At 41.2% G+C, this 72,089-nt stretch overlaps 2 protein-coding genes across 5 annotated transcripts in view; both read right to left on the reverse strand.

Moving 5' to 3' along the window:
* Positions 1-2,807: 2,807 nt before the first annotated feature.
* PARP14 (poly(ADP-ribose) polymerase family member 14) lies at positions 2,808-47,307 on the reverse strand. 4 transcript variants are annotated; one of them, XM_058731180.1, is made up of 17 exons: positions 47,063-47,307; positions 42,145-42,278; positions 41,352-41,385; positions 36,730-36,972; positions 33,784-34,020; positions 27,062-29,310; positions 25,908-26,144; positions 25,138-25,359; positions 22,799-22,877; positions 19,997-20,146; positions 19,629-19,691; positions 18,692-18,859; positions 15,037-15,243; positions 11,744-12,343; positions 10,116-10,249; positions 6,063-6,237; positions 2,808-5,479 (listed from the first exon to the last, which is right to left on the reverse strand). In XM_058731180.1, exons 1-17 carry the CDS (start codon positions 47,247-47,249, stop codon positions 5,190-5,192), a joined length of 5,409 nt encoding a protein of 1,802 aa, XP_058587163.1. In that variant the 5' UTR covers positions 47,250-47,307; the 3' UTR covers positions 2,808-5,189. The 4 variants fall into 4 exon arrangements, with proteins under 4 accessions (XP_058587163.1, XP_058587164.1, XP_058587165.1 ...); XM_058731181.1 differs by lacking the exon at positions 19,997-20,146; XM_058731182.1 differs by lacking the exons at positions 42,145-42,278; positions 47,063-47,307 and adding an exon at positions 39,235-39,751 and having other exon boundaries at positions 41,352-41,367.
* Positions 47,308-71,630: 24,323 nt separating this feature from the next.
* PARP15 (poly(ADP-ribose) polymerase family member 15) overlaps positions 71,631-72,089 on the reverse strand; it is a 25,972-nt gene continuing 25,513 nt past the window's right edge. The window contains 1 exon segment of the mRNA XM_058731185.1: positions 71,631-72,089. This exon segment is cut by the window's right edge and continues 4,260 nt beyond it. The gene's annotated coding sequence lies outside the window, so the exon portion shown is untranslated.

Consider the following 72,089-nt stretch of genomic DNA (forward strand, 5'->3'; position numbering starts at 1 on the left):
ACTTGTTCTTACCTAATTGTGTTTCAGTCTCTTGCCACCTTCATTCATGAACATTGCTCCTTGGACAGACTGGCTCTTTGTTATTTGTTGGGCCTTCTTTCTTCAGTGACTTTGCCTTTCCTGTCCCATCCTATCCTTTCAGCCTACCTCAAGTCCCAGGTGTTCTTAACAGAAAGTAATCTCTTCAGCAGCCTCAAGCAGAGGTCAGCCTGCTGCTTGTTTTGTAAATAAAGTTTTATTGGAACACAGCCATGCCATTCATTTACATATTGTCTATGGCAGCTTTAGAGTTACAGTGTCAGAGTTGAGTAGTGACTAAGACAGCTGGCCCACAGAGCTGAAAATACTGTCTGTCCCCTTAAAAAGTTTGACAAACCCTGGCCTAATGCATCCATTGGGTGGATTCTAGCCTTGATCTGAAGTGATCACACTTGTGACACCTGCAGAATTCTCACTGGTTAACCCCTGCCATCTAGAGCAGGAAAAAAAGTAGATGGGGGTCCAATATAAGTCCTCTCTATGGAAGGAACTGAGACATCTAGAAACACCAGTCCTGGGAATGAAAAGCACTGGAGGTTACTGACTCCTGAAACTAACTAAAAGTTTGATTTAGTGAAATTGATCCTACCTACTTTCATTACATTTGCAAGAAGATCTGGGGATAATTATTACTATTACAAAGTAAGAATTTAGAATTAGAAAAGTATGTTGATTTCTGAGTAACCATTTGTGAAACAAATATATAACAGAAAAGATAAGCAAAATAATATTTTTTTTGAGAGTGAGTGGGGGAGAGGGGCAGAAGGAGAGAGAGAGAGAGAATATCTCAAGCCGTCTCCATACTCTGCACAGAGCCCAAAGCAGAGCTTGATACTACAACCCTGGGATCGTGACCTGAGGCAAAATCAAGAGTCAGTTGCTCAACTGACTGAGCCACCCAGGTACCCCAAGCAAAGTAATCTTTTCAGATGAATTGACAACTGTCTCCATCCTTCTCAGTCTTCAGACTCAGGGTATCAGTACATCCAAAAAAAAAAGTATATGCCCTCTAGAAGAGAGGAAGGTGTTATATGAACATGCCTAGGAAAAGAAGGGTCTGGAAGAAACCTGTCTGTAGGACTTACTACCAATTGACCACTATATACCTATTTATTTGAATTACCTATTTATATAATTATTGTTTATTAACCAGAATGTCACTCCATGGGAGTATGGACCTGGTTTTGATTATTACTGTATTCATAGAGCCTTGATCAGAGTGTCCAGCATACTGTTGGGGGCTTGTTAAATATTGGGCTGAGTGGATTATAAAAAGAACTTTTTGGCAATACTCCATCAAATACATTGGAGTAAAGGATGTTGTGGCCAAGGGCAAGATGTCTGTTCCCCTTGGGAAGCGGATCCTTACTGCAGAAGTAGACATATTAATATAGTAAGTGAGACCAGCATTTTTAAAAAGTGGAACAGAATAGGTGATTTCAGTGAACTCTTTAGAAAGTGTATTATTTCATACAATTTTTCAGGAGAAGTATTTTTCCAGGATAAGTGTATTTCATAAAACTTTTCAGTTCTATTTGTGTGTGTGCTAGGCCTGATATAAAGTATATTTCTTCATGTCCTCATGTAGGTTGGGGTCAGAGAAATTTGAAATATATTCTGAGATAAAACATTTAATTCAGTTAGAGGTAACAGTCTTTGACACGCTGAGACCTGGGAAGAGAGTTAAGACATTGGTATGAATGGATTTCTAAGTGTAAGTGGGTGATGGGAGATATTTCCTGATTTTATCGAGATGGAGATCCTGGCTATGTGTGGAGTATGGTAGTGAGGAAAGACAGTAAAAGGGGGAGGCCATCAGCCACCAAAAGGAGCTGGATCGCATTTCATCCTGCATTTCTCAGATAAGCATGCCTGAGTGAGTGAAATTATTAGATAAATGCATTGACCCTGCAGAGGCCAGAGGCGTCAAAGAATACAGGCTTATTCTCCCCTGTTTTCAGGACCGGGCCACATCTGGGTAGGGCAGTGGGTTCCAGCTCTGCTCACAATGAGAATGGAAGAACTCCAAACAAAATTTTTAGTAAGAATACAGACTCAGCATCACACCCAAAGTACCCAGGCATTAGCAGGGCGAACCTGTCCAGTTGGCACAGTGACTAGAGCCCATGAGCTTTTAGAGTTCCCCAAAATGCTTTAGATTCTTTTGAAATTAAAAAAACAAACAAAAAACATGTAATTCAGCTTCAATTGCATTCACAGTTATATCATTTCAGTTGCAAAGTGTAATTGTTAATACTTTTTACTTTTTATGGAGTAAGGGGCCCATGAAGGCAAAAGTCCCTGGAGTCATGAAAGTCCTACATGGCTCTGAGTATCAGGATATCAGAATCTTGCTGATATCAGAGATGCTTGCTGAAAATGCATATTTCTAGGCACCGCTCTAGAGCTACAGAACCTGACTCCTTTGGGATGGGCCAGAACTTGCTAGCTCAGCAAACACCTCAGGTGATTCAAATACCAAAAATATTTAAGAATCTCTGGCCCTAGGGGAAACCCCCAAGACCTCTCACAGTCTCAAAGTGGGCTTGGTTTAGCAGGGACTTCTTATTGGGGTCAATTTGCCCTTCAGATTTACTGAACTAATCCTGTACTGTGCCCTTACTGTAATTTTCAGCTGAATATTATTAACACTCTGAGGACCCCTTGATGCTCTCGTGTTTAGTTGTAGTCTTGTATCAACAGTGGCCTGTGTTTATCATCAAGCTCTCCTGTATCTGCCCTTAAGGATAAAGAGGTTTACCACCAAATGTATTTTCCAAATATTTTATTCAAAAAGGAGGTAAATGACATACATTTGTTTAGATTGAGGATAACTATGACATTTACTGACTGGATCATTACACTTTGGTGCAATACACCCTGATACTCAGGTTTGCCCTGAGTTAACCAAACCAGTGGAAAACAAGAGCAAATCAGAGAGCAGGTCTCTCCTTTTTATTTCTTACATTCATTGTCAAGCCTGCGTTCAGACACCAGTGGCTGTGAAGCCAATCCTAAACAATAAGGAGTCTTTGCCAAACCACTTAAAAAACAAATAGCAACAGCAAGAAAAATTTCAAGATGTCCATTAATGAAGCAGTACCTGTGGCCCCCTCAGCCTCCCAAACTTGGAGTGAGGTAGTTCGCAGCAGCCAAGGAAGAGTGCCTTTAGCCTCCTAGCGACACCCCCTGGCATCAGTCTAGTCTCTTGGCCTACAGAGTTTCAAAGGAAGAGACTATAGTGGAAATCAAAGGCAGAAGGAAAAAGCCAAGGAAATATGAGGGTCATTCATAGATAACCTGAGCTGTTTCTGAAATGGTAACATTAATCAGAGACCATATTCTGTAATGGGAAGAGCAAAGGGCTTGATGACACAAGGACCAAGATTGTGTTTCTGTCTCTGAGGACTACTACCTAGGTGACCTCAGGCAAGGAAGCTTCTTCACTCTGAGCATGTTTCCTCAACTTCAAAATGTGGATATGGGAGCTCCTGGGTGGCTCAGTCCATTAAGCATCCAGCTCTTGATTCTGGCTCAGGTCATGATCTCATGGTTTGTGAGGTTGAGCCCGCATGGGTCTCTGCACTGACAGCACACAGCATGCTTGTGATTCTCTATCTCCCTCCCTCTCTCTACCCACCCCTCAAAGTCACACTCTGTCTCTAAAAATAAATAAAAATAAACATTAAAAAAATAATAAAATGGGGATATATTCTTACCTCATAGAATTGTTTGAAAGAATACAATAAATACTCTATGTGAAAGCACTTATTATATTACCTGGTACAATCTAGGTGCTCAATGAATAGTGTCTGAATCTAAAATTTACCTGGGGGGGGAGAAAAAAACAAAAAAACACAACACTTTACTATCTAATAGATACTGAGCTAACAAATTAGCAATATGACTGCTTGATTCCTTTGGTTTATTTATGCACAAGTCTTTAAAATCATCAAAATTGAGTGCATAAAGAAAATATGCTATTTAATAACATTAGAACACACTTAATCTTAACATAGTAGAAGGGTTTCACGCTGACAGTGTGGCAGGCTTATCTCACTGTTGTCACTGGGCAGAACTAAGACCAACAGAAGATAGATGAAGGCAGATTTGGGGTCAACATACAAATGGACCAGTCTGAGCCAGGGTTGCTGTGCTGCACAAGTGGGTGGGACACAACTCCCTTGGGCCACAAACTAGACCACAGCCCCTGAACCATGTGGGGCACATCTGCACTGTGATTCCAGAAGCCTGACTGGAGCTGTCCCACCTGTCATGGTTCTATTCCCTGTCGTACAATCTTCAATTTAAGGCAAAGTCTAGGATGTAAAAGAGATGGCTCCTACTTTGGGTTGGAGTCTGACTATGCTTTCTCTTTCTTAGTTGGTTTATAAAACGTTTCTAGAGCTTCTGTTTACATAAGGCACAAACCTCAGCCCAGGGATTAAAAAAAACAAAATGAGTTAGACACCATCCCTGTCCTCAGGGAAATCAGCAATCCTACAGTAATATTGTGCTCAGTAATATTGTGCTCCTCAAGGAATATGGCATCCCAATGTGATACCAGCTGTCTCCTTCAGCAGCAGCTGAAATTGCATGGCTGTGCCCTCTGACTTTAAGATGAACATTATTCTGAGGTGCCTGGGTGGGTCAGTTGGTTGGGCGTCCGACTTCGGCTCAGGTCATGATCTCACAGTCTATGAGTTCGAGCCCCACGCCAGACTCTGTGCTGTCAGCTCAGAGCCTGCAGCCTGCTTCAGATTCTGTGTCTTCCTCTCTCTCTGTCCCTCCCCCGCTTACACGCTGTCTCTCTCTCAGAAATAAACATTAAAAAAAAAAAATCAGATTATAAGATGAACGTTATTCTCTCCTTCCTGAAAATACAAATATGTTCTTTCCTTCTACAGATTTGATGTCCACAGTTGTGGACAAACAGTTGCAACTAAGTTATCTGATTTAAATTCTCAAATTTATTGCTCTCAAGAGAGGTACATTCCAGTTATGAAGGAGAAGCTGAAGAAAGTCTGATTTCAGTGATAAGTATCCTTTGATCTTAGAAAATGCTGTTAAGAGGGGGGAAAAAATCTGAACTTGTTTTACAACACAGTATGTATAGATGAGCAATGTCTTCTGGGAAGGATACCAAGATGTTAATATGTAAAAGTAATGAGGTACTCTGGGTAAGCCTGGTAGTCATAAAATACCACAAATAAACCCGGATTATGCACACAGTCTGTGACAGTGTCATACAGATCAGTAGGGTTGTCAGGGCTCTTTGGTGGAGGCACAATCAGTGACTGATTTCCACGTGTGTAGGTTCCAGTAAGTACTCGCACATAGTACATATGCTTTTTCCCATTTTTGTCTGGTCTGGAGTATGTATCGCTGGCAGAATAACGGGCATTGACGGCAAAATAGGTTCCCTTTCCATATGCCACAGCTGTGAAGATAAAGAAAGACATTTTTTAAAAGTTCAATTTAGTCTATAATCTGCCATATTGACCCGGTACGTCAAATAATGTTATAATAACGTTCAGTTCTTCTCTCCAAAGCCTCTTAAGAATTTTTTTCATGTGTTTTAATTTTTTTAATGTTTGTTTATTTCTGAGAGAGAGAGAAAGAGAGACAGAGACAGAGACAGAGACAGAGCACAAACTGAGGAGGGGCAGAGAGAGAGGGAGACACAGAATCTGAAGCAGGCTGCAGGCTCTGAGTTGTCAGCACAGAGCCCGACGCGGGGCTCAAACTCGTGAAATGCAAGATCATGACCAGAACTGGTCAGAAGTTGGACGCCCAACTGACTGAACCACCCAGGTGCCCCTCATGTGTTTTTAATTTTTAAAAATCACTTCTCCACCCCCGAGGGCCAGTCAGTCCTTCTGGGAGGACACATAATGACTCTTAACCCTGAAACTCTGGCTGCAGCACAGCCACCAACCCTGCAAACCACACTGTCCCTTGCCCAGGTTGGGTTCTCGCGGCTGACACCCCATTCGTAGCAGGCAGATTGCTTGCTGCCTTACCGTTTTTCCCAGCGTAACTGCGGTTAAAGCCATTTCGGTTGACATGTGGCACTGAGTCAACATCTGTCCCATGGAAGAGCTGCTTCTCATTGTTTTTATGTCCATACTTGGCATCCATGGCTTTTTTCTTTGTTTGATAGCTATTCCAAAGATCTGGATTCTGGATCCTCTCAATCTACAAATCAATAAAGAAAAATATTCTGTCGGTGCCAAGAGCCTTTGGCAAGATACAGCAAATGAAACATGACCATTATTTTTCATAAATGAAAATTAAAATAAACAACAATTTCAATGCCAGATGGCACCTTTCTGCATTCAGAAATCTTTTTAGATCCAGTGTTTCACAAAAACAGACCGTGGGAAGAATATTAATTTCATTTTTTAACATCTTTTATGTACCACATGACAGCAAACAGCGTTTAGGATCTTAAGTCCTCGTTGTGTGAAGTTGGCTGACCAAGCCTCCCCAACTCCTGCTTTTCACCTCCAGTTCAAGGGCAGTTCAGTTTCTGTCTATGTCACTTTGTCACTTTGTCACTTTGCCTCTCTCCTCCTCAGTCCTTTTGGGACACTGGTTCACCTGGTTAGCCATGTTCTAATTGTGGGAGAAGTGCTAGAGGGTCTGGTCCAGAAGGAAATTAATTAATGAAAATCAATCTCTGGTCCAGTTGGAAGAGTGGGGCATAAATCCTGGTGGGATAGGATCTGCTTGCAGACCACAGTTATGCTTTGACCATCCATCCTCTTTGGGAGGTGGCCTCCAGGGTTGTGGGGGAAATTCCTTGAGTCCTGGCTTGCAGGACCCAGGAGGAATCAGACAAATCTAGAATCTGTAAGCAAACTTGCTTGGGTTCTTAAAAAAAAAAAAAAAAAGGAAGGAAGGAAGGAAGAAAGAAAGAAAGAAAAGAGAAGAAAAGAAAGGAAAGGAAAGGAAAAGAAAAGAAGAAAGAAAGAAAAAAGAAAATCTAGGCAAGACAGAGCCAGAATGTGGGGCATTCTATAATACAACTGGCTTAAACTCTTTAAAAAATTCAGCATCATGAAAAATGATTTTTTAAAATGCAAGAGTATATTCTAGATCAGAAGAGACAAAGGAGACAAAATGACCTAATGCAGTGTGTGAACACATATTTGGAGAGGGGGGAGTAATAAGAAAGCAATTGGGGAAATTTGGATATGGACTCTATTAGATATTACTGTATTACTGTTAATTTTCTTATATGGGATAACACTGTTATTTAGGAGACGGTCTTTATTCATATGAAATATGTGCTAAAATATTTATGAGTGTCATGAAGTCTGCAACTTACTGTCAAATGCTTCAGCAAAACCTGAGAGAGTAAGAGAGAAAAAGCAAATGTGGCAAAATTACTGAATCTATGTGTAAGTTTATGGATGTTAAAAGTCTTAGTCCCAGGTCCTAATAGTCATGGAGGATGACAGCCACCTATTTTTCCTGTTAGTGCTTTCATACTGTCAGGGATTTCCAAAGAGGTGTCTTAAGTATTACCTAGCTCTACTTTTATCTGTTTCACACACTGGACTTTCACATAAGATTTTATTTTTAAAAAGTGTCTACAAAAAAATAGTAAAATCATTTCTCTGGCCGTCCACTAACACATGGCAAACCTCCAGAGCCCACTGTAGACATGGCTGGTCCACCGGACAGTCCTGCTCAATCTGGACTTGGCATCTCCTCAAAATGTGCCAGTCAGCCACTACCAGATGACTGTACTTGATATTTGAGATGAAACATATTTGTTATTGCAGAACCAGACCATCAAAGTGCCGCACACCTGAATCACACTGTCTTGGTACCTCAGAATTGTTTTTGCTCAAATGGTTTACGTTGAGGATTAAAAAATGGAAGCTGTGGGGGCGCCTGGGTGGCGCAGTCGGTTAAGCGTCCGACTTCAGCCAGGTCACGATCTCGCGGTCCGTGAGTTCGAGCCCCGCGTCAGGCTCTGGGCTGACAGCTCAGAGCCTGGAGCCTGTTTCAGATTCTGTGTCTCCCTCTCTCTCTGCCCCTCCCCCGTTCATGCTCTGTCTCTCTCTCTGTCCCAAAAATAAAATAAAAAAACATTAAAAAATGGAAGCTGTGGTACAAAGTTTGATATTGAATTTATTGTGAGGATGATTTTGAAAATATTCTCCAGGACTTGATTCACAGGATAAATCTCTCGTAGCCAGTCTCAGTACTGTGAAAAGCTGTGAGTCTCCTGATTACATGATTTTCTTTCTGATTTATGAAAATTATGAATCTCAAGAATGCGTGTTTACTTCTTTGCCTTGTCTACCAGGAAGCTCAAGGAAACAAATCTGTGGTCCTTCTAATAACTACCTAGGAACTCCTGTTATATATTTTTGTAAATGATAATACCTCTGTATTATCTTATTTTTTCTACCCTCCTTTTCTTTTTTGTCCATTTTTATTTTATCTGAAGATATGATATATATCCTTGTTAAGACGCTTCAAATTGTTTTGAATTATTATGTGCTTAACTACATAAATAAACAGAGTGGTGGCAGAAATAGAAAATTTGGTAAGAAAGAAAATGCAGGCCTTATTGGCAGACTTGTTTTGATGGATGAAGGGAAGGTACCCAAAGGTCTCTAACTTTACTCAGAAAGTGGTGGAACCAAGGACAGAAGTGGGGAAGGAAAGGGAAACAGTGAGATGAGTTAGATTTAGGGAAACTGATTTAGCAGACAGATATTAAAGCAGAGATATTTTTAGGCCATTGAGTATATGTTGTAGGGGTGCCTGGGTGGCTCAGTCAGTTAAGCATCTGACTTTGGCTCAGGCCATGATCTTGCCATTCCGAGTTTGAGCTCCACGTCCGGCTCTGTACTGACAGCTGAAAGCCTGGAGCCTGTTTCAGATTCTGTGTCTCCTTCTCTCTCTGCCCTTGCCCTGCTCATGCTCTGTCTCTGTCTCTCTCAAAAATAAATAAACATTAAAAAAAATAATAAAAAATAAAAATACATGTTGTAGAGTATGATCAAAGATCCAGGTTGGTGATGTTGATTTGGGAGCTGTCAACATTGAAATAGCAGCTGAAGCCAAGAAGGGTAAAAACATTTCTTGATGAAGTACAGAGACAGAAGAGCAAACTATAAATCCTATGGGCAAAGCTAGGATTAGCAGTTTGGAGAAGAAATAAATAACAGGGATAACGAAAGGAAAACTAGTTAAAGAAGAAAGCATTAATATAATATTGCCATAGAGGTCAAATGGGAACATAATTTCAAAGAGCAACACTGAAGCTTAAAAGTGGAAGATGCCAAAATGAGGGAGACGAACAAGGAAAGGGCCATTGGAATTAATCACAGAAGCGAGTGCTGCTGATCTGTGAATGGTGGAGCAGAAGCACAGAATCCTGATCTGAGGGCCTCTGTGTGTCTTTGTGGTGTTTTCTAGTTATCGAATCCAACCCTGCAGCTCTATCTTTGAATTTTTACTAGCTTGCTTCACAGATTCTTGTGAATTCGTTTCTGCTGGGATATCAGGGTGGGTGGGGGAATGTTGCTGTGGGTCCGTTTTCATTTTCTTGGGCTAGCTTTTGGAACTTTTTCTTTTTCTTGAAGCTGCTGCCCTTGCTGTCAGCAGCCTCTTCAGGTCCGCTGCTGAGTGGCTCCTCCTTTGGAGGAAGAGAGTTTCCTCTTTTTGGGGGGATGTTCCTGTTTTCTTCCTCTACAGGGTCACTAACTGGTTCCTCTTTGGGAAAAGACTTCTTCCTTTGGGAAGGCTTCTACTGTTAGCTGTCTCTTCAAGATCACTACTAACCAGCTCCTCACTGAGTCAACACGTGTTTTTAGTATTCTAACATCATATCGCAATCTAATATTATATAGTAATAACTGACACGATCTCAATCTTAATGTCTCTGTAATTATAGTGATGGGAGTAGAATCTACAATCAAAAATCGGATTGCCATAATCTAATTCTAGGAAAACAATGTGGTTGCAAATGTATTTGTAGATTTATCCAGGACCATGATGCCACTCATCTCCACCATTCTTAAGAAACTCCATGTCAGCAGAAGGCTTACCTTCTCTATGTAGAAGTGCGAGCAGGTCTGATTAAACTTGCTTGCCACCGTGTCATATTCTGCATGACCAGGCTGTAGCTCAACCACACAGACATCCTGCTGTTTCATATCACTCCAGTGCTCAGGGATCCCAACTGCAAAGAGGACATTTGAGGACTCCCACACACCTGGGAAGTCCCATCCACACGCTCCTGGTATGCTCTGAAGAACTGAGTATCATCTGTGTTCTTACTTTATTATCTCCTAACTCAACATGTTCAAGAAGTTCTTATCTTTCTCAGAGAATGTCTCTCAAAGCATGGCCCACAGACAACCTACATCAGAACCAATCTTAATGCTTGTTAAGAGAAAACCCCACAGGGGCACCTGCATGGCTCCATCTTAGGTTAAGCGTCTGACTTGGCTCAGGTCATGATCTCGTGGGTGTGGGTTCGAGCCCCACATCAGGCTCAGAGCCTGGAGCCTTCTTCAGGTTCTGTGTCTCCTTCTCTCTCTGCCCTCCCCTGCTCATACACTCTCTCTCTGTCTCTCTCTCTGTCTCTCTCTCAAAAATGAATAGATGTTAAAAAGAAAAAAAGAAAAAACCCACAGATCTACTGAATCAAACTCTCTGAGGGGTGGAACCCATGTACCTGCATCTTAACAAGTTTTGATCATGCTCAGATTTAAGAAGTGCTGGTGTGGTGTAACTCAAGCTGCATATTCTGTTCAGTCTCTAATCTGTCATCATTTAATAATTTAACAATAAATTATTTCCCTACAATGGTCTTGTTAGAAAAGCATGGAATTTTGCCGGAACGCCTCACTACCACAAGGCCCTCCACATCTATTCATTATTTTTCTCCACATCCTTAAGAGCTGGGTGGCTGGCAGGTTTTGCTGTCTTCTCTTCTGCTAAACAGAATATCATACTTGATTTGTCATTCCCCTAGGGTGGCTCAGAGTCTGAGGAATTCATTCACACGGATCTCATGAGAGATAAAGATAATGTACCAGAAGCCAATTTACTAGTTTTCAGTGCAGGACCTGTGTGGTTCAAAGGCAGGAATGTCTATCTACACAACACAAACAGTCCCTTCTCGGGGAGTAGATCCAGTCAGAGAATTCCAAGGCTGCCTCCTGATGCATGCATTGAGGAAGACTTGTGTTCAGGGCAGGAGAGGAAGTGAATTCTGGGAGAAGATCCTACAAGCTCCCAGTGCTCTCCAGGTTATCAGTCACAGAGAGAGTGCCCACTCTGACCAGGCTGTCTTCTCCTTTTGTTCTAGAAAACCTTGAGCCACTTTTCTTTAAAGCCCACGGCTTTCCCTCTTCTGACTGAAGGAGCCATTATCTCTGCAGCAGAACTGGCTCTGGAAAGCTGATAAACTGTAGAGATGGGAACAACTGCAAGGCTTGGGTACTGTCACCATTAACATGGTCAGCCTCAGACTGTTGAGTGCACCCATGCTACGTTTCCCCAGCCATAATGTAAGCGCATTAAGCTCAGACACCAAGTTTTCTATTTTATCCCATAAGAGTTGCCTGAATTTGATCTGCTTGAGTACAATTTCGATGTATGTACCAAATAGTGTTAAGCCCGAAGTAGGGGTAAAATAATGGATCACAAGCACACAGGTTTGACTCACCTTCAGATTTCATGAGGCGCCGAACAGGTAAACTGCGTCCTCCTGCATCTATAGCACTGTACTTGCACAGGTCCACGGTGTAGGTCTGGTGATTAACTTTGACAACAGCTATCCTTTTTTTTGCCTTCCTTGCATTCTCCAATTGCAGATTGATTATTTTCTTAAAACTATGAAAAGTGTCTTTGTCATAATATTGCCATTCTACAAATTCACTAATAAAATCTGCCTGGGATTTCTGTTCTTTGGCCAATCTAATTCTCTTGATCATTTCCTCAATTGCATTTCTAGCCTCTGTCAAATCTTTGCCAATCCCAAAAACTTCAATCAGAGGTCTTTTACTGTCCAAGCAAATGGCAATATTTAAGTTCTCCTGCAGCTCATTCAATTTCTGATATTCTTTTTCATTAAAATCTTTGATACACTCATCTTCATTGGTGTAAGGACACAGTTCCTTTGTAATCAGATCCTGTATCCAGGTGAGAGCGTTTTCCACACATTTTACATTTTCACCACACACCTGAAAACTTGCTGATTCTGTTTTCTTTTTCAAAACCAAAGGATTCTGCTTTTGGGGAGATTGACTCGAGGATCCCATAAATGCTAAAAAAAGAAAAAGAAAAAGAAAAAAAGAAAAGCAAAGAAAGGAAGATTAGCTATTTCTTTCTCTCTCTCTTTTTAGTTACTGTGCTGTACACTAATCTCCAGGACTTATTTATCTTATAACTGGAAGTTTGTACCTTTTGTCCCTCTTCACCCATTTCATCCCTCCTCACCTCCCAATCCCACCCCCTGCTGCCTCTGGCAACCACCAATCTCTTCTCTGTATCTAACAGTTTGTTTGTATTTTAATATTCCACATATTAAGTGAGATCATCTTATTTCATTTAGCATAATGCCCTCAAGGTCCATCCATGTTGTCACAAATGGCTGGATTTCCTCCTTTTTTATGGCTGAATAATATTCCATTGTCATATATATGTATATGTGTATATATATATGTATATATATATATGTATATGTGTATATATATATGTATATATATATGTATATGTATATGTATATATATATCACATTATCTTTATCCATTCATTTGTTGGTGGACACTTAGGTTTTTCCATGTCTTGGTTTTGTAAATACTACTGCAATGAATATGGGGGTACAGATAATCTTTTTAAGATAGTTTTTTTATTATTACCTTAAGATAAATACCCAGAAGTGGAATTGCTGCATCATATGGTAGTTCTATTTCTAATTTTTCGAGGAACCTCCATACTGTTTTCCACAATGGCTGGACAAGTTTGCATTCCCACCAACAGTGCATGAGGGTTTCTTTTCTCCATATCCTCCCCAACACTTGTTATTTCTTGTCTTTTTGATACTAGCCATTCTATCAGGTGAGGTGATTTCTCCTTAGGTTTTGATTTGCATTTCCCTGATGATTAGTGATGTTTATCACCTTTTTATGTGCCTGCTGGCCATCTGTATGTCTTCCTTAGAAAAGTGTCTATTCAGATCCTCTGCCCATTTTTAAATCCAATTATTTGTCTTCTCCTATTAAGTTGCACAGTTCTTTATATATTAACCCCTTTGTATATTAACCCCTATCAGATACATTATTTACAAATATTTTCTCCCATCCCATAGGTTGCCTTTTCATTTTGTTTATGGTTCCCTTTGCCATGAAAAGCTTTTCAGTTTGAGGTAGTCCCACTTGTTTATTTTCTGCTTTTGCTATTTGTGCTTTGGTGTCAAATCCAAAGAAAATCACTGCCAAGACTGATATCTAGGAGCTTACTCCCTGTTTTCTTCTAGAAGTGTTATGGTTTCAGATCTTTAATGCATCTTGAGTGGATTTTTGTGTATGGTGTAAGACAGTAATCCTGTTTCATTCTTTTGCATGGGGCTGTCCAGTTTTCCTAGCACCATTTATTTTAGCATATGTGCTGCTGAAGCAAGCACCCAAACACTATTTATTGAAGAGATATCCTTTCCCATTGGCTCCTTTGTTGTAAATTAATTGACCACACAGATGGTCCCCAACTTACAATGGTTCAACTCACTATTTGTCAACTTCATGATAGTATGCAAATCATACTCATTCAGTAGAAACTATACTTTGAACTTTGATCTTTACCTGAGCTAGTAATATGTGGTGGCATACTCTCTTGTGATGTGGGACACTGGCAGTGAGCCATAGCTTCCAGCCAGCCAGGCATTGTGAGGGTCAAAAACCACTACACTTACAACCATTCTGTACCTGTAAAGTCATTCCGTTTTCACTTCCATTATAGTATTCAATAAATTACACGAGATGTTCAACACTTTTCTATAAAATAGGCTTGTGTCAGATGAGTTTATCCAACTCTAGGCTAATGTGTTCTGAGCATGTTTAAGGTGGGATAGGCTAAACTATGATGTTCAGTTGGTTAGGTGTGTTAAATGCATTTATGATTTATGACATTGTCAATTTACAGTGGGTTTATCAGGATGTAACCCCACTGTAGGTCAAAGAAGATATGTGTATGTGTGGATTTATTTTGGGGCTCTCTAATCTGTCCCATTAATCTGTCTGTTTTTATGCCAATGCCATACTGTTTTTATTACTATAGCTTCATAACATAGTTTGAAATCAGGAAGTGTGATGCCCCCAGCTTTGTTCTCCTTTCCTTTTTTCTTTCTTTCTTTCTTTCATGTGCATGAGCGAGTGCAAGCAAGGGAGGGGCAGAGAGAGAGAGGGAGAGAGAGAATCCCAAGAAGGCTCCAAGCTGCCAGCACAGAGCCCAATGCAGGGCTTGAACCCATGAACTGTAAGATCATGACCTGAGCCAAGATCAAGAGTCAGATGCTCAACTGACTGAGCCACCCAGGCTCCTCTGTTCTCTCTCAAGATTGCTCTGGTTATTAAGGGCCTTGTGGGTCTGTACAAATTTAAGATTGTTTGTTCTATTTCTGTGAAAAATGCCTTTGGAATTTTGATAGGGATTGCATGGAACCTGTGGATTGCTTTAGGTAGTATGGACATTTTAACAATACTAATTCTTCCAACCCATAAGGATGGTATATTTTTTCCATTTTTCATTTTCAATTTCTTTCATCAATGTCTCATAGTTTTCAGAGTATAGGTCTTTCACCTTCTTGGTTAAATTTATTCCTAGGTGTTTTGTTCTTTTTGATAAAATTGTAGATGGGATTATTTTCTTAATTTCTCTTTCTGATAGTTATGTTTAAGATTAGCTATTTCTCATGTGACATCCATATTAGGAATATGCATTTCATAAAAAAGGTCAACTCACATGTTAATTTAGACGGCAGAGACTGTTGGGGAGAAGTCAGAGATGGTTCTCTTTTTTTCATGCTGGCCCAAAACACGTCCAGTAGGTGAGGCATAAAGATAACAACTTTAACTTTTTTCACAGACCAGACAAATCCTTTTTGGATAAAGTCTTCAATGGCATCAATGATGGCATCAGCAACCATACCTGGGTCTTGTTTGGCATTTCCTAGAAAAGCAAATAATAAAAACAGGAAGGGGTAAAGACCCAACTGGGGAGGCTGAGCAGTAAGTTGGGGATTCCAGTCCTCACAGAATGAATGCCCCCCCCTGCCCAACTCTTTCATCATCTCAGGCTTTTCTAGCAATGCACGGTTAAACACTTTTGAGGTCCTAGATGCAACAGGGAGCTTCTATTCCAGGATGTCAGGAAGTCACTAGCCCAACAATGAACAAAGGACCCAGAAATCTAACTTTTGGTTTCTGATGTTCATATCTACTCTGTTGAGCTGACCCTACCTCACTGTGTTCTGTGTTACAAGGATAATTAACTATTCTCAGCTCATTAGTGTCCTCAAAAGGTCCATAAAAAGCAAAATATTCTAATATATGTAGAAATATCATACTCTTTTTCTTTTTTGCTCAGAGTCACCTGACTATATGCATGTATCTTTATTCTTCCAGATGTCTTTGGGGACCTGATTTAAACTAAGCTAATTTTGTAAGATACCTGGAGCTGTAAACTATCTGTTATAATCTATAATTCTTTGCACACAAGTTATCCATGAGCCTCTAGGAAATATTTTCTAGAACACTCAGTGAGATTTTAGCTGACTTTCTAGGTTTGAGGTGCCACCTAAGCAAGTCTTTTTCTTTGTATAGCACGTTCCATATCTTGTTTTGCAAGCCTAATGCCCAGGTAAGATCATGAAAAGTCCCTTGAAAAGTCCCATGAAAAGCCATGGAAGCAGTCGCATACAAATAAATGGTAACTGGAAAATCACAATGGGGAGCAGTGTAAAAATCCCTTGACCAACCTGGTGTGGTAGACTAACAGCCCACTTGGATGTTCCCTGTTGACGGTGTCCACCTCTAATGCAGAAATGAGAGTAGACCACTCTGGCCTGGCTACATAGACACTTGTGGGAATGTAGACAAACCCTGTACAAAACTAAACAAATGGGTTTGTTCAGGTTTTTTTTTTTTATTAGATGATCAGGAAAAGAGATCAATTCTCCTTTGCAAAGCTATGGTTATCCCGTGATTTTTGGAAGATTTTAAATGGGAGTGTTCAGACACATTCATTCACTGTCAACAAATATTTACTGTGTCCCATCATGGGCTAGCTCTCAGCTAGGCACTTAGAACACAGAGGATGTGATATATGGGCATAAATAGGTATTCAACAGGTGAAGTAAGAGAAGCTGAGGGAAAGGCTATGCCTGATAGAACTGTAACAGGGGTTTGATATGCTTAGCCTGGTGTGTTCAGGGCAAAAGATCTGTTTTTGAGAAGGATAAATCTAGGGGTGGGTCTCCTCCACAGGAGCCCATATCTAGATAGGAGGCTATAATAAAAGTTTAGGCAAAATACCAGAGCTGAACAAAAAGAAGAGGCCAGAATGAAGAGTCAGGTACAGGGACTGAGAAGACAGTTGGGAAGTGAAGTCAGCAGGACCTAGTGACCAGCTGCGTTTATCTTTGACCCTGTGTTCCTTCTTTTTTGCCTCCCACCCACCAGTATGTGTGCATCATGAGTCGTGCTGTATTGCAGTAGTTTGTTTACATGTCTGTCTCTCACAGTAGGCTAGGTGCTCTTTATGGACTAGACCCTTTTCTGAGACATCTTTCTGTCTCCAGTGCCTAAACACAGTGCCTGGCACATGGCAGGCACTTGGTAAACATTTAATCAAATTAGTTAATAAGCTAATGAACATAGGAGTGATAAAGACTGTAGAGTCAAGGATTATAAGTAGAAAGTGATGCTTTTAACATGATCAGGGATACAAGAGGAAGGGCAGGTTCAGGGCAGAAGACAACAGAAGAAAGTTCATAGTCTACATTGAACTTGAGGTGCTTGCGAGTATCGCTGGACACCCACCCCTTCCCCCAGGCATGTGTCTGTAAGGAACCAGGGAGAGGGCTTCTTTTACTGCCAGAAGCTGTCTCAATCACAGTCCCAGTTCAACACATAAACACCACTAACGGTCCTTAGTGCTTTAGTCTAAGGACCAAATCAGGTGGTGATAGAGACTGGTAAAGACAACAAGCAAGGAGAATCTGCTAACCTTGATTCATTTGTGCAGACCAGCAATGCAACCAGGCCAGTGGAAGAGACAACAGGTTTTCAGTAACCCAGAAATACTCAAACATGTGTATATTTATATAAAATAAAAACTGCCTCATTTCCTTGTTTTTTCTTGGGAAGGTCTATGCCACCTTTGAATTGTCTGATTTCTTGGCCCAAATAAAGTTTATGTAGAAATGCAAGACCAGAGCTCAGAAGAAAAACCAATGGAGACAGAGACTGGTGAGTCATTAATGCGTGTTCATAAAAGATAGATACACAGATACATAGATAGAGATAGAGAGATAGAGAAACAGGCAGACAGACATGTTGGCTAATCTCCCAAGATTGGATAATACTACATGGGGAATGAAAACATAAAGGGACTATAAATTATACTTTCAGACATAGGAAAGTAATAAAATAGATGTAGCATTCCATGTGGGAACATTAAGAGGAATGGTAGAGAATTACAGAAATCAAAATAACAGAGGATTAGAAGAAGGCTCAGAAAATGACAAGGGTGGTTAAGTGTACTGAGCTAAGCTTTTGGAGGGCTTAGAATGCCGGTGGGCAACACTCAATTGCTGCACAATGGAATCACCAATCCAGGGCTCTTTGGGACCAATCAGCTACGTTCCACTTCAAGTCTGAGAATGTTTGCCTCCCGGACCAGCTCTCTTATGGAAAACTAAGCAGAAATTCCTAATCAATGCCCATGACTCAGATTCCTGGGAAAAGAGCTCAAAGAACATCACCTCACTAATGGTAAACCCAAAGCACCATCCTTATACATGAAGACCCACACAACTATTAAATAGTTTGAGGAAAACAAAAGAGGCAAGTAGGCTGAAAAGGGGAAATTTGGAGTTGAATTTATGACCCATTAGAACCAAAACCCATTAAGCTCTGGTGACGGAGAGGCTTCTGTGTGGACATGTCCTAAGGCCAACCCACGCAGCCAGCTGTCCAAGAGGTATAAGAAGAAGGCAGGAATATTCATCTGAGAGTCAGCAACTGCGAGGTGCAAGCGGATGCTCTGATGGAGCAGGGATGGAGAAGGGATGGAACAAGAGGTTAAAGACTAAATAATGTAGGGGACAGAAAAGAGAGAGACTGAGGAATCAGACGGAATGGGTGGTTTCTTTCTTTTCTCTCCCTTCCTGTCTCTTCCCTACCAATTAGAGAGAGCAAATGTCACTCTAATTAATATTCAACACTGTCTTCAGTTTTCTTGATGTTTTCCTCTTACTTAAACCACCCACAGTCTTTGCTTACTCCCTCAGGGGGCTGCGTTGGAGTGAAGACCCTTACTCAGTCTCATCATTAACTATATTAACAGCACCAGATCCAAGGAAAGGTGGACGCCTTGATAGCCAGAGGTTACAAACCTGTCCCAATGGCTGGGAGGCAAATGGACGAGTAATTCCGTTTTTCACACTCTTGCAAAACATAGGAGATTGATCTCTTGACATCGTTTCCACCAATAACGTGAACAATATTTTTGCACCTTAATAATCCACCTTCGGTAATTATATAATCACTGTTGCCCTTTTGAACTGGGAAGCATAAAACAGAGAGGTACAAAATTAGATACTGAACCTACATTTTTTGTCTCTTTTTTTCATTTCATTTTATTTTGTGTTTTTAATTTACATCCAAGTTAGTTAGCATATAGTGCAACAATGATTTCAGGACTAGATTCCTTAATCCCTTACCCATTTAGCCCATCCCCCCTCCCACAACCTCTCCAGTAACCCTCTGTTTGTTCTCCATATTTAAGAGTCTCTTATGTTTTGTCCCCCTCCCTGTTTTTATATTATTTTTGCTTCCTTTCCCTTGTGTTCATCTTTTCTATGTCTTAAAGTCCTTGTATGAGTGAAGACGTATGATATTTGTCTTTCTCTGACTGACTAATTTCGCTTAGCATAATACCCTCTGGTTCCATCCACGTAGTTGCAAATGGCAAGATTTAATATTTTTTGATTGCCAAGTAATACTCCATTGTATATATATGTACCACATCTTCTTTATTGAACCTACTCTTTGATTGTTTAGGAAGCAAAATGTTTGGTTTGGCACATAAAGCATTCTATGTGAATAAGAGACTCCTAAAATATGGTCTTTGATGAATCTTTTTTCTCTTTTTAACTGTGAGATTGCTTTTCACTTCTAATTGTCTATGCTTAGAAGTCTTTGGTCAAATGTATGATTTTAAGATTAATACGTTTTCTCCCCAATCCTAAGACTTTCCCCAGCCTCTCCAAAGCCTTCCATATTCAGCCTCCCACTTACAATTTTGAAGCAAAAAATAGTATTGTGCCTTACCTTGGCGAGAACATTCCATTTCCACATTTTGTCCAGCACATTCTAAAATTGCTTTGGACACGCCTACAGGAGAAAAAGCAAAGTTACAAACATGAATTTTAAAAAATGAAAATAATACATTTGAATCAGAATGATTGCCTCATTAACTAAAAGCTTTCCCGATCATCAAAGGAATCCTATCACCTGGTATTTCTGATAAGAAAGAAGAAAAATTTATAAACTACCAATTAGCAGAAACCGTGTCAAAATAATTTTAAAGTTATTAATTAACATTAATAAGCCAAAGTTGTAGAAGCCAGTTGGTAGCAATTGTAGCAATTGTAGAATAGTTGACTATTACCCTACTCAAAATCTGACAAGTCAAGTACCTGCTTTGAGATTAAATGTCTTTGATGTTGAGTTTACAATCATATCTGCCTCTTCTTTGGTGATATCTCCAAAGGCCACTTGGAAGATGATGGGACCAATCATCATTTCATGCATTCCTACATCTGGGCTAAACCCAGTCCCATAGAAAACTGAGAAGAAAAATGGAGTCCATCACCAAGTTGGCAACAGTAAGAACAACTTAGATCACACACTCCTCACACGTGCTCCTCTCATACTTCTTCCCCCTCTCTGTGACTTCCAGCCCTTAACCAGCCCTGACTCTAAGCCCCAGTGATGGTCCATTTCTGAAAAAGGATTATAACATACAATACATATTGGGGCGCCTGAGTGGTTCAGTCAGTTAAGCATCTGGCTCTTGATTTTGGCTCAGGTCATGATCTCATGGTTGGTGAGTTCAAGGCCCGCATCGCACTCTGCTCTGTGCACAGCCTGCTTGGGATTCTCTCTCTCTCCCTCACTCTCTGCCCCTCTTCTGCTCACACTGTCTCTGTCTCTATCAAAACAAAGAAATAAACTTTAAATATATATATGTATAATAAATATATAAAATATATATTTATATATAAATAGATATAAATAATATCTATTATATAAATATAATAGAACATAATACGTATCAAACATGACTTCTGCTGCTGGCCAGGGTGAAGTCAGGCCCCCTAGCATCTATTTCACTCATGATTTACAATTGAAAATGCAGGATAAATACAAAAAAGCCACTAACTGAGAACTGAAAAGTAAACAGCAGGCAGACTGGGGGAGGAAGTCAGTACTTGAAGAAGCCACCTGGAAGGGGAGGGGGAGTTTCTCATTTTATTTTCTTTTGAAATATTTCCTCTTTTCTCTCCCAGCACTGGCCCAAGGGGGCCCAGTTGCAGAACTACGCTATAAGAATTCCTGTCTTTGTGGCCAGAGGATTAGGAGAAAGGGTCCCTATGAGCTAAAGAGTATGAGAAGTAATCATCATGGTTGTCCATAATTTTTCTTTTTTAATTCAGGCCCTGACTCAAGGTGGGCCCAGTCACAGAACTCCACAGTGGTACCACAGGGAGCATTCTGTATTTCTGTCCAGAAGAATCCAGAGAAAGGGCCCTTATGGTCTGAAAAGTGTGTATGTATGGGCAATACCTGAGGCTCGCTCTCTCTCTCTCTCTCTCTCTCTCTCCCCCCTTCTCTCTCTCCCTCTCTCTCTCTCTCCACTTTGCCTACAAGAGCAATCTTACCATGCAAAATTATGAGGCAACCCAACAGGCAGCTTACACTCCCAGAGACGCTGTCTTTCTGGCCAGAGGATCTAGAAAATGGGCTCCCTTGAGCCAGAGAGTGCAGGAGTCCCAGACACGTGAGAGCTGGAGAAGGAAGCCCCTATTTTGTGTGTGAAGTGTGATAAATCCTGAACTCACACAGAGCTGCAAGTGTGGGAGCAGACCCAAGCAGCATAACAAAGTCTTTGAGAACTAAATTAACATTGGAACTGCTACCCACACAGAAGGTGAGAAAGAACCTTAGAGTGAACTGAACGGACTGTCTGCTAGAACAAACAAAATGATCACCATTTTCCAGAGGATTTTTTTTGTTTTTGTTTTGTTTTGCTTTTTGAGAGACAGAGAGAGACAGAACATGAGCAGAGGAGGGGCAGAGAGAGAGAGAGACACGTAGAATCTGAAGCAGGCTCCAGGCTCTGAGCTGTCAGCACAGAGCCTGATGCAGGGCTTGAACCCACAAGCTGTTGAGATCATGACCTGAGCCAAAGTAGGATGCTTAACCGACTGAGCTAACCAGGTGCCCCAGAGGATTTTAACAGGACCCAAGTTTCACAGCATAACACTTAAAATGCCCAGTCTATAATCCAAAATTGTTTGTCATCCAAAGAACCAAGCAAATGTGATGAGTTCTCAAGGATAAAGACAATCAATTTCAGATGCTAATCTCAAGATGATCCAGATGTTGGAATTATCAGACCAAGACTTTAAAGCATCTGCTATAACTATGCTCCCTGAGGTCAAAGTAAACATAGTTGAATTCATGGAAATGATTTGGCATGAATGGAAAAAATAGGGGCCCTGCAGAGAAATATAAACTATTTTTAAAAAGAACCAAATGGACATTTTAGAGCTTAAAAATACAGTATCTGAAGTAAAAAAATTCACTGGATGGCTAGTGGACAGAGCAAAGAGTCCATGAACTTGGAAGTGGATCAAAAGAAATTATCCAATGTGAAGAACAGAGAGAGAAAAGAGATTTTAAAAAAAGAAAAAAAAGAGATCCTGGGGCCCTGTGGAATGCTATCAAAACACTTCACATTCTTGTTATCGGGGCACTGGAGAGAGATCAGTGTGATAAAATAATTGAAGAAGAGACTGAAAAATTCCCAAATTTGATGGGAAACATACACATTCAGAATCAAGAAGCCTCAGCAAACTCCAAACAGGGTAAACTCGAATATAGCAACAGCAAATTTGACAGAGGAGAAGCATTTGGTTGGTACTGTCTCTTTAAATCTATCTGTTTGAGAAAACATGCCACATCATCCTTAGAAAATGGCAGCCTTATTACTACTTAAAAATCCATTGTACAGGTTATATAATTTAGCCTACCTACTCTTTCACTTTAGGTCACATAAACACAGCCAGTGTCTTACATGCTCAGGTGTATGGGATATAATTTAATATCTTCTTTATCAGTAATTGATTCTTTCATAAAAAAACATCACTACCATCTTTCACTGAATAGTTACTTAGCAACTAGAAATAATTTCTCATTTAAAAGCTTTACTGAACCTTGTTTATCTTCAGCCTTGGGAATTTTGTCACTGACGAAATTTCCATTAGTCCTTCTGGCGAATTCATCTGAAAATGCCTGGAAATACAAAGACAGTTTTGACCACTACAATCCTCAGTAGATGAATAAATTTGATTCATCAGGGCTTTTGATCTTGAATGCACACATACTCAGGAGAGAACAACTCTCAAAGTGTTATTTTCATAATAGATTTTTAAAACTATGAAGATAATACATATAACTCTGTTTCTACAAATGCATTCTAGGAAAACTATTAAATATGTGAACAAAGATATAAATTATATATAAAGCATATTCATTACATGCTATTTATAACAGAGAAAATATAAAACAGTTTACAATCCAACAGGTAAATGGTTAAATAAATTTTAGTATATCCATGTGTTGGAATATTTAGTAGCCATTTCAAATCTCATTTTCAGGGGAGTCTAGGTGGCTCAGTCGCTTAAGCGTCTGACTATTGATTTCAGCTCAGGTCATGATCTCACAGTTCAGTTCATGAGTTTGAGCCCTACATTGGGCTCTGTGCTGACAGTACAGGGCCTGCTTGGGATTCTCTTTCTCCCTCTCTCCCTCTGCCCCTCCCCTACTTGCACTCACTCACTCTCTCTCTCTCTATAATTAAAAAAAAAAAAAAAAAAAGTACACATGTATAAAAGAAGGCCAGAATGAAATTCAACTAAAAGAATGAATACATTTTGTATGGTTCAAATTTTCTACAATGAATATGTGTTGTTTTCATAATCAGTGAGAGCAGGTATCTTGCCAGTTGTTAAAAAAACCCGCAGTATTATGAGAAAGATAGTCACATGGATGGAAACACTTTATTTTTTAACTTCTTATTTGTACCAGGAGAGGAACCATTAGGGGAGTAGTCCTCTCTGGGATAAGAGGCTGGTGTATGTATTTTAGAGTTAGTGAGCCTGTGAATTCCATTTCTTTTCCTGTTAGTGACACCATCAAATCATCACTTTATTTCTCCTTTTAAACAAGCAGGAGAGATTTTTTTTTTTTTTTTGGGAAAAAAAAATGAGTAACTTTTTTGCTAAAAGACTGATACAGTAGCTGGAGGGGGCCAGGGAAGACTATAGAGCCAGGGTCTCAGGCTCATGGGCCTCTAGGGAAGCTCCATGTGTAAAGGTGAACAGCGGGTTGAAAGACTTTCTACAACCGAAGGGGGTTCTGGTATTTCTAGTCCCAACTCTCCTACTCACATGGGGATGTGCTGAGTTCATTCTAACCCCACCTTTTAGTTGTATCTCATCCTGACATTCTCCTCATGTTATTTACAAGACTACAACTGTTTTTTCTCCTATTTAGAGGACTACAACTTTTATATTATGTATTAAGATTTCCATGTTCATATGGAAGGGAATCCTATAGATTAAAAGAGGATTAAGGGATGTCAGCTCCACTGCAATATATGGGCCTTATTTGGATTCTGATTAAAACAAACAAGCTATAAAAACAAAATAAGGCCTTTATGAGACAATTGGAAATCTGAACATCGATTTGGTAATTGCTAAAATAATGAAATGATTTTCAATTTATTTTATGTGTGAAATAGCACTGTGGCCATGTTACCTTTCAAAAAGAATCCTATTGTTTAAAATAAAATAAACACTGAATTGTTTATGGATAAAGTTATGTCTAGGATTTGCTCAAGAGACAAATACCATATGATTTCACTCATATGTGGAATTTAGGGGGAAAAAAAGATGAACACATGGGAAGAGGGGGTGGGAAGAGAGGGAAACAAACCACAAGAGACTCTTAAGGATAGTCAACAAACTGATGGTTGAGGGAGGGAGGGGGGGGGGAAGGGCTAGATGGGTGATGGGTATACTAAGGAGGGCATTTGTTGTGATGAGCGCTGGGTGCTGTATGTAAGTGATGAACCACTAAATTCAATTCTTGAAACCAATATTTCACTTTATGGTAACTAAAATTTAAATTAAAAAGATAAATAAATAAAAAGAAAAAAATAACATAGGAAGAGGGGAAATAAATAGAGATAGAAATGAAACATATTGGCCAGAGGTTGATAATTGTGATTGATGAGTAATGGGTACAGGGAATTCATTATACTATTTTGTCTACTTTCATTAATGCTTAAAAATTTCCTTAATAAGAAGTTAAATTTTTTTCCATATCCATAAATTTGCTTGAAATTTGCTGTGCTACAACTAGTCTACACTATTCCTTTACTTTCCCATGTATGGGAAATACATGGAAAAAACAACCTACTAGACCAAGAAGACATTTGAGAACATGAGGGCTCAGCTGCCAAAACAACCAGAAGTTAGTGAGATTGTACCTGAATATTTCCATGATCACTCGGGTGCAGCAGAAAGTAAACCTCTTGTAAAGTTGTCAGTTGAGTCTTGCTACTAAATTTTAACACTTCTGAAATGATTAATTCAGCAAAAATGGTTTTAGGAAACCCCAAATTTCCTGTTCCTATGGCTGGAAATGCAATTGATTTCAAGGATAAGCTCTCAGTGATTTCCAAACATTTTCTGATTATGTCTCCCATGATCTGAAAGGCACAAAGCACAACTTTATGCATCTTTCCTAGAATTGGGAGTCAGAACAAAAAGGACAAAAATTTAGCAACTTTGACCGTGATCTCTGTCTACTCCTCCGCTTTCAACAGAGGTGAAGGGCAGTCAAAAAAAGGAGAGAAGAGTATAGGAGCTGATGAGGAAAAGAAAAAGAGAACATCAGAGGCCCTCCAAAAAGATCCAAACTTACTCAGCAATGAAGATAAGAAGCAGGGCAAAAACTGTTCTAATCCTTCATCCTCTTCCATTCTCCATGCCCTCGCCTTGCTATCCCCACTGAGGACGCGCCATTTTCCATACCTCTTAATGAGCCCCAATAATGACTGGGCGCTATAATCAATTTATATTATTAACCAGTCTTCAGAAGTCAGCTAGGGCTAAAACAAAACAAAACAAAACAAAAAACAAAACAGCCCAAATGATAGAACCTGCTGAGAATGTGACAGAGAGGCAAGCTACATTACCCTGAGAGGAGGGTCCAGAGGGCTACCCAATTTCCTAGAGAACCTAACTCTTGGCCCACCTTGTATGAAGATGTGCTGTCATCTCTCCAGTTCGGAGCCACCACGTGAAGCACACGGCGGCAGTGCAGACTGTGTCCGCTGGTTTGGAGAACTGTGCCCATGCCAACAATTGCCATTTGTCCGACAATGTTCAATTCCTCCTGGAGCTTTGGCCCAGCTTTTGCCAGGAGGGCCTGAGAAAGGGGCCCTCTATTAAGCTCAAGATCCATGGGAATGGAGTTGACAAGAACATCAGCCTTAAAGAGAAAGCCAACAATTTGTCTCAGATGCTAACAAAAAGCATTCATCAAGGAGGACTATGTTTGAGCCACATGCTTGGCACGATGAGGGGGAAACTAAGATGATTAATTTCAGAGGTTGAAATGCCATCCAAGGCAAAGGGTTACTAGAAGCTTATTTAATTAACACTCTAGGACAACAGAGAGCTGTCAAAAAGCAATATATAAATAGTATGGGGTCACTGAAGCAGCACAGAGGAAGTGACTTCTGGGGTCTAGAAAACGGGAATCCCTGCAGCAGGCAGAGGAAGACAGGACAGTCATCTGGGAGGGGGCCAGCATGAACATAAGCCCGGTACGTTTGAGCTGTGAGCAGATTGGTTGGACCTGATAGAGACTTTCTAAATCAGGCTAGATTAAGGCACCAAGAGAAGAGAGGAGAGGGAATGTGACCAAGCGATGTTCACAGCTGCCCCGCATGGGTCACTGAGGAGTAACGTGGCTCACCCTGGTTCAGCGCCATTGACAAGATTCCTGTCCTCTGCCCTCATCAAATATTCTAATTTTTCTGTATCTGCTCTCTGTAAATTTGACAGGAAATTAACCTTAGATTTGCCAAAATATGACAGGTATAAAGGCACTGAAAAAGTATAAATGTGTAAGTGGTGAGGATAAGTGTAAATGTAAGATCTTCCTGTGGGTTTTCACATTTACCGAAGACCTAGCGATCTGAATACACTTGCAGTCCCCACGGTTAACTGGCCAATCGCTGTTAGTAAATGCCTCAATGAAGCAGCCCAGTTTTCTGAGGAAACCGGTTTTGAGGCCGGGAGGGCAGGCATGGGATTCTTTCCCTCGATCCTAATCTTCCTTTGGCAACAGGCTAACTGGAGTCACAGCACCTTGGTGGGTGTTCTGTAGGTAGGGACACTCACCGTAGCACTCTGCACATCCCCTTTCACCAGCAGGAGCCTCAGATTTCCCTGGGACAATGACATTTGTCCGTTTCCATGAACTGTTACCAAGCTGGGCTGGACTGCTGTGGGTAAACTGGGCAGCGAAGCGGCAACAGACAGGGAGTCTTCAAATACAGTTTTCACTGTCTCTGCAAAGGCCTCCACAGCCTTCTCTGCTGTATCCACAAGGTAAATCTCTTTCAAGGTATTTCCATCCTGGTTAAGCTGGAAGTTTTTCTTGATAGCCAAAACAATAGTCTTCACACACCGGGCTAAGGGAAAGCCAAAGACTCCAGAGCTGATAGCAGGGATGGCTATGGATCGGTACTTGTATTTTGCAGCCAAATGGAGACTTTCTTCTATAGCTTTCTTTAACTGGAGCACACACTTCAGGGCCTCATCTCCCTTCCACTTGGGCCCCACGGCATGAATCACATGCCGGTATGGGAGCTTTCCTGCTTTGGAGATGACGGCACGGCCAGGGGGGATCTTGCCCATCTTCTTCGCTATCTGGTCACAGTCTGCTTGGAGCTCAGGGCCAGCTGCTTTAGAAAGAGCAGCCGCTAGGCCGCCAGAGAGCTTCAGGTCCTCATTTGCAGTGCTCACCACCACTTCCACAGGAAACTGTGTCAAGTCGCCCTGTTGCACAATCAGAGAGACTCCAGGGGCCAGCTCTGCCCGAGAAGAGCACTTCTGTCCGTCAGTGCCACCTCCCTCCTTCTTCCCTCCGTTCTCCTGTAGTTCAATGAAACATCCAAATAACCGTTTGACTTCACTTTTATAATACTGTGCTTTCTCCTGGAAGAACTGGCTGACTCCTGGCTTATCAATATGGATGCTTTCAACACAGATGGATTCCCAGGCTTGCTTGATGATGTGCATGCTGTCCAGGACTTTAGCCTTTGGGCCAATTAGTAAAATGCCTTTTTTTTTATTCTCAGCATTGAAAATTACTTGAACATTTGTCTTCTTTATCTTTTGCCAGAATGGCTTTTTTTCTGTCTTCAAATAATCAATGATTATGGAAGGCTCTATTTCAACCAATCTCTCTATTTTCGTGTGTTCTTCCACAAAGTCAAAAAGCAAGCTATAGGTTTCATTCACTTCTCTCACACAGCCTGCAATGATAACCTCAGCTTTGGTTCCTGAAGTTAACTCATCGATTATTACAGTCTTTGACGAGGAATTATGTTTCTTATGCAATCTGCGAGTGAGCCCTTTCCATTTCTTGCCATTAAGAATGTCCTTGTCCTCAATGTCTATGCGCTTAGAACTTAAGGCACTGACCATTTGCTTTTCAGCATCTAATAGGACTTCAGAGAAATAGCTGGTTAGAAGAACAGCTGTACCCTCTAGCTCATAAACAGCAAGAATTTTCTGTGCTATAAAAAGAGACTTAGAGAATTCTGTACAGTCTACTTTTTGCAAAAATTGAAAAATCTCGGGGGGAAGCTGGATGTTTTTTTGAGCCATGGTGTACATCTTTTTCTGTATTTCACACTTTGCTTTATACACATCTGTGCGGAGTCCTTTGAAGCTCATGTGTTGAGAAGCTTCATCATAAGACATCTCCATCTCTGGGCACTCAGTGTGGAGACGCTCCAGGATGCCACTGTGACACAAAAGAGAATACCTTCCTGGAGCAATGGCCACTTTTTCCTTTACACTTTGCTCTTCTTTTTTAATTTTTTGAATTGTACTTTCTATTAATTCCTTGATTTGTGGCTCAATATTCTGTACATCCTCTGATTTCCCCACTAGGGTTACAACCCCCATAAGTGTATCAAATTCAGTCAAAATCCTGTCGTCTTCTAAACTATTTTTTATGGTGTCCCACACTATGGGATCCACTTTCAATGGGGTGACTTTATATTTAGACCTGATGCTAGAGAATGCTGTGGAAACATCTTTCCGCCAAGTCCTGATCCTTAGTCTACCTAGACTGAATAATGTGGTTGCAGGTCTGATGGTAACTTCACCACTGAGTTCGGACCACATTAGTTCAGAGTGACAACGCCTCACTTCTTCATTTATCTCATCCATCAGATGGTGCTTTTTCTTCAAGAATCTCCATAAGGGAAGATCTAACGATTCTCTGAATGGTGCTGGAAGCTTAATCAGAGGTTTTTCCTTTCCGTACAAGGCCGTGCCCAAAGAGGCATAGTACGGAAACACAGAGAGCGGCATATTACTGAGGTCAAGTTTCTTGGTCGTGATGGTGTGTAACACTTAAAAGGAAAGAAACAAATAAAGTAATCCCAGAGTAATGTATTTCAAGTGAAAAAAAAAAATCTTTTCTATTAGAGGAAAAAAAAGCCTCGTGTTTGTAGAACTTTGATGTTATAACATGCTATTAAAAAGCATGTTATTATGCTCAAATATAAATAGATTTGTATTAATACTGCATAGGTATCCCTTGTTTAATGGAATACTTTCCAACCAAGATCACCCTATGGTGAAATTCTGCTTAAGCAAATTCTATCTTCTTTTTATTTTATTTTATTTTTAAGTAATCTCTACACCCATCATAGGTCTCAAACTTATAGCCCTGAGATCAAGAGTCGCGTGCCCCACTGATTGAGCCAGCCAGGCACCCCTCTATTTTCTGTTTTCTGGTAACACTGATATATCACCACCAGATTAACAAATAGATAAGAATTTGTTCACAAGTATGGGGGCAATGTTTGGTCCCAGTGTAAAGAATGTTCTGGTGCTGAAAGCAAAGCTCACGTAAGAATCATGCTATTTGCTGCTTCTTATACAGTCTCACAATTTTAGGCTTCATAGATGATTTAGATTCCATTAATACCTCTAAGAGGGGGAGCATAATAATAATTACCATAGCTTACCATGTGTCAGACACCATTTTAAGTGCTTTACATATATTTATTTATTTAATCCTCACAATAACCCTTTGAGATAGAGACACTATTATTATCATCCCTATTTACAAATGATAAACTGATGCTAGGAAAGGTTAGAGAACTCAAATAGGGTCATCTAATATTAGTATTATCTAAGATTTGAGCCAGTGTCTAACTCTCAAGCCAATGCTCCTGCTCCTTTACCAGGGGTTCCAAAGAGGATCACCTCCTAGTCATTAGAAAGCCCAACCCCAAGGATTCTGATTCAGTAGGTTCTGAACCTCCCCTTGTCCCTGCTATGACCCCCTCTCCTGCCACTTCTACTGGGAAAGTTCCTAGGGTGGGATGTGTGTGTGTGTGTGTGTGTGTGTGTGTGTGTGTGTCTGTGTGTGTGTGTGTGTATGGGTGGGTACTCTTCTTCCCAAAGCCCCTCTTCATTTTGTGTTAGTTATTAGATGGGCACAAGAGGTCTAAGAAGGAAGGGAATTAGAATGAACTCCAGTAACAAGTTGAATTAAAATGGCATCCTTGTATAAAGGTGTTAAAAATAATTTCCCCTTGTGCATGATTGTCTCTTAGGCCTGGAGCCAGACATCATGAAAAGGATGTGGCCTTCAGAGGTCATTACACATAATATGAACTTCCCAACATGGCTTTGTGCAGGATCCAAGCCTGGGCAGGATCACTAACGTGATCAAAAAGACAAGAAATAACAAGCATTGGCAAGGATGTGGAGAAAAAGGAACCTTCATGTACTGTTGGTAGGAATGTAAATTGGTGAAGCCAATGTGGAAAACAGTATTGAGATTCCTCAAAACATAAAACATAGAAAGACCAGACAGTCCAGTAATTCTACTAATGGGTATTTACTGAAACCAAACAAACAAACAAAAAACCCTACTAATTAAAAAGATACATGTACCACTATGTTTATGGCAGCATTATTTACAATAGCCAAGATATGGAAACAACCTAAGTGGCCACTGACAGATGAATGGATTAAGAAGATGTGATTATACACACACACACACACACACACACACACACACACACACACACACACGATGGAATATTAATTAGCCGTAAAAAACAATGAGCTCTTGCCATTTGTGACAACACGGACGGACCTAGAAGGTATTGTGCTAAGTGAAATAAGTCAGAGAAAGACAAATACCATATGATTTCACTTTTATGTGGAGTCTAAAAAACAAAACAAATGGGAGCACCTAGGTGGCTCATGTCATGATCTCATGGTTTGTGAGTTGGAGCCCCACATCAGGCTCTCTTCTGTCCCCCTCTCTCTGCCCCTCCCTTGCTTGTACTCTCCCAAAAATAAATAAAATACTTGAAAAACAAAACAAATGAACAAACAAGCAGACCCATAAATACAGAGAACAAAAAACTGATGATTGCCAAGGGGAAGTGGGTTGGAGGATGGGCAAAATGGATAAAGGGGAGTGGGAGATACATTCCAGCTACAGAATCAGTAAGTCACAGGGATGAAAGGTATAGCATAGGGAATACAGTCAGTGATATTGCAATAGCCCTGTATGGTGACAGTAGCTACACCATACAGTGAGCAGAGGATAAGGTATAGAGTTGTTGAATCCCTATGTTGAACATCTAAACCTAATGTAACATTGTGTGTCAACTATATTTCAATAAAAAATATATTTAAAATAATAAAGTAATAAAGTAATTTGCCCAAGATCACAAAGCTAATAAGCATCAAAGCCAGGATCTGTCTGACCCAAGAATCATCACAGATGACTCCTTATTGTGGCTTAAATTCTCCACCCTGTTTCCTTCTCTGTACAAGAAAAAGTAACTATATGTAAGTTATTACTAGGATTCAGTGAAATACTGTGATAGAAAATACAACAAAAGATCTCACCTATAACAGGTATTCAATAAGAGTTCCTTCTCTTAAGGGGCGACTGGATGGCTTGGTTGGTTAGGCATCCAACTCTTGGTTTTGACTCAGGCCATGATCTCATGGTTCATGAGTTGGCCTTTGTGCTGGCAATGCAGAGCCTGCTTGGAATTCTTGGTCTCTGCCCCTCCCTGCTCACTCTCTCTCTCAAAACAAATAAATAAACATTTTTTTAAAAGTCTGGAACAGTTCCCCTCTCCTTAAAAAAAAAAAGAGTTCCTTTCCTTAAGATTTTGTGAATCAGGCTTTGTAAAATTGAACAAAATAATTTTAGAGTAAGTGCCTTACTTCTTCCTCTTAAATAATCTGCATAAAGTGTAGACTGCTAAATAAATTATCCTTTTAATCCAGCTTTAGCTACAGTTTGCCTCATTACTAATAACCTGTTGTAAGTGGTGAGATGGCCCATAAGAAAAATTAATGGTATAGGTGAGCGGGAGATTAGGAAAGAGTGGAGAATTTAAGAGCATAGATTAGGGTCCAGTCTAGCCATGTTCAAATCCTGGCTCTATCATGTACTAGCTGTGTAACCTTGGTCAAGTTATTTGACGTTTCTCTGCTGCAGTTTCTCATTTGTAAAATAGGAATTACAGTAATAGCAATGCCCATAAAGCAGTGCCTGTGAATGTATTTTGTAGCACCTTGCAGGGTGTAAGTCATCATCATGAGAAGGAGCAGCCAGAGAAAGAAAGGGAAGATCAGTATATCTCAGACCACAGAGAACACAGAGTTTGTGGGTTTAGAGCAAAAGGCATGGTCAACACAGTCAGACAGCATCAAGAGGTCAGGGTGAAGGGGAACCTCTGAGAGTACCCTGCTGTTCACAGATGCAGCTCTGCATAAAGTAACCCAGATTAAGCAGTTCCTGTTATTAGCCATACAGAATGTAATGTAGACATTCTGAGGACACAGTCAACTGCCCAAGCCTTCAAGAGGTTGGAAGCCCCACCATAAACTGGGAAGTTAACTTCTAGAGTAGACAGCTGTTAATCCCAAACCCAGGCTCAGGGAGATTTAAAGAAATTGTGACAGAAGCTCCTCTTTTGTCCCCTTGTCCAAGGAATACTAGGAATTTCATTCCATTTTAATCTAAACCATACCTTCACCCGTTTCCCTAACTCATCAAAGCCCAAGGGAGCTTCCTTCCCCTATGCTCATGAAGCAGTTTATCTTCAGTGGGTGGAATACCACGTGATCCTGTCTCATGCTCCCCCTGGTAATCCCAAACTCACTGTTCCTTCTTTCCCTAAAATGTCTGACCCCCTAATTCCTACTCCTCAGCCTTCACCTCCGAACATCAAGTGGAATCTCTGCGCTGACTTTGCACATGCCTCGGAGAACTGGCAATCTAATATCCACAAAACCCTCAGAAGTGTTTCCCTGAGATTCAGCTGGACATGGTTTTCACAGGGTTGCTGCAAAGAACTATCCAGCAGGCATCCAATGGATGCCACTAACCACCCCTATTAATTTCTGAATGATGATACTGACAGGTGAAAGGGGAAGTAGTGATACTTTATAGGAACTGTATGTGTTTCTGAGCATTTCTTTACCTAATCTTGTGGAAATTAACTTGAAAATTTCTACCAAGTATACAGCTAAAACACAGATCACCTCTTCTTTAATACAGTATTTCAAAGATTCTAAGAATTATGTATTTTCCATTATAGGTAGAGACTCATGAGAGAATCTCCTTATGTCTTCAGCATTGCTTCTCTAATGTTTAAATCACTGAGCCCATTAACTGTGATATCCCAGATGAATGGGATTACTAATTGGATTTCCAATGAAATTTATGAATAAAAAATAACATGCATCAGAACTCAACTGATAACTATTAAGATCCACTAAAACAGTTTAGATTATGTCAGGTAGGTTTATAATGTCAAGCTCATAGATATTACCTTTTTTGTCAAAAAACTCAATCAGAGCTGAACTCTCTTCAGGCAAACATTGAATCCTGGCAATTCTTCCTCCTCCATATAGAGGATTTTCAAATAAGCATTTCAAATTATAGTCATCAGCCCCAGGTGGCAGGTTTTCAACCCTGATTGTTTTTGTCACTTCCAGAAGTCGTGGAGAAAGTTGAAGTTGTTTCACTGAATGGTGCCTGGCACAATCATCAACAAATTTCACAGCATCTACAAATCAAAATTAATCAATCAGTCAGAAAATTATGATTATATCTTTATATTATACAGAAGAAACTGTCTGAATATTAGTTGAGATAAAGGAGATAGATAAACACTCAATTTTTAGAGGCAATATTTTATTTTTATATGAGGATTTACATGCTTAAAACTCCTGGTCTCTGAACAGCGATACACATATGAATGTTTTACCTGGATTACTGCCACTGAGCTGTGTCCCTGCTTCCAGTCACAGCCCTCCCCCACCCCACTTGACATCCTACCCCTACCGGAGAGCTCTGTCTACAATACAAATCGTCTCATTTCACTTCTTTCTCAAGTCCTACAATGGCTCCCCATTACCTGTAGGCAGCAAGCATCAGTTCACACTCCTCAGCTAGGCTAAAAATGCCCTTGTTTGGCTATTTGAGTCTAAACTAATTTCCAAACATCACCTCTGGTTATTCTCTGCCATTCGTTTTATTTTCCATACTGCCAAAAAACCTAGTCATTATTTTGAAATCCTCATTCCCTTTTGCCTCCATATATACAATTTCCTATGCCTGAAATGCCCTTCTCTGATTAAAAAAAAAAAAAAAAATCCTTGTCCTATTCCTCCTTCAGGACTCAGCCTGATTATCTCTTTGAAATTCATAGATATTGATGGTGGACCCACAATGTGACAGGTACTCTGCTAGGATCTGGGGATAAAGAAATGAGTGTAACAAGTCCTTGAAAGTTCACCACCTAGGAGGGAAGGAATCTTGAAAGCAAACAAAGGACCTATTGTAGGATCAGATGAGGCAGGAAGACAAATACAGGGAATCCCGCAAGGATCCCCAGAGAAAAGTGGATGCTGATCTGAATTCTGAAAGATAAAGAAGAGATTAGCAGACAGATAAGGGGAGGAAACATTTCAGACAGAGAGAAGAGCAGTGGCAGGAAACAACAGTGTACCAGGGACCCGGCAGACTGGGATCACTGGAGTATAAACTTCATAGGCAAGCAAGGCAAAACCAAGCCACCTTGTTTGGGTTCCCCTTCCTCCCATTCCCCACAGCCTGCTGCTCATGGCTTCACCTCTTGCATCTGCCGTTTTTCATTTACATATGGGTCTCCAACTCCATTTGAGGTCCTCAAGAGCAGGAACCAAGAATTATTCATCTCTGTACCCATAGCACCTAGCCTGGCACATAGTAGATATTTAAGAGTTTTGATTAATGAACAAAAGCAGGGCCATTTAGTTTTACCTTTATAAGAAATAATTATAAATTTGATATAAGAATAGCTCTTTCTTGAATCCTTATCATGTCTTAGATACTATATTAAGAGCTTTGCAAACATTATCTCATTTAATCCTCTTAGAAATCATATCAGGTAGCTACTACTTTCTCCATTTTACAGATAAGAAAAGTAAAGCACAGAGGGTAGTAACTCAGACAACCTCAGATAAGTGGTCAAATGTTGGAGCTAGAGTTCTGACTTCGTGACCTGTGCTCTTATTTAACCATTCTACTACCATGGCCATGGAATAGCGAAGGCTTGGAATTGGGAAATTTTCTTGTCCTTCTGAAGACGACTCCTCCCACAGACCTTGAAAAGCATTCATTTCCTGCATCCCATCCACTTACCCTCCCACCTACGTGATGACCATGAAAGTACTAAGGAAATATATTGTAAAGGAGATAAGTGAACAGGGCTGCCTGGGTTCAAATCCAAGAATTTATTAGCATCCTGGCACCTCTGTCTCCTCAACTGTAAAATGAGGAATAATAATAATGATCTCAAAAGGTTGTTGAGGAGCTCAGTTGGTTAAGCATCCGATTCTTGATTTTGGCTCAGGTCATGACCTCCTGGTTTGTGAGCTCGAGCCCCACATCGGGCTCCACACTGACAGTGTGAAGCCTGCCTGAGATTCTCTCTCTCTTCCTTTCTCTGCCCCTAGACCCCTCTCTCAAAGTAAAAAAACAAACAAACAAAAAAAAGGTTGTTGAAAAGAAATAAATACATGTACTGAGCTTACCATAGTACCTGACTTATAGTATCACTATATGACTGCCTGCTATTATTATTACCCTCCAATAAATCCAGTTTGGTAACATGTATCAATATTTACTTCTCCCAATAAGATAACACATGTGAAAATGCTGACTCCTCTGCCTGGAATCACTTTAATTTTTTTCTTTTAATGTTTATTTATTTCAAGAGAGAGAGCATGAGTGGGGGAAGGGCAGAGGGAGAGGGAGAAGAAGAGAGAGAATCCCAAACAAGCTCTGTGCTGTCAGCCCGATGTGGGGCTGGATCTCACAAACCAGGAGATCATGACCTGAGCTGAAATCAAGAGTCGGACGTTTAACTGACGGAGCCACCCAGGTGGAATCACTTTAATAACCTTAGACTTTAGATTTCTATTTGGGTGTGTTGTCTCTGTCTCTGTCCGTCTCTCTCTCTCTTTCACACACACACACACACACACACACACACACACACACACACACACACACACTCATACACTAAAGTCTGATTTACTGTATATATCAGAATTTAGTTTTAAAACAAAGTTGCTTCTCTTTCAAAATAAAAAAGCATCGATATTAACTTGGAGTCCTCTCCTACTAGCTACTGGAAAGAGTCCAACTTTCAAAGACATTAGCTGGATGTCTCAAATCCCAAAGTGTGGTGCAAAGAAAGATAGGTAAATACAGCATCACTTGATCTTACCTATACATTTTTGAAAGGTAACTACAGCAACATCAAAATCTCGTATTACTTCCACTTGAAAATCAGCATTGGACAGGCCACTTATGTTCTCCACTAGCAAGGTTAACATTATATCAGTTACATTTGCCTTGAGATTTTCAAATGCAACCAAAGAGGAAATATTTTCACATTCTTCTGAGGTATCTTCCACTTTTTCTGATCTTCTGTTGAGAGAAAGTTTTGTATCCAATTCTTCTGACACATCTGATTTTAGAAGGACAAAAAGATACAAGATGTTATATTAATCTACCATGATCTTAGCAAAGTAAATTATCTTAAGACACTGTCCTCTTTCCTTCTCATTCTCTTGGCTAACTCAAACAGATTTTAGAAAGCTTTTTGCTTAATGTAATTAAAAGTAAAATGGAGCGGGGTACCTGGGTGGCTCAGTTGGTTGAGTGTGCAACTTCAGCTCAGGTCATGATCTCACAGTTCATGAGTTTGAGCCCCGCATCTGGCTCTGTGCTGACAGCTTGGAGCCTGGAGCCTGCTTCAGATTTGGTGTCTCCCTCTCTGCCCCTCCCCTCCCCTCTCTCTCTCTCTGTCTCTCTCTCAAAAATAAGTAAACATTAAAATTTTTTTTAATAAATAAAATGGAGCATTTAACAGTCTATTGTTATTATTAAGTTTGATTTTATTATATCCTTTCCTGCCTTGTCTCTCTGAGGAACCTGCCTTTTGTAGTATTTGACACATGCTTCTATCAAGCACCTTATTATAGTTATTGAAGTCAGCTTCTCAAAAGCAAGGGATATATTTATTCATCCTGTATTGCTGGCACATAGTATATTCTTGAGGTTCAATAGCATTTGCTGAATTGGAGATTTACTGCTTGGGCCACTGGAGGAAAGCGAGAATATCTTACGATGCCCATGTAACACGTTATGCTCTGAAAAGTATTAAGTTTTCATCACCGAAGAGAAAAAAAGGATACTTGCTGAATGACCAAGGAAGACACATAGAAAGTAAAATTGCCTAGAGAGCTGTATGTATATGTCAAGCTCACTGAACAGCAATCACCCCAGCCAGCTTATTCCTCTCCGCTGTTGGCCCTAAGTGAGTTCCATCTCTGTATCAGGTCAGTCTCACTCAGACCTCACTCACTCACTGCAGCATGATGTGTATAAGATCTTTAGACGTTCTGTGAGTGACTATTCAGTTGGGGCCCTTATTACATTCAAGGCACTAGAGGTGTACAGAGGGATGCATACACAAAACATGAGATAAGGAACTTACAGATTTTTCTCATGGAGGCATACAAGAAAAATGACAAAAGGAACCGACATTTGTAAAGGTTTATTATGACAGAGTAAAATGCTCTGTGCTCACCAAATCCATTTTGTTTTCTCTCTGAGCAACATTTCCCAGACTTCCCACAGTCAAGCTCATGTGGCTAATGGGATACGTGTGGAAGTGTGAAGTGTACTTCCAAGCCTGGCCAGTACAAATCTCCTTTATGTGACTCTCCATTCTCCCTTGCAGTGACTTTGGAGGCCACATATCAATAGTAATATTGTCAAAAGATGGAAGGAATCTGGGATTCCTGAATGACTGTGAAGCAGTCTAGACTCCCCCACTCCCCAGCTGCCAACTATATCGACCTATGATTTGTTACCCCAGTCGGAACACCCTCACACATACTCCTGTTACATGCTAGATGTAACACCACACACACATATACACATTCATGCCAAATAAAAATTGGCTTGAGGATTCAATAATAACCTAAATTATCTTTCAATGAGACAGATGTCATGAAGCAGGAGGACTGCTGAGCTGGGGATGAGGTTGCCTGAGTTCAAGCCCTGACTCAGCCACTCTTTAGCCATGTGACCTCAGGCATGTCTCTTTACAAAATGAAGGGTATTGGATTAACCGAATGGTTAGAGCCTTTCCAGCGACATAAGCTTCTATGACTATTAGAAGCTCCATCACAAGAGAGGCTTGAGGCTTGGTTAACTGCCAAATAAAGAGCATCAACAATCCATCCAGGAGTCCGAGAGAGAAAGAATGGGACTGGGCTGCCTTGGAAAGCCTTCAGAGAAAAGGGGAGGCTGAGTGGATCTTGAAAGCTCTCTAGAGTGTAGGTAGAGAGAAGTGGGATGGAAGGGGTCGTGAGCAATAGAAGTACAGGCAGGGTGCTGTGACTGCCCCAAAATACTTAGGAAAAGGTGATCTGACTGATGAAGCTCAAGGAGCACTTGTGTGCAGACAAGTGAGGCCAAAAAAAATCGTCTTTGTCCAGAATGTGGTGTGGACTTTATCTTGCAGTTGGTAGTAAGAGTGAGTTGTGGAAGGTTTCTGTGATAAGGGTGACAGGATATTCAGCAATAGTACAAAGGGCTGGTCAGATTTCAGGGGAAGGACACCAGAGAGACCCCAGATACAGGGCACTCCTGCCATGCTGGATTTGTGAGGTAATAATGGGAGTCTGGCATAAGGGAGGGACAGATGAGGAAAACTTACATTGATCGTCTCTGTGACCGATGTCTGTGAAGGCTTAAAGAGGAGAGACGACTGAAGTTTCTAGTAGGTGACGGGCAGACTGGTTGTGTACTTCAAGAGAGATAAGGTAGCCGGAAAGGGTAGGAGGAGGAAGATGACACAGGTAGCTTCAGACATGGTGGCTCTCACATATTTTCCAACAGGAAGATCAGACACAAGGTCTGGAATTTAGAAGAGTCCAGGCTGGAAATATAGATTTGAAAAAGCCAGAGTTTGCTGACCACAAGGGCCAGTGTTTCTCTGCTCTTGCGTGCCTCTCTTCTACAGGTTCTTCCAACTGCTGGTTTCCACCTTTCAGACCCAGCCCAACTCTGCTTCGCCGGGAATCGAACATTAGCTCAGGGCTCACATCCCCTGGTGTTGGTGTGTGGCTTGGTTGACCTATCCTTACTCTGCCAACTGCTTGTCCATCTCCAGCTTCAGGATTTCGTGCATGCCCCATGCACTCTCAGGGCAGCATTCTCCGTTCTTATCATTCCTGAAATACGGGACCTATTAGGGAACCACCTTCCACCCTGATTTTGCTCGTTCTGAAAACTATCTATACCATCCCAATTAATTTCAAGAGTCCTAGCCTTAGGCTCACTGTTAGGATTCAGTGTGGAGTAACCATTCAACAAAGGACCTCCTCTTATGTCTCTTAAAGGGGACCATTAAGTATTTTGTCAAAGACTGCCCAACTTCCTGGCTGGTGACTATCATTAGAGTCTGGGTCATGTAAAAACAGGCTAGCCAATGAATCTAAAATCTCCAGTATGATGAAAATTCCACTGGTGGGTGGGGCTGGATGGCTCTTCCTTATACTTATTCACTTATACTTGGGGTTATAAGTGAATCTGAAATAGTGCTGACAAATCAGTTAAGACACAGTGAGGGTAAAATCTATGAAACCGTAAGAAACACAGACTCGATTGATTCTAGACCCAGGAAGACCCATTTACAGATATAAATGTACCAGTATAAAACCACTTCCTGGTCTAAAATTGAGTTTGAGGGTACAAAACATAAGGCATTTTCCAAGAATAGATAAGGATTTAGGGGGTCATAATGAACACCGGGAGTTGTATAAGCCAGTTCCATATCTGAAGAATAGAAAGCAGGAATTACTCCAAACAGACAAAAAAAAAATTCCTATCTTATAAGAATCATGAGCTTCTAAGAAAACCATGCATCCTAGATTCTATAGTTTAATAGCATGTTAGATGAAAACAATCTATACATCCCCACCCAGTCGGTTTGCCAAGTAAAGGCAGCCCTCAGCTTAGTGCTATTTTCAAAAGAGAAGGTTGCAAACCTCTAAACATGTTCTCAAGACAATTTCAATTTTAGAGGACAATAATTTATACATTTTTTGGGATTCCTTTTGCCTAAGATTTGGGTATATACATCATTTTATCTCTCTTACTCAGCCATTCAGCATAGGTCCTCATCCCTCCCCTTTATAACAGCATGCTTAGCCAGGAAAACTAATTGCTTCTTTAGTAACTGGCAGGTGGTACTACAGGCCAACATCCGGACACAAGTGAAGCAGCAGGATCCACAACAGCTGCTAGGTTGCAGGCCGTTTCCTACAGCAGATGGGATGAAAAGAGCTGCTGCTGGCCTGGGGGGTGCTGCACTCACATCCTGCACCCAGCACTTAGAAGCCTTTGTCCACCCTCCTGTTGTGGCTCCAGAGGACAGCACCCTCCACACTCAGTGCTCAGAAACAGACTTAGCCACATACGGCACCCACTGACACATCATGTCTTTGCTTCTTGATGGGCTCTAAAGGTTGGCTTATCACCATCTCCCAGGCACCTCTTTGCTTCCCTTCAATTGCAAGGTGTCTCCCAGTCCCCACAGAGAGAGCTGTTTCCATGCTTCTACCTGAGCCCTAAGCTCTCAGGGGGTTTCCCCAATGCTCACCCTGAGAACAACTGGCCGAGAATATGTAGATAAGGCAGCCTGAGGCGTCTCTAAGCTGAGCACACCCTGCTTTGTGAAGTCAAGAAGAGAAGGATGACCCTTGCAGGTGCCATCTGTAATGAAAGCAAAACTGCTGGCGAAGGCCACCTGTCTCAGTTCTTTGACCTTACCTGGTTCTTTGACATGTTCTTTGCCTTCCGGTTCCTGAAATCCAATAGACAATAGAGTAGCATCAATAAATTACTAATAATTTCCTTACATTGAGAAACTGTCCCTGGGGACTGGCCCAGAGGCATAGGGTCAATAGAAACAATAATAAAAAGCTCTAGCAATTATGCTGTTGAATGCACCTCGTGCATAGTGTTATATCTACTTAGCTCCAAAATCATTGGTAAAATGAGTCACAAATAACAGAAATTCCAATTAACACCAAGCGTTTGGGGTATGGAGTAAGCCCTAAATTTTTCCCCCATTTAACATGTATTGAGTGTTTGCTATTAACCAGCACCAGGCCAGATGCTTTACAGAGGTTGTCTCTTTAATCCTCACAACAATCCAACAAGGTAGATACTATGACTATCCCATTTGACAGTCAAGGAAATAGTACATGCAGTATGGATCACTGTCCCCTCAAAGTGATGTAAAGATAAAGCAAACAGAGAAAGTTCCAGGTTAAAAGCACCCAGGACAAACAAACCCAAAAATTTATACCTTCAAACCACCCTTATTACAATCTGAAAATTCTGACTTTCTGAAAGTGCCTAAAATCAAACAAAAAGCGCCCCCTCCTTCATTATTCCATAACTACCTCATGACCACTCTCACTCCCTCCACATCTGTAAGGTGCTTTCTACTCCAATTTGATTTATACTTCTCATCCCACCGTATTCCCCATGTTGTGATTCCCTTCCCACACACCTCGGCAGAACATCCTACTTCCCTTTTACTCATGTTTTGACTTACCTTTGTTGGAATTTCCTCCTCAAAGGCATCCTGGACCTTGTCTGGGGCTGTGGGCAACTGGACAGTTAACTTGAATGTTCCTTTTCCTGGCCATATTAACTCATGGTTCTTTTTCTCCAGAACTTTTTGCCGAACTGAAGTTAAAAAAAAAAACTGTCAAGAAATTTTTATTCACAAAATTACTCCATGATTTCCAGAGGGTTTCATCATCATCATTCAATGGCTTGGTCATTTTCCCAAGTGAATCCTTGTGTGGTGAAAAGAGGAAAAGTTTAGCAAGTAGACATGGATTTCAATTCCATCTTTATACCTACTTTTTTTTTTAAACATTGGGCATGTTCTTTAATAAGTCTTACTTACACAGCCTCAGTCTCTTGTCTATAATAAGTTATTAATGAAGACTGTCTTGTACAAGTATTGTGTGTTAAAAAACATTATAAAGAACTTAGTTCAGTACCTGATGTTCAGTAGGCACTCAGAAAGGTAGCAGTATTTATTCCACAAGTGAAGGAAAGTAATCAAAGCATGCCTCATGGTGAGCCAGTGAAGATTGGGTGCTGGGACATGGCATGATGACAGCTGTGTTTTAGGAAGGCGACTTGAGTGACCATGAGCAGAATGGCCAAGTGCCTACTGCAAAAGATGTTTCACTCAGTTCTTTAACCTGTGATAAGACCCTCACATCCAGTAATAAAAGGAGTAGAAAAGAAGGGAGGTGAGAGATTAAAAAAAAAAAAAATAGAATTAGCATTCCAGGCAGCTGGGCTGTAGTGAAAAAACTGACCAATGAACATAGGAGTCCAAAGACTTGGATTCAAATTCCAACTCTGCCAAAAACTAGATGAGTGACATTGAGAAAATATCTTAACTTCTTGAGTCTGTTTCCTCCCTTAAAGCAGTGCCTGTGAATGAATTTTGTAACATCCACAAGAGTTATGCAAATGTAGGTTATAATTATGAGGAACGGCCAGAGAGAGAAAAGGAAAATCTGTACCTAAGGCCACAGAAAATAGGGAATGAGTGACTTTAGAGGAGAGGAGATGTGGTCAAAATAGTTAGATGGTGCAAAGAGGTCAGGGTGAAGGGGAACCTTTGAAAGTGCCCTATTACTCACAGATGTAGCTCTGACATGAATGTTGGGCTACCATGTTGTATTCTGATGTGGATGGTCTGAGAGGCCAAGGATATAGGGAGTCATTAAGAGGAGCTTGAATAACTTTCCCACCTCACGTATCCATGACGGGGCAGGAGAAGTGAGGCCTTAACTGGATACTAACTTGGAAAACAAGCCCCATTAACAACATGAGAAGGAATGCCAGACTCTAATTTCGCTCTTTATCAGGCAGAAGAGATTTTCACACGGACTCTTAAGGGGCTGTCCTAAGCTAGAGTGAAGACTGAGGACTGGATAAGACCCCTGAAGCCTTAGAACAAGCCAAGTTTTATAAGCCAAGTTGTCTAGAGTCGTGGGCTTCTGTGATGCATTCCTTTTATTATTCCTTAGACTTTGGTAGAGTCCTATCTAGGCATCTAAATGCCAAAGCCCGTTCTCAGATTGTGCACAATATGTACGGCACCATTATTTCAAGAGAGCAGGCAGGAGCAATATCAGTAAGTGATCTGCAACAAGGAGAGGTGAATCTGGGAGGAAAAAGAGCTGAAACTCTGATGTCCAGCCACCCTTACCCCCTGTGGACAACCTCCCTTCTGCACTAACTTCAGACCACCTACATTTAATTTACTTAAGGAGACGGGTTTCCTTACCCCAAAGAGACTGAAAATAATCAGGAGCCAAATTATGACCAGAAAGAATGATAAATGCACACATCTGAAACACGGATTAAAATCGTATTAGTCAATTTATACTTGATGTTTCAGAAATTGAGTGAACTATTTACAAGTAAGATACAGCAGGGTGCCTGGGTGGCTCAGTTAGATAAGCATCCAGCTCTGATTTTGTATCAAGTCATGGTCTTGCAGTTTGTGGGTTCGAGCCTCACATCAGGGTCAGCTCCTCGTTGTCAGCTTGGGATTCTCATTCTCTCCTCTCTCTCCCTCTCTCTCTGTCCTTCCCCTGCTCATGTGAGCGCGTGCACACACACACACACACACACACACACACACACTCTCTCTCTCTCTCTCTCAAAATAAATAAATAAACTTAAAATAAATAAACAAACAAATAAATAAAAGTAAGATATAGCTTCTGAATACTTCTGTTTGCTATGCATTAATTTCTATAGAGAAGTGCTGTTGGGTTCATTCTTATTATGTGAATTATATGGATAAAGTTGTGCTACACTGTGGGCCTATACCTGTTGAAGCCAGTTCCTAGAGTGGAGGGTGGAGGGAATTCCTGCAAAAGAAAGAACACCCGAAGGACCCACTAGGGTGGGTCAACCATTGTTGGCAAATTTCTGATAACCTGTTACAGAGGCAATGGTTCCTCTGGTAGGAAACTGAAACTGAATAGGAACCCTCCCCCTCCCCCCAACCCACCCAGGGTCTTTGTCCATAAAAGGTTTTGAGTTGTACTAAGTCTGAGTTGTCTGTTTGAGAGGGGCCACTACTGTAGCCTGGGGATGGAGGTAGGGGTAGTGGGCTGGGCAATGTGAGGAAAGAAGCCTGGCCGGGACACTGAAACCATTTCTGTTTTCAGGGCTGGAAGAGAATGATGTTATGGACACAAAATCGTATTTTGCACTGTTGATATTTTTATGCCATTTGTACTTTCTTTTTTATGCCATTTGTACTTTCTGTAATCACATTCATTCAGGGTTGTCAACAAACAACAGGGTTTCTCAAACTTTAGCACACCAGGGGCACCTGGGGTGCTGTTTAAATGTGCAGATTCCCGCTGACCCAAACCCAGGTTTCCTAAATCTCTAAGAGAGAGCTGGGACTGTGTCTGTTTAGCCTGCTGTGAGTCAGATGCAGAGGTCTGTGGCCCCAATTTGAACTACTCACAAGGATAACGGGATTCTAAAGGAGAAGGAAGAAGGGTCCCTAAGGGCCAGGCTCGTATGATGTGGACAGTTGTAATCAAAGTGGTAAAACTCCTTGAGGAAAATGAAACCCAGGGGACACGGCTTACATTGCACAGTTGCCTTCTCAGCATTCTTTGGTGAAATTAATCCTTGGAAAACTTGGTACTTTGTTTTTATAAGGGCTGTGAGCCTAACAGATCTCCTGTCCCCTACCTGCCTCGCCTTTTACACACTTAGTTGTGGACCCCTCTTCTCTTTGGGTTTCATTCTTTCCTTTTTGGATCTCTGCCTAGAGCATTCCAATTTCTCACATGTAAGCCTCATTGCCTCTCCTCTGGATCAAATACTTGTCCAAATCCAGCGACAGGAAGCTGGAAGCAGGGGTTGTCCACATCATTTCCTATGAGAGTCCAAAGGAAAAAGCGAATGCTCTGGGAACAACAGGTCACAAGCCTCTCAGTAAAGACCCGGTAGTGTTTTGAACAAGCAGATTGGTGGGTGCTTATCTGCCCCCTTTCCTAAGGGTGACAACAAACCGGAGGAGGACGAACTCAACCACTCAGCTGCCTGTGGGGAGGAAGCTTCCCACCCACAAAGCTCAAAACTCCCAACCCAGATCAACTCAGAATGTCATCCCTACCCCCAGGCCAAGGACCACCATGAAACCAAGGGAAGAGGTACCAACGCACCCTCAACAAAGATTCTGCGTGCTGATCAGCAGCACACGACCTTCTCCCTCCAATAACTTTCTATATTTACACCCAATGTGATTTTAGGCAGCACTTTTGCCCCCAAGTGACCCCAGAAACACAGGGAGAAAATCCCTATGACTCCTCACCTAAAAAAATAACTGAAGAAAAGAGACTCTCTCTCTCCCTCCCTATCTCTCAGAGCATTGACCTCAGTTACCAAATCCAGAATACCACACAAATACGTATCTTCCATCCCCAGGCTGATTTTCATTGTTCAAGGACTCACTTGTCCTCACCTAGAATATTGCATGACTCTCCTAAAAGTTCAGATTTCCAAGCTCTCTCCCAAAAGAAGTCAAAGTACTTATTTTCAACCAAATTTATCTCCTGAAAGTATATTTGGACATGCCTCTCCCCTGCCAAGGGGGTGGAGGGCGTTCCCACTCTTTATGGTATCCTACAAGGCCCCTACCATCTCAACTTTCTCTTGGCCTGAATTTCCTGCCCACCGTTTCATAAGAAGGAGGTTTAATAACAGAAGGCCTAAGATTTTTAAAATACAGGTGTCTCCTTCATGACCTTATGAAATTTCCCAGACCCCACGTGTTATTTTAGGACCCAGTCTGCAGACCTTGCTTGTACACAGGGATTAGTAGACTCGCTACTCAAGCCAAACCTCCCAGAGAGCGCTCTGCATGTTGCCTGAAGATGCCTTGTGCTTTCCTGCCCCCTGCACTGCAGCCCACGTGCTCCCATCTGAAGAGCCTTCCCCAATATTCTTCCTATCAGGAATTGAACTGGCTCTCAGGAATCAGTTTACATGTGATTCTCCCCGGAAGCTTTCTCTTCCCTTAAAATTGTGCTCCCATTAACCTCTGGAGTTCTAGAACAGCTGCTTTAATAGGAAGGAAAAAACTGCAATGGATTTGCAACTCTGCCACTAACACACTATGTAGCCTTGTAAAGTGAGGTGAATAAAGCAGCCTGTCAACTCCTTTCTGTTTCTCCGTGCTACATGAACTCACTTGCGCGGTTCTGCCGCCACCTTCAGGCAACACCGGGAGCGCCTAGAAGCACAGCGCCCCTCCCGCGCTCTTCGTTGGTCCGGCAGCCCCTCGCCCTCCCTCATGGCTGCTGCTGGAGCCGGGAGGATTCTCCCGCTGCAGGCCCCAAGCCCAAGTTTACCCTGGGGGAAGACGCTGGTTGTCCCATCTCACACCCATCCCTCGCGCCCCTCACCGTCCTGTCGATGGAAGAACACTAGGAAGCGCCCCGGGCTGCCCGGTTCCTGGCGGACCTCACACTCCCCGCCTCCCGATCTCTTCGGGCTCTGGAAGTACATCTGCAACTTGGTGCTCAGGTTCTTCGGGGGGTCGGGGCCCCAGGACCCTTCGACCAACAGCGGGACGGAGCCTGACACAGCCATGGTCAGCTCCGCTAGGCTGCCTCTGCCGCCCGACCCACCCCAGCAGAGGGCGGCTAGTTTTGCCCCTTTCGGTTTCGTTTCCCAGAAGACTCCTCCCTGTCTTTGGTTTTTGGCCTTTGGCTCTGAACAGCTGTCCCAGGATTGAACTACTTACCGCCGCCCACCCAGTTCTTCACCTTCAGCTCTGGCCCACAGCAAGTGCTGGGCATCGCCCCCCAAGCATCTGGTCTTCCTCCATTTGTGCACCTGCGTCCCAAAGCTCGGGCACTGTGTGGCACTCACCCAAGTCACAGCCGAAACCAGCATCTTTGAGTCACGCACAATACCTTTCACAAACAGAAAGCTTCACTTTTTCTGGAGGCCAGCATTTTATGAGAAAATAGAATGTATTGGCAAACTGTGACTCTTTAAAATGTGTAATGAAGTCCCCAAATAGGCCCCAAACAAATCATAAGAATTTTACCTTGCTTTTCTTTTGCATTTTGTTCCCTGATCTGTTAATATTATATGTCTAGAAATTCAGAAAGGGAGGGCCATACATTCACAGTTCTTTGTGGAATATTTAGTAGGTGCCATGCCCTTGGGATGGTCTCTACGAACATGGTTCCTGCCCTCACTGAGTTCACACAGCTGTGGGGACATAGAAATGATGACTGTGAAGTAGGTGCTTCAGGAGGAAATATATAGGTGTTCCTGGAACAAATTAGGAGGGCTTCTAGCCCGGTGTAAGAGCTCAGGGAGAATTTATGGGGAGGTGACATGTGACCCGAGGCCAAAGGATGATGGGGGTATCGATGCTAAAAGTAAAAGTCAGTTATTTTAACCAGCAAAAATGGGTTTATTTGGTAATAGCAGAGAAATGCAATTCAGGGCAAGCAAACTACTGCAAAAACCATCTGTTTGTCCAACAAACAAAACTGAGGACAAGAAGGAGGAAGTTGGGAGGGGTTGTTTTGCACACAAGGCTACTGGAGAAAGCAAGAGTTCAGGGTGATGAGAGTTTCTCATTGGCTGAGTGGCTGGGGAGGTCAGTTTCCTGCTGGGGCTCCTCACTGATAACTCTCTCCTGTTGAGTATTCTTCTGTTGGGGTCTGTAATTGACAATTCTGCCTGTGACTGACATGGAGTGATATGCCAAGACAGCTCTTCCTTCTGGCCTCCCAGCTCCATTTCAGTGAGGTTTCCCTTTATTAATTTTCAAAGGGGGATAACCTTGGAGGGCTGAGAAGGGAGGGGTTCCCATAATGTAATTTACTTGTATAGGATCACTCTGGCTGCTGTGTAGTCGCTGGAGTAGAGGCAGGGAGGTCAGCCAAGTAGCTACTGTAGTTTCCCAAGTGAGGGATAAGGGTGGCTGAGAGCAGGATGCTGGCAGAGGAAGACCTTCTGAGAAAGGGTGACATTCCAGTTTGACATTGAAGGCACAGATGCAGGACTTGCTGAAATATGTGGACAGTGGAGAAGATGCTCAGGTATGACTCCATGGTCGTCCATGGACAGCCTAAGCAACTGGCTAGACATAAGGGCATCAACCAGATGGGAGCATCACCTGTGGCCAGGAATGTGGGAGGGAGGCTAGCAATGTATGTACCTTTGACCCGTAATAAAATAGGGTGTTGGAGCACCTGGGTGGCTCAGTCACTTAAGCGTCTGACTCTTGGTTTAGGCTCAGGTCATGATTTCACAGTTTCTGGGTCCAACCCCTGCCTTGGGCTCTGTGCTGACAGTGCAGAACCTGCTTGGGATTCTCTCTCTCTCTGTCTCTCTCTCTCTCTCTGCCCCTCCCCTACTCTCTCTCCCTCTCTCAAAATAAGTAAATAAACTTTAAAGATAAAATAAAAATAAATAAAAGAGGGTGTCAAGTGAGAAGAAGCAGTTATCATTCAAAAACCACCATATAAGGAAGTATCTCGTGGACTGCGGGGACCACATGCACTGTCTCCTGGTGAGGAGGGAGGAGAGGGACATGGCAGTGGACAAAGGACTGAAAGGAAGGGAAGGAAGTGGAAGCAGCATGCATAGTCAGCTCTTTCCAGAAGTGTGACTGTGAAGGTGTTAGCAGTGTATGGGGTTATAGGATCAGGGAGCTGTTGTTTTTGTTTTCTAGCTTTAAAAATATTTTAAGATGGCAGAGTCTTAAGCATGTTTAATACTGGTGGAACGAAGGAAGGGATGGTTGAAAATGCAGGTTGTGGGAGAAGGTGGGAGGGGGTTCTGGAGGCATTAGCTTCAGGCAGGTAACACTTTTCTCACTGCACCAGGACAGGAAGAGGTGGAGAACAGAGGTAGGTGACTATGGGGGTTCCTGGGTGGCTCAGTACATTGAGCATCTGACTCTTGATTTTGGCACAGGTCATGATCCCAGGGTGGTGGGATAGAGCCCTGTGTCAGGCTCCATGCTCAGTATGGAGCCTGCTTAAAATTCTCTTTCTCTCTCTCTCTCTCTCTCTCTCTCTCTCTCTCTCTCTGCCCCTCTCCCCACTCGCACTCTCTCTCTCCCTAAAATAAAAAAATTTTTTTGAAAAGTTAAAAAACAAAAAAGAAGTAGGTGATTCTGACTGACTGTTGGTGGGAAGCTATGGGGATTCTCCCTGGGGGATCTGTTTGCTTCTCCAAGGAGGTGGTGAGGTCTCAGGCACAGCCAAAATTAGAGCGGCTTCCCCTGCAGGATTGGACCTCACATGTTGTATTTTAATCACAATGAAACTAAATTTCAGGGTGAAGAGAATCAAGGATGGGCCAAAAGAGATTACTGACTGGGCTTTTATTCCTGCTCAGTAAGTAACAATGCTGAACTGTAGGCGGGTGTTTTCTCCTGCCTCCAGCTTTCTACCTGCAGGTGGCGCACATCATCCAGTCCACCGCACCCTGAACCCCAGCAGGGGAGGTGGGGAGGACACAGAAGGGCCAGGCATAGCTCTCACCACACTGTGGTGACTGCTTGCCCCAGGATGCCTCACCCAAACAACAACTAAAATCAGCACCCTTCTTTCCCCAGAGTTTGGGATTCCAGAACTGGGCAGTTCATCTTTTTTTCCTTACATTATCATTATACAAGAAATAGAGTGAAACTGAAATCATTAATTTATAGTGGAATTTTTATTTGGCTATCTCTGGATTTTTTTTTCAAGAATTTGGGGCAGCTGGGTGGCTCAGCCAGTTAAGCATCCGACTCTTGATTTAAGCTCAGGTCATGATCTCACAGTCGTGAGATTGGGTGCCATGCTGAGCGTGAAGCCTGCTTGAGATTCTCTCTTTCCCTCTGCCCCTCTCCCCACTGCTCGCTCTCTCTCTCTCTCTCTCTCTCAAAAAAAAAAAAAAAAAGAATCTCCTTAATTATGAGCAATGTCTTAGGGCTGCTCAGACTCAAAGCCTGTTCATCATCCCTGCTGGATGGAATGGGAAGGAGTTATCAGAGGATCAGGATGGCAGGTCTTGAAAACCAAGGAAAGAAAGTTCTAGGAAAAGCAAATTGCTCATCATCAGCCCCTGAAGTATTTGTCTTTTATCCTAAATGGTTTTGTCCCTATTCACTTGTTGAGTCTGTACCCTACCCCCTCCCACTGTGTGCTTATCCTCTCTCGATTCTCTATCTCCTGAAACTCATTTCCTTCCAAGGAAGCAAGTCCTCTCTGGGCCTGGGAGGGAAGTGGGAGTGGCCAACATAGAAGAGGCTATGTCCACCTATGAAAGGTGAAACGAAATGGAATCATTTATGTCGGGTTTTAAATTGGAGCTGGAGGCCACTAAGGAGGTAGACCTTATGCCCGTCCTCACTGGGTGGAACTTCTGAACTAAGCCAAACCACAAATACTCCACGGACTCTGCATAAACACCTACAACTTCCTACATAGCTGACTTTTGCTCAGAGATAGTCTGAGCAACCAATTAGGTTTAACCAAGACTGGTTTTCTGCCACCAACACCAATCAAAATTCTTTGTAAACAACATAACAACCTTCCATGCTTTGTCTTTAAAAACCCCAGAGTTTTGCTCCCTAGGGAAACAATATTTGGATTGCTGCCCAAATCTGTGTTGCCAGAATTGCAATTTTAAGACCCCAAATAAATGCTTTTGTTGTAATTCTGCTCTGCCTCTTTTCCTGGTCAACACCCCTCATAGCTTCAGCTGATCTTGCTATAAAACCCACATCTGCATTTTGGGGCTAATTTCCCTTTCTTTACTTCATCTAAATTTCTCCTTTCAGCTTCTCTGCAGACTTCTATAACTTAGCATCAGGCTCCTTTCAACTTCTCTACAAACAAGCATCAGGCCCCCATTTCTCCCACTGAAGTGTATTTTGGGGAAAGGGTGGCTTTCCCGTCTCTTGAATCAGTGAGTTGTGAGTGCCTCATGCTCATCTCTCCACCTCACTTTGGTCTTGAGGCTCCTGGCCCAGTTCTCTACAATAGAATGTGACATCAGAAATAAGGCAGGCCACCCTCTGTTGCCACTCCAAATTCAGTCCTCAGGGGGAGTCACCAAAGGGACACACCCAGTTTCTGGCCTCACTCCCTGTATTCAGGTCCCCTTCAGAAGCTTTGTGTTCTTCGAACTTCCACAGGGTAAGTCCCTAATACCCGTCGCCCTGCCAGCATAGTAACAACCCCTAATGGTACTTTTTCCCAAATAGGAGTCATATAGGTTCACTAACATTATCATTGGGTGGGAAGTAGAGGGAGCATTCTGCAGAAGAGTTCAGAGTAGTCTAGATTTAACAAGTCTGTGCGAGGTGAACAGTAAAGCAAAGCAACAATCCTTCCTGGCCACTGAATCAGACACACATGCATGTCTCAAGACAGGCATTAACTCTCAGAGATAATACACTCTAGATCATATTTTAAAAGAAAAACATAAAATATTTTACTCCCATATCATACAATGCATGACTTCCTCCAGTGACGTGCTGTTAAATATTGAACAACCAGCTCTCTGGAGAAAAATAGTTTGCACATACGTTTTGGTTTATTATACATTTTGTGGATATAAAGATTGCATAGCACATACTTTGCAAATAATAATTAAATATATAATCCTCTTTATTGTAAATTTCAAATAACCAGTTGATCCTCACAGAACGTTTCAAAGATTTTTGCCCAACTCTTATCTTTGTAGCCAGCCTATGGTTGCAATTATGAGTGAGTATAATTCTTACATAAATGTTGGTTGATGCTTCTGTTTACATTAAGTGAGATGAAAATGAAACAAGGAAGACATGTGTCAGAACTCTTATCTGTCACTGACATGAGCTCCTTCTTTGCTGGATTGGATAATAGTTTTCAAATGCTGGAAGAATATTTCTTCATTTGTGCTCTTTAAAATGTAATGGATGCAGGGGTGCCTGGGTGGCTCAGTCAGTTAAGCGGTTAAACGTCTGCCTTCGGCTCAGGTCAGGACCTCATGGTTCGTGGGTTCGAGCCCCACATTGGGTTTTCTGCTGTGTACACAGAGCCCACTTCTGTCCCCCTCTCTCTCTGCCCCTCCCCCGTTTGCACGTGCTTGCTCTCTCTCTCTCAAAAATAAAAATAAATGTAATGGATGCAGACATGAGAAATGTTTCAATTTGAATCTGCCTTATTAACATCTTCTCCATCGTTTTCTTAAGTCTAGACAACAGAACAATAAATCAAGCCCTGATTTGTGGTGTTTGCCAATTCTATGGTGTAAATATTCCCACTATGGCTGACCTGAGTTCCCAACATGATATCACTGAATGCAGAGTTGAGAAGGGATAAACAGTAACACACCATTATATAATACTTTACCATACAGATACAATAGACAGAAATAACTCAAATATAGACAATAATAAAATGTAGTAAAATAATTAGGAAATGATGAATTTTCAGTATTTATTGTTTTTAAAAAATATAATCTATTTTTATTTTATTTTACTTCTCATTTAAGGAAGAATTGTTTTTACTAAGGAAATACTGAAAATGGTTGCATAAAATCAAATGGTTCCAAAAGTCTTGCAGTAAAAACAGCAGTCTCCCCAACCTCAATTGTCCTTTTCATTGGCAAGCATTTCTATTCTCTTAGATTTTCCTTCTGGTAGTTATCGTCTTCATGTTTCTCCCCATCCCACCCCCATTAATTACTTTGGTAGGTTTTCTTTTTTTTTTTAATTTTTTTTAACATTTATTTATTTTTGAGACAGAGAGAGAGAGAGAGCATGAACAGGGGAGGGTCAGAGAAAGAGGGAGACACAGAATCTGAAACAGGCTCCAGGCTTTGAGCTGTCAGCACAGAGCCCAACGCGGGGCTCGAACCCACAGACAGCGAGATCATGACCTGAGCCGAAGTCAGACGCTTAACCAACTGAGCCACCCAGGCGCCCCACTTTGGTAGTTTTTCAAATGAATGCATGTCTTAAGTCTTAAGAAGTGTAAATATTTTTAGACTCTTAAAGTTTATTAAAAAAACCTGAGCAGTCTCTTGCCCCACATCCTCCCTAGTTCTCCAGATATATGGCTTTTAACTTTTAACAGTTTCTTCTGCTGTTTTTTCGCAAATAATTATTTGGTCACATCTTAATTTGTTACTTTACACATTAGTGATTTCCTGATATGACAGATGAGGATTTAGCTCTTACACCACTATGCCCACTTTTCCTCCCATATTGTCCCCAAATAGTTATCAATAGTTATTTAAGTGTATTACAGACCACTTAGATTGCTGCTACATTCTTGTATAAATCTCTAGATAGATATGTAGAAGGTATTCTCTTGGTATTTATCCATGAGTGAAACTGCTAGGTTGAAAAGTATGTGTGTCTTCATCCTTAATAAATATTGCCAACATTGTAAAAGGCTGACAATGTTAAGTATTGGTGAGAATGCCACGTCTGATGCATACAGGTTGGTACCTTACGACAGATTTAATTTGTATTTCGCCAGTTACTTGCGGGAATGTACATGTTTGCATGTATTTCTTGGTTGTTTGAGTTTCCTCTTCTCTAAACGGCTTGCTTCTTTCTCTTATCAATATCTAAGTTCTAAAAATTCTGGCTGCTAATAGTTTGCTGATGATGATCCTTGCAGAGAGCTCCATTGTGTTCTTAGGTTATGTGAGTCTGTGAGTCTTATGCACTATTGATTCCTATTCTTCTCTGTGATCTGTTTTCCCTCCTCTATGGAAGATTTTAGTAAATTCCTTTTTACTTTTGATGTTCTCTATCCTAATTTTACTGCTGAATGTAAAGGGCTCAGTTATTATCTTAAGTAATTGTTCATGAAAACAAACACATGATGCTTCAAAGAATCTAATCACAACAGGCATACCTTATGCATGAAATAACACACCAAACTCTGATGTTGTCAATGGTTTACAGCATACGTTTTTCTACACATACTACATACATTTATTGAAAATTTTAGGTACTATACACAATTTGCTTCTTTTACTTAGCAGTCTTTGGCATTTTTCTGTCAATGTAATTATTAATACAACAATCTCTAAGAAAATTAATATCAACTCCATCTTACTATGAGGAAACTGAGGCACAGGAAGATTAAATACTTGCCCAGGTTCACATAGCTAGTAAATGGTCAAGCTAGGGGGGCGCCTGGGTGGCTCAGTAGGTTAAGTGACCAACTCTTGATTTCGGCTCAGGTCATGATCTCACGGCTCATGAAATGGAGCCCTGCCTTGGGCCCTGTGCTGACAGTATGGAGCTGGCTTGGGATTCTCTCTCTCCCTCTCTTTCTGCCCCTCCCCCATGCTCACTCGCTCATGCTCTCTCTCTCTCTCTCTCTCTTTCAAAAATAGATAAATAAACATTTTTAAAAAATGGTCAAGCTAATATTAAAAAATAAATAAATAAATAAATAAATAAATAAATAAATGGTCAAGCTAGAATACAAACCCAAGCTAACATGATGCTGTACCCGTGTAGTGACGTTCTACTAAGATCCCTTCTTCAGGGTAATAAACCAGTTCTCTAGCTGTTGGCAATATTCGCTGTCCACAGCTCACGGCAGTATCTCACAGCAGTATCCTTCACTGGCCTTGCCTTTCCTCATCGCAGAGAATATTTCTGTCTCCTACATTTGAGTCCAGCTCTACCCCCAGGCCAAGTTAATTATATTGTATTTATGTGGCCTCAATAACAAAGCTGGGGTAGTGAGCTTGTGGGGAAATGGGGTCTCTCCTGTGTGATGGGTGATTTGTTCATTTCTCCTTGTAATTTTGCCACCTTATGAGCTTATCTTCTTTTGCTCAAACCTGTTTAGGTTTAAGATTTTTATATACAAGTGAATTGTTCCTTTTCATCATTAATGTGTGCCTGTCTTTCTCCTTTATTGATTCTCATTGCCTTAAAAATCCATTGTCATATATTAATATTGCTCTGACCACTTTAATTTGGTTGGTCTTTGCTGAGTGTGACAGACACTTCGAGTAGGTTGGTTGGTTAGACACAAGGGCAGTCTCTCCTTCCTTGTCAGGAGAACTTCAATTTTGTTTCGATACTCAGCGGCGAAGTGCTTAGGTAAAGTAGATACCCTTTCAGACCCACACTCAACTTATGATTTGGCTAAGCCAGTTTTAGTCATCTAATTACATTCTGGTGGGATTGGTTTAAACATAGTCGTGTGACCCAATTCGGCAAAAAGATCTAAGGGGAAGTATGCTGTCTGTCCTAGAAAATATTTTCTTACTCCATAAAGAGACACTTAGGAGAAATCCTTTTTCCCTATTTTTTAAAAATGTTGTCAAGTGGATGTAATCATGGGAGATGCTGCAGCTGTTTTGTAAGCGTGAAGCCCGATACCTCAGAAACACTGAGAATGGCAAATTGGAGAGATAGAGCCTAAGTCCTTGATGGCATCATTAAACTAAAGAACCAGCCCTAGTACTACCTATCTCCATATTTCTTATTACATGAGTCAGTAAACATTCTTGTAGTTTAAGCCTATTTTAGTTAGGTATTCAGTTGCCTACAGCTGAAAGCATTCTGATATACCTGAATAACTTTTTAATTCCTTTTTGTCAAATGTTCTGTGTCCTTAGTTTGCTTGTATCTCTCATTAGCAGAATATGGCTGCATTATTTTTAATCCAATTTCTTCTAATTAGTAAATATAAGTGTATAGACATTATATATGACTAATATAGTAGGTCTTATTCCTACCATTTTGTTTCATGACTTTTTTAATTACCTATGATTTTTCCTTGTTTATTTTTCTTCCTTTCTTGTTTTGTATTAGATTGATAGTTTTTCTTTATTCCGTCTTTCACTCTCTAGTTGGTTTGAATTAACAAATTCTATACCTATTCTTTTGCAGATCTTAGACTTAATAGTCTAAAATTAATCAATACATCTTCTCAAACCTGAGAAAAATATATCCCTATCTTGCTATCCTTTTGTTGTTAACTGTTTTTTTTTTTAATTTTTTTTTTTAACGTTTATTTATTTTTGAGACAGAGAGAGACAGAGCATGAACGGGGGAGGGGCAGAGAGAGAGGGAGACACAGAATCGGAAGCAGGCTCCAGGCTCTGGGCCATCAGCCCAGAGCCCGACGCGGGGCTCGAACTCACGGACCGTGAGATCGTGACCTGAGCTGAAGTCGGACACTCAACCGACTGAGCCACCCAGGCGCCCCATGTTAACTGTTTTTTAAAAGCTTAATCTTTTTAAAAATAATCAATATATATTTTGATTTAACAACATGTTTGGCAATTTCTTTGTTTTTGAAGCCCTCTCCTTTCTTTTTCACTCAATTTTCTTCTTTCTAATGTAGACAATTACCCTTTACAGTTCTCTTTTCGAGAGCTTATGGATGGTGAACTTTCTCATTCTGTTTGTCTGAAAATATCTTTATCTTAAAGATTTTTTTTATTTTGAAATAACGTTTACTTTACAGAAAAGAGAGAGAGAGAGGGAGTGAGAGCAAGAGGAATACAAAGAACTTTTTTTTTTCTGAACAATTTGAAAGTAAGTAGTTGATGTGATTATTTTCCATAATGTATAATGGTATTAATGTATCACAATTTTTTGATACTTAATTTTATTGAGAGAAGCAAACCACAATATGAGTCCCCTAGAAGCAAATTGGGTCCCCTAGAAGCAAACTCTGAGACAGAGAGGTGAGTGCAGAGGTTTAGTAAGGAGCCCTCTAGGGAGACAGATCTGTAAAGAATTGGGTAACACAGATCTGGGCATGGGGAGAAAGTGACTTGCAATATAGGTGCAGCTGAAGCCTCAGCCCAACCTATGAGGAACTGTGGAACTAAAACAGGTTTTGTAATTGTCCCAAGCTGAGGAAAGAGATCTTTTCGTTTGAATCTCTGCATCAGCCAGTTATGGGAGGGGCAGTTGTCTGCAGGCTCAGATCAGTTTACAGTGAGGGATGCAGCTGTGACCTGTCAGCAGCAGATAGTCCTAGCAGCTGGGAGAAAAGATATTCCTAAAATGGGGATCTGGATGGACACCCCTTTATGTAATATGGTGGTGAAGGCCTAAGTCAGACAGACTTGGGTTCAAAACTAATTCTGGATTTTACCAGCTAGGTGACCTTGGGCAAATTAACCAAAATCTATAAATCTTAGTTTTCTCATCTCTAAAAATAGATATAATGTTACTTTCTAGAATAGGGTGTTTTCAGGATTATATAAGATAAACAGATAAGTATATAAACAGCACTATGTAGTACCTGACTCATAAGTTTAAATTATGCTGTTATATTTAATTAGTCTGCTAGAGGTCTGTTAGAGGTCTATCAATTTATTACTATTTTTAAAAAACTAGCTTTTAGATGCATTGATTTTTTTTCTTTCTTTTCCTAATTTTGATTGCATTGATTTCTGCTTTTCTTTTATTTCCTTTCTTTGACTTGTTTTGGGTTGAATTTGCTCCTCTTTTTCTAGTTTGGTAAGACAGAAGTTTATACCATTGTCTTGAGATCTTTCTCTTTCTTAAAAAATATAAGCATCAGGGTGCCTGGGTGGCTCAGTCAGTTAAGTGTCTGATTCAGCCTGCGTCAGGCTCTGTGCTGAGAGCTCAGAGCCTGGAGCCTGCTTTGGATTCTATGTCTTCTCTCTCTGCCCCTCCCCCACCCACGCTCGCTCGCTCTCTCTCTCTCTCAAAAATAAATAAACATTAAAAATAAATAAAAATACAAGCATCTATCTCACCGTTTGTTTGAGGTGGAGGACAGGAAAGGGTGATGAGGAGTAATGAAGTGAAGGCTTCTTTCTGGGGCTCCTTAGAAAACATACTAGAGAGGGAACTGGGTGGCTCAGTCGGTTAAATGTCCAACTTCAGGTCATGATCTCATGGTTCATGAGTTTGAGCCCCACATCACGCTATGTGCTGACAACTCAGACCCTGGAGTCTGCTTTCGATTCTGTGTCTCCCTCTGTCTCTGTCCCTCTCCCGCTTGTGCTCTCTGGCTCTCAAAAATAAAATAAACATAAAACAAAAATTTTTTTAAAGAAAACATACTAGAATTCTTGGTTAGAGATTCTTGGTCCCAGTCTGCATCAGTTCTCTGGAAATGGCTAATAGTGGATATAGCTATTTCCATAGTTAGCCCTTGTCTTCCATATTAACCACAAAACTTTCATTCGCTTAATTTTATGAGTAAATATGTATATTTCTGGCTTCGTTAAGGAAAAAGCATAATTGAGAACTTACGATTTACACGTGTAGACTGTCAAATGGAAAAAATGATTTAATTATATCTACAATAACATTGTGTTCAGCGTCCCCAAGACCACCCACTGGTTTAGTAATTCTCTAGGTGGACTCACTAGATTCTGCATATGTAGTCATACTCACAGCTGTGGTTTTTAAAAAAATTTTTTTAACATTTACTTATTTTTGACAGACAGAGCATGAGCAGGGGTGGGGCAGAGAGGGAGGGAGACACAGAATCTGAAGCAGGGCCAGGCTCCGAGCTATCAGCACAGAGCCCGAGGTGGGGCTCAACCCATGAACCATGAGATCGTGACCTGAGCTAAAGTCGGACGCTTAACTGATTGAGCCACCCAGGCGCCCCACAGCTGTGATTTCTTACAGAGAAAGACTACTAAGCAAAATCGGCAGAGGGGAAAGGTGTATGGGAAGAGGGTTAAGGAAACCAGACTTGAGATTCTCAGGGGTCACACAGGATATGCTTCATTCCTCAAGCATCGAATTGTGAAAATGCATATGAAAGGTTATCTACCAGGGAAGCTCTTTGGAGACTCATTGCCCAAGGTTTTTTGGGAAGCTGGTCATGTAGGCAGTCTTTGTCAAGCCTGCACCAAGATTTCAGATAACCTGAAGGAAAGCAGATGTTCAGCACAAACCATGGTGTTTGTACAAACAGTTTAGGCACTCTGAGAGCCAATTCTCTTATCAGTTAGGGAATTGGGGGAACCCTCCCCAAGTTCAGATGCCAGCCAGGGGCCTTTCTAAAGATAGCAGGCTTGCTGTGTTAATTCTTTTTTACACAAGCATGTTCCTATCAAATCAATTGGATTAAGCCATATTCTTCAAAGTAGTAACTCGAAATACAAGGTGATCACCTGGGATTACAAGCTTTCTATAATTAAATTATAGGGTACAGGAAAAGTGGCTTTTGACAATATAACATCCAAATCTTTTTTTTTTTTTCAGTTAAATCCTGCATCCTTAGTAATTTTACTCAAAAACTTTTTTCAAGTCCAGTGAGCAGTGAGAGATGTGGTCAAGTCCAAACTCAGCCAAATAAAGTTGTAGAAATGTAGTTCATAGCCAGAACCTAAAATATACCCATAGCCTTGAGTTGGCACAAATTTTGACTAGAATTTGGCCACATAGCCAGAAACTTTAGAATAATTCAGAGGGTCATAAAATCCTCCCTAAACCTCTGGGGAGACTTTGTCATCTTCTTGAGTCTCCTGAAAGCTCAGTCAGTTCCACTGAACTGATTGCCCTGGTTTGAACCCTGCCATTTGCACTCCAAAGACATTCTTAGAAACAAAATGGATGATCCACACTAAGCCAAAGTTTTCACCTCTTTTGAAGTATTTAGCAACTTGTGGTGGTCGCAGTGATGAACCACAAAGAGTGCCCTAGAAGGAGGGACTTGTAGACTCAGCTACTGGGAGTGCTCAGTCAACAGCCTTTAGCTCTTAGCCCATTAGGGATTGCATCAGCTGCACAGCTACCTTGCCCAAGGTCATGCCCTTCCTGGGGCAGTCCCCACTCCAATGACTGATTCTGGTAGGAGTACAGAGATTCAGCCCTTCCAGCCCAACGTGGAAAAACTCGGATGTGCCCTTTTAGTGCTCAAGCAACCCTTAGAGCCGACTGAGGCCATTGTCAAGCCCCCACGGCAACTCGACCTCTTTTCCCATTCTTGCTTCCTCTGTTTCCCTTCCAAAGGTGCTGACCGGAAGGGCGCTCCCTAATAAACATCCTGCACATTACATTTCACATCAGAGTCTGATCCCTAGAGAAGCCAGCCTATAACATAATTGGGTATGACATTTTAAAGCATCTTTTCACTCTCTTGAATGAAGGCAGTTCAGCAACTGGGAACAAGTGCCATCTGCTCAATCCGTGTGTCTTTCACAGCCCAACCAGAGCACCTTCTGAAGAAATCCCAGTGTCCTTCTGCCTTGCAGCTCAGATTCAAGGTATTTGGATGTTATATCTATCATCAGTCTGAAAGTACAGTCTTGTGGGTTTTTCTACGTACAATAAGGTGGATATCTCAAGGCCCTTCCATTCTAGAAGTCATTGCTCTGTGAAAGAGGTTTGGTAAATTCTGTTTCCATAAATTAGTCATATGCCTGAATTAAAATAAATAAAACCTTCATCTTACATATCAACTTCTTCCCTAAATTCCATAATCTGCCAGTGAAATAAAGACTTAAACATAGAGAAATCTCAATATAAATTACTCTCCTTTTGTATCAGGCAGCCAACCTCACTTTTATTTATTTATTTTTTTTATTAAAATTTTTTTTTTCAACGTTTTTTATTTATTTTTGGGACAGAGAGAGACAGAGCATGAACGGGGGAGGGGCAGAGAGAGAAGGAGACACAGAATCGGAAACAGGCTCCAGGCTCCGAGCCATCAGCCCAGAGCCTGACGCGGGGCTCGAACTCACGGACCGCGAGATCGTGACCTGGCTGAAGTCGGACGCTTAACCGACTGCGCCACCCAGGCGCCCCCCAACCTCACTTTTAAACATTCTTGGCACAGCAGGAGATGAGTAAATTATTCGTTATCTTTTGCTACTGAACAATACTCCCCCGAATTTAGTGGTATAAAATAACAACAAACACTTATTATTATTATCTCTCGACATTCTGGCTCATGCTGGCAGTCTCCCACAAAGTCTCTTGAGGTTTGTAATCGGACTATGACTGAGGCTGAAGTCATCTCAAAGGCCATTTTACTCACAGCTGTCTGATTGCTAGACCGGGACAACCTGAAACAACCGGGGGCTCCTCTGGCATCTCTCCCAGTGTGGACTTACCACAAGGTCCCCCCAACATGGCAGCGGCTCCAGGGAAGCTCAGTAACTAAGGCATCTCAAGAGTGGGTGGGGACAGGCAGAGAGAGAGAAACCCAAGGGGTATCCTTTTTTATGACTTAGCCCTCAGAACTGTCACTTCTCCAGCATTCTATTGCCTAGAAGCAAGTCACTAAGCCTAGCCTATATTCAAGGAGAGGAGAATTGGACCTCCACCTCTTACTGGGAGGAGTGTTTCAGAACTTGCAGATGTGTTTGAAACCATCACATTGCCCTACATTTTTCTTTTGAGCTGAAAAGCAGTTGAGTTTCCTTTGTTTCTTTCTTGGTAGGTATTTCATCCTGGCCAGGTGATATATGTTTTCATATATATTCCAGAAAACAACAGGTAGTTACAAGAGCGACTTTACTGAGGGCTTGCTGTGTGGTCATTACTCAGTTCCCAAGTTCTCTATCCTGTTTGGATTATTCTTCACTTACTATCCAGATGAAATGTCCCAAGTTCCCCTCCAGTGCACTGCAGGAAGGTCAAGAACCCTCTCCAAAATACCGCTTTTCAAAGGACTACATTTTCCTAGAGAAAGTCCACATTGAAATCTGCTTCTTGGCTGCTATTTCCACACTGTAAGAACCATTCTTAGCTTGTAGGCAGTGAGCTGGATTTGGTTTGCAGGACAGTTTACCAACTCCCATGACAGGGCTGGGGACTCCATATAAGGTGCTTCCCCAAAAATAATGAAATATGGATTTTGCCACTGCCTTGGAAGCCAGGAGTCAGCTGCAGTTAGTTTTTTGTTTTAGATAGTATTTCTACCATACAAATTTAGCCCCTGTCTTAATTTCCTGGGGCTGCTGTAACAAAGCACCACAAGCTAAGTAGCTTAAAATGACAGAAATTTATTCTCTTGCCATCTAAAAGCCAGAGGTCTGAAATCAAGGTTATCTGCAGGGTTGGTTTCTACTGGTGGCTCTGGGGGAGAACGTTCCAGTGCCTCTCTCCTAGCTCTGGTGTTTGCCCCCCAATCCTTAGCTTGCAGCCACATCATTCCTTTCTCTGCTTCCATTGTTCTATTGTTTTCCCAGTGTCTGCCTGTGTCCACATTCCCATCTTCGATTTAGGACAGTGGTCATCAGGTCAGGACTTACTCTAATCCAGTATGAATTCATTTTAGCTTGATTACATCTGCAACAACCCTGTGTCCAAATATCACATTCACAGATATGGGGGTTGGGACTTCAACGTATCTTTTTGGGGGAGGGACACAGTTCTACCCACTGCAGTTTCACTTCTCAAATCACTTTCCGGAAGTGGCCAGGACCTAATAGTTCTTTTGTTTTCACTAACTAGAAAACATTCTTTTTTGCTAAACTCTCAGTTGCAGTATGCCCCCTCAAAATATGACTGTAGAAATTCAGGACATGCCACTCCCAAAACATGCTACTTTGGTATATTGATTATTTTGAGCATTTATAGAACAACAAATGCAGGGAGAGGCTTTCTCTGAACTCCCCTTATCTACCTAAAGACAGATCCTCCAAAAAGGACTTGGTTGTCATAAATCCCCTCCCAAGGAATTTCATTAACTGGGGAGGACTGATTTCACAGGAGGTAAGACTAGAAGTCAACACCACACCAAGACAAACTTTGTCGCAAACTATCATACCTCCCATCTATTCTTCTAAGGGCCTATTCATCTGTCCTAAAGAAGGGACAGATTTACTCTCCTCTAAGAAACCTATGTCCCCCAACCCCTTTCCCTATTAATGGTGTTTAAGGGGGCGCCTGGGTGGCTCAGTCACTTGAGCGTCCGACTTCAGCTCAGGTCATGATCTCACAGTCCATGAGTTTGAGCCCCGCGTTGGGCTCTGTGCTGACAGCTCAGAGCCTGGAGACTGCTTCGGATTCTGTGTCTCCCTCTCTCTCTGACCCTCCCCCGTTCATGCTCTGTCTCTCTCTGTCTCAAAAATAAATAAAACATTTAAAATAAATGGTGTTTAAGTCTGAATTCTGAGCCACCTCGGGTAGTTATCCATTCTCCCTGGGTATCTCCCACGTATACGTGAAGTATACATAATAATAAAGTTGTTTGCTTTTCTCTTGCTAATCTGTCTTATATTACAGGGATCTCAGCCAAGAATTCAGAAGGGTAGAGGAAAAATTAATTTTCCTCCACTACAGAACATTGCCCTGGAGTAGCAGACCTACCGTAGCCATCATTTACCTCTGACCTTTTTTCTATGAAAACATTAGTTTCAGTAAGGTTCCCATGACTGGCTGGAAACACCATCATCTTTCCATCTTGTCTAGTTAAGCAGGCAGCAAATAACTGTATTTCTATAAGCCAGTGAAATGTCCTTTAAAGAAAAATCTTTCTCTCTTATAACAATATTAAATTCTTTAAAAATCTAGTTTTAACAACCTTACAGGATAATTCACTATAAGCCCGTTGATCTTAACCCAACTTGAAACATTCCCTACTCTGTCCTTTTGCCTCCTTGGCCTATACATATTCATGGTTATATGATAGTTATAATGGATATGTATACATAATTTGGTATTCATCCCTTTATGTAACATGATTTCACCAAATATTCTCTATTTCCTGTATCATCTTCATATTTATCATTTTTAGTGTGTCACTAGAGTATATCATTTTGATACAGCACAATTAATCTCTATATTTCTGTATTGTTGGGCTCTTTGCTTTCTTCCAGTGTTTTATAATCATGAAATAAACATTGTATATGTATACTTTTGGTTTTTATTAAACATTATTTCCTCAGGATACATTCTATTCCTTGGTCAGGGGTTAGACATATTTATGATTCTTTCAATAAAGTAGCATTTGCCCTTCAGAAAAACTGGATCCATTTACCTTGCTATCATTAATGCATGAGCATATCTGCTTTCCTGAAGCCTTGCAGGCTTTGGGGTCTGTCACTTCTCAGAAGTTTTTCTAATTCTTTTTCAAGTACAAAATGAAACTTCACAGAAGGTTTAATTTGCAGTTATTTTGCCAAGAAGGTTGACTGGATATTTCAAAAATCATGATTTAAAATCACGTTTCTTCTTGTTGTAAACTGTCTTTTAATCATTTGTATAATGGATGGTTGGTATTTTTACCCATTTATATGAGCTCTTCGTACTTTTTAGTCGTTAGACTTCTGTGTTTATAGGCAAGAATTTTCTCCATTCTTCTGAATTTTTAACTCTCAGCTTTATTGGTATTCCCGCCATCAGAGCTAAAACTATCTAAGGAATGAACCTGTCCATCTCTTTTTCATTTCTATTCCATCAGTAGTCGAAAAGTGACCCCCCACTAATGCTAGTCTGTCCACATATGTGGGAGTGTATTTATTTTGATTTTAAAGTATTTAACTTTGGAATCACTTGGAATTTTTTTTGGAGAGTATGGCAGAAAGTGTGGGTCTTTTGAATATTCTCATTATTGATATTCTTGTGCACCAAGGGTCTCAAATTGGTTACTAGTACAATTTAATGTCTGCTAGCACAAATTCTCCTCATAATCCCTTTTGAATTTGGCATACTGTTTGACATTCTGGCCTATTTATTTTCCTATGTAAATAAAAATTATGTTAATTTTATGAAGCATCTTATTTCTAAATAGTGGCTGGTCACCTGAATCCAATAATGTGTTGTGCTGAGTTGAGGCTGTATTGCAGCCCTGGTTAGGCCTCAGTTTACCTTGATTTTACTCCTGTCTCTTCAGGATATTCAGCAGAAATCCCCTGGTTAAATCTCGAATTCTAATCTTTGTCTCACAAGATTTTTGAAAGCTCTCTTCTGCTTCTGGAGGATTCTGCTTTTGTTTAAAAAAAAAAAAATGTTTGGGATGTCTGTGTGGCTCAGTCGGTTAAGCGTCCAACTTTAGCTCAGATCATGATCTCAGGGCTCGTGGGTTCGGGCCCTGCATCCGGCTCTGTGCTGACAGCTCAGAGCCTGGAGCCTGCTTCAGATTCTGTGTCTCCCTCTCTCTCTGCCCCTTTCCCACTCACGCTCTGTCTCTTTCTCTCAACAGTAAATAAAAGGTTAAAAAAAATTTTTTTAATGTTTATTTTGAGAGAGAGAGCCAAGTAGGGATGGGCAGAGAGAGGGACACAGAGGATCCAAAGCGGACTCTGTGCTGACAGCAGAGAGCCCAGTGCAGGGCTCAAACTCACGAGCCATGAGATCATGCCCTCAGCCACAGTGGGTCGCTCAACTGACTGAGCCACCCAGGCGCCCCTGCTTTTATTTTTAAACCCCAGCCTCATGCATCCCCAGATTTTAACAGACATTCTGAAGGGAACTTTCAAATCTCCTCCAGTAGCTCTGCTGGTCTCTCTCTGGTAGTGGTGTTCTATGGGCATGAGGCCCTGGATGGCCAGCCTCTGGCTCAGCCCAGGAGGCAGCAACGACCCCTGGGTAAAGTGGTTGTGGGAGGCAGCTTCTCCCTCACCAAGTTTCTCCTCTGAACTCTGAGCTTTTCCCCTTTTCAGTGACTCAGCAGCTCTCCTCTGCCTTAAAATTGATGATCTCTCTTTTGTTTGGACTTTTGGTTATTCGTGGTTTGAGCATTGGTCTGTCACTAGTTCATCTATCCTACTTGGAAACAGAGGTTCATTTCACCTGAAACACTTTCATTTTACCTTCATATATATATACTTTTTTTTTTAATTTTTAAAAGGTTTTATTTTTAAGTAATCTCTACACCCAATATGGGGCTCGAATTTACAATCCCTGAGATCATAATCTGATCCCCCCCACCCCCCCTTCCTTCTATTTTTTTTAAGCTTATTTATTTATTTTGAGAGAGAGAGAGAGAGAGAGAGAGAGAGAGAGAGAGAGAGAGAGAGAGAGGACGTGGGAGAGAGGCAGAGAGAGAGGGAGAGAAAGAATCCCAAGCAGGCTCCACACTGCCAGTGCAGAGCCAGATGCAGGGCTTGATCTCACAAACCTTGGGATCATGATCTGAGCCTAAATCAAGAGTTGGACACTCAATCAACTGAGCCATATAGGCGCCCCACTTAAAATCAAATCCTCTTTTTTTCTTCATTATTGAGATATAGTTGACATATAACATTGTGTACATTTAAGGTATATAAGGGGTTGATTTGATACATTTATATATTGCAATGTGATTACTACAGTAACATTAGTAACACCTTAAAGTCTTACTTCTGTTTGATATATCCCTGTAAGGGGGAAAAAGTCTCTTCCTCTTTCTTAGGTTTTCCACCCATGGCCCTGTTTATTGGACTGACAAAAGACAGATTAAAAAGAGAAAAACAAGTTTATTAACCCGTGCATCATGGGTTACCCATGTGTCACACGGGTGTATGTACCCTGAGATGAGTAACTCAAAGATTTGGTTAGCACTTGAGCTTATATATCATCCTAGCAAAGGAACAATAAATTTTTAGAGAAGTAACAGGACGAAGGAAAAGACCCTGAGTCTCTCTGGGTGGAAAATCGTGGGAAGGCAAATATATGGGGAACTACTGGTAACTAAAGACTAGGCAGTAAAATTTGTTTCATGGATTCCCCTGGTGCCATCTCCAGGCTGAGAAGGGTCTAATGTTTCCAGTGATTGAGTTTTGTTCTTTCTAGTAAAGAGGGAAGGGACGCCTTTGTTAATTTATATACCCTGTTTTTAGGCAAATAGGGAAAGAGTGGAGACCTTTTCTTATTACTTGCACTTGCTGCTTCTTAATTGTCTTCAGCTCAAGATAATTCTTACGTCAAAAGGCTATTTGGGGGTCACCTTCTGGTTTCCTTCATTCCTCAGGAAAGCCTCCCTTGACTTCTAAGACTCGGTTAAATCTTCAGTTAAGTACATCTTACAGCACTCCCTATTTCCCCTTTAATACTTATTGCAATTTTGACGAATTAATTATGTGATTATTCCTTTAATGTCTCTCTCTCCCCTGCTAAATTATGCGCTCCTTGGAGGCAAGAACTTTATCTATCTTGTTTATTGTTAGATATCCAGTACCTAATACAATGTCAGACATAGAGTCAATAATTATTGAATGAATCAATGAATATCATTTGTTGAATTAATGAATGATATTCAGATCAGTTTCTTTCAATTTCTTCATGCATTTTCGGATTGTTTTTTCTATTCTAATGCCTCATATTTTTTGCCTGTTTTTTTTTATAAATTTAAACTTATTTACTTAGCCATATGCTTAGTAATCATCAAAGATCTAGTTTACTGCTTTTTGACTTGAAAAATATATTTGCATTTGATTGCTATACTTTGATCAACTTTTAAATTTTGGCCTCTCTTCCTCCCTGGCTTCTTTATTTATGTAAACCCTAAGCAGCAAATAAATTGGTTTTGTATGACACGGCAGTGCTTCCCCCAACCATTATAGTTAGAGGTGGCAAACTCAGGGACTGGAATGAGTGATTTTTATTGTGATGATTAATTTTATGTGTCAACTTGGCTGGGCCATGGCACCCAGGTATTTGGTAAAAGATTTTCCAGATTCTTCTGTGAGGATGTTTTTTGGATGAGATTAACATTTAAATCCATGGATTAAAGCAGATTGCTCTCCACCATGTGGGGCCAGGGGCTCACTCAATCAGTTGAAGCCCTTAATAAAATAAAGCCTGACCTACCCAAAGCAAGAAGTCTGCCAGCAGACTGATTTTGGACTCAAACTGCAATTTATCCCTGAGTATCCAGTCTGCAGGCAGATTTTGGACTCACCAACCTCACACAAGTGTGTGAGTCAATTCTTTAAAATAAATCTCTCTATATTTGTATACACATCTTGTTGGTTCCTTTTCTCTAGAGAACCCTGACTAATACAGTTGTGTGCCTCCCAGGCTTTTTAATAGTAAATTTAATAGTGAAGGGCTTTTCTAACTTTTATAATTGGAAGGTAGAAATGACCTGGAAGCTCTTTTAGCAAAATATGGTCTAAAAGTTATGACAGATATGACACTTATATATACTGAAAAATTAATCATGCCTACATTTAATATTTTCTTTTTCTTTTCTTTTTAAAAAATACTTTAGGGTGATAGATAAGTGGGAAAGAAGGAAGGAAGAAGGGAAAGACAAGGAAGGAAAGAAGGAAGGAAGGAAGGAAGGAAGGAAGGAAGGAAGGAAGGAAGGATGGAGGGAGGGGAGGAAGGAAGGATAAGAATCACCTCCCTCAGGGGCACCTGGGTAGTTCAGTCAGTTAAGCGTCTGACTCTGGCTCAGGTCATGATCTCACGGTTTGTGAGTTCAAGCCCTGCATCGGGCTCTGTGCTGACAGCTCAGAGCTTGGAGCCTGCTTCAGATTCTTTTTTTTTAATTTTTTTTTTTTTTAACGTTTATTTATTTTTGAGACAGAGACAGAGCATGAACGGGGGAGGGGCAGAGAGAGAGGGAGACACAGAACCGGAAGCAGGCTCCAGGCTCTGGGCCATCAGCCCAGAGCCCGACGCGGGGCTCGAACTCACAGACCGAGAGATCGTGACCTGAGCTGAAGTCGGACGCTTAACCGACTGAGCCACCCAGGCGCCCCCTGCTTCAGATTCTGTCTCCATCTCTCTCTGCCCCTTGTGCTGTGTCTCTCTTTCTCTCAAAAATAAATAAACACTAAAAAAAATTTAAAGAATCACCTCCCTCAGGGCAAAAAAATACTTTCACATAGTCTTCCTTCCCTCCACCTTCAGGCACTCAGTTTCCAGCTCCTCCTCCTATGCAGCAGCCTAACAGGGCTGGAGAAGGAATGACTATGACTTCCAACCAGTGTCATAGGTTGTGAAGATTTTGCAGACACTAAAGGAAGCATGGACCTTGCTAATTGCTGGGGAAAGGGCCATAGGCTGGGAAAGGAGGGAAGGCTCAAAGTTGGGAGGAGTAGAAGAGGGAAGAGGGGAGAATGAGGCAGCGTAAGGAGGAGAGGAGGATTCCTTATTTTACATGCTTCACCTGATGAAGGTCTGGATGAAGACACTGCATGTATGGTCCCTAGGGATGAGTTATATCAGATGTATGTGATCTCCTTGTTCCCCTACAGTGAGGCTTCTTCCCCTAGGGAACCAGGAGTAACGAGCATTTGGAGCATTCTTCACTGGGTGGCCTACATGTGTTCACCCCACAAAGAGAGGGGAATAAAGTAACTCTCTCACTCCCACCTCCCCAGTTAGTGACAAACCTGAGCACCTCAATGGGAACAGAGCCCACTCTGGGGGATGACTGTGCCAGTGTTTGGATAAGGTCAAATTACCTCAACAGCCTCTACCCTCTGTGGAAGGGAAATGGAAATTCTCCTAAGGGCAAAGAATTGTTGAATCCGAGTTGAGACTTTGTCTTCTTTAATTTGGGAATTCGTTTACTTACGGTTTCTAAATGTACAGTCTCTTCTATCTTTCCTCTTTTTATTTGGTATGTTTTTAATTAGGCCTTATCTATGGTACACCTGCACACCCTGACTTGCTTTTCATAGTGGCTGTTCTAATTTATTCTTCTACATCCCCAATGCTCGATACTGTTAGACATTATTAAATTTTCCCAAGCTGATATATGTGAAATAATACGTCATTACTGTTTTAATGATGTTGAGCATTTAAACGATCTATTTATTGATTATTCTAGTTTCCCTCTTCTGTGAACTGCCTTTTCGGTGGTCTTGTTCATATTTTTGTAGAGATTCTTGCTTTTTCTGTTGATGCATAGTTCTTGATATTGTCATGGATATAAGTCCTTTACTGGTTGTCTGCATTACAAATCCTCCAGTGTTTTTTTTTTACCTTATTTATTGCTTTTTAAAATTATCATACAGAAGTTTTTAAGGTTCAAGGTATAGTATTTGTTTTTTTAAATAGGTAATACATTTGTGAGATTCAAAATTCAAAAAGTATGGAGGTATGCAGTGAAAAGTCTCCTCCTATCCCATCTAGCCACCTAGTTTCCTTCCTTGCAGAGAAGACAATGCAAAAATGCTATGATTCTGCATTAAGTAACCTTGTACATATATCAATCATCCTTCACTTTTAAAGAAAAAAAACATTAATGTTTATTTATTTATTTTGAAGGAGACAGAGCACGAACAGGGGAGGGGCAGAGAGAAAGGGAGAGAGAGAATCCCAAACAGGCTCTGTGCTGCCAGCATGGAGTGCAACACAGAGCTCGACACAGGATTTGACATGGGGCTCGATCTCATGAACTGTGAGATCATGACCTGAGCTGAGACTTAACCGACTGAGCCACCCAGGCACCCTATCACTCCTCATTTTTATCTGTATGACAAATTCCTAGCAGTCAGATTACTGGGTCAAGGATAATGCACTTGTGATTTTGACAGTTATTGCTTCTTGTGTATCCTCCCAGAGATATTCTATGCATATCCAAACATGTGTGAACATTTGGAAGAATTTCTCTTATTTGCGCAGACTTGTATTTTCTCCTGCATTGTAGACTACGATGACCAGAAGGCTCTTTTGCCAATACTGACTGTTAGAAATCTCTTTCTACTGGAATTTTGAAATCATTCACTTCACTGTCTTTAAGCTTCCAGTGTTGGTGTTGAGAAATCTGAAACCATTCTGATTCTTGATCCTTTGTATGTTTTATTTTCTTCCCTCTGGTAGTTTGTCCTTAGTGTTCCTGAAAATTTCCCATGGTATACCTTGGGATTAGTCTATTTTTTTTTTTTTGCTGTTGTACTAAGCACTAACTACAGGCTTTCAATCTGGAAACTCATGTCCCTTAGTTTGGGGATTTTGGGAATAATTTCTTTCATTGATGATTTCTTCTGTGCTTTCTGATCTCTGGTTCTGGAATTACTATTAATCCAATGTTGGGCCCTTTGGAGCTGTCTCCTAATTGTATCCTTGTTTCCTTTTTTCCATCTTTGTGTGCTTTTACTTTCTGAAATTTCCTCAACTCTATCTCCCATATTTTTCACATGTTATTACACTTTTTAATTTCAAGACCTCTTGTTTCTTTTTTTTTTTTTAAGTTTATTTTTGAAAGGGAGAGAGCCTGCTCAAGCAAGCAAGTGGGTGAGGGGCAAAGAGAGAAGGGAGAGAGGATCTGAACTCACAAACTATGAGATCATGACCTGAGCCAAAGCTGGACACTTAACTGATTGAGCTACTCGGGTTCCCCCTCTTGTTTCTTTCTTTCTTTCTTTTAAATTTTTTTTAATGTTTATTTTTGAAGGAGAGAGAAACAGCATGAGCAGGGGAGGGGTAGAGAGACAGAGGGAGACACAGAATCTGAAGCAGGCTCCAGGCTCCCAGCCATCAGCACAGCACTGATGCGGGGTTCGAACTCACAAACCACGAGATCATGACCAGACCTGAAGTTGGACGCTCAACCAACTAAGCTACCCAGGAGCCCCTGCTGTCAGTATCTTTAGGGTAAAATTTCCTCT

The sequence above is a fragment of the Neofelis nebulosa genome, chromosome 5, assembly GCF_028018385.1.
Source record: "Neofelis nebulosa isolate mNeoNeb1 chromosome 5, mNeoNeb1.pri, whole genome shotgun sequence".
NCBI classification, from domain to species: domain Eukaryota; kingdom Metazoa; phylum Chordata; class Mammalia; order Carnivora; family Felidae; genus Neofelis; species Neofelis nebulosa.

Coding starts and splice junctions, on each gene's coding strand:
- PARP14 (XM_058731180.1), bottom strand. CDS start 47,249: ATGGCTGTGTCAGGCTCCGTCCCGCTGTTGGTCGAAGGGTCCTGGGGC. Junction 29,311..33,783: donor TGAGTTTTTTGACAAAAAAG/GTAATATCTATG, acceptor TTTCCTTTTAAG/TGTTACACACCATCACGACC. Junction 15,244..18,691: donor CCTCCCAGCCATTGGGACAG/GTTTGTAACCTC, acceptor TTGCTTTTCTAG/GAAATGCCAAACAAGACCCA.